At 36.4% G+C, this 72089-nt stretch overlaps 4 protein-coding genes, 1 non-coding gene and 1 pseudogene across 7 annotated transcripts in view; 2 read left to right on the forward strand and 4 right to left on the reverse strand.

Moving 5' to 3' along the window:
• Nucleotides 1-10660: 10660 nt before the first annotated feature.
• On the reverse strand, nucleotides 10661-39381 carry LOC136846622 (ADAM 17-like protease). Its single transcript, XM_067117524.1, has 12 exons — nucleotides 39171-39381; nucleotides 37247-37400; nucleotides 36979-37079; nucleotides 35908-36029; nucleotides 35210-35357; nucleotides 32523-32761; nucleotides 31328-31522; nucleotides 23193-23331; nucleotides 21210-21445; nucleotides 19240-19681; nucleotides 18513-18628; nucleotides 10661-15664 (listed from the first exon to the last, which is right to left on the reverse strand). Exons 1-12 carry the CDS (start codon nucleotides 39238-39240, stop codon nucleotides 15227-15229), a joined length of 2400 nt encoding a protein of 799 aa, XP_066973625.1. The 5' UTR covers nucleotides 39241-39381; the 3' UTR covers nucleotides 10661-15226.
• LOC136846860 (5S ribosomal RNA) lies at nucleotides 27321-27437 on the reverse strand (annotated as a pseudogene).
• LOC136846865 (U6 spliceosomal RNA) lies at nucleotides 28895-29000 on the reverse strand. Its single transcript, XR_010855557.1, has one exon. It is a non-coding gene; the product is annotated as a U6 spliceosomal RNA (small nuclear RNA).
• Nucleotides 39382-42899: 3518 nt separating the features above from the next.
• PIG-U (phosphatidylinositol glycan anchor biosynthesis class U) lies at nucleotides 42900-55714 on the forward strand. The gene is made up of 9 exons (XM_067117525.1): nucleotides 42900-43020; nucleotides 45011-45174; nucleotides 45384-45486; nucleotides 46064-46160; nucleotides 46363-46567; nucleotides 47839-48064; nucleotides 48392-48660; nucleotides 49811-49953; nucleotides 51431-55714. Exons 2-9 carry the CDS (start codon nucleotides 45039-45041, stop codon nucleotides 51539-51541), a joined length of 1290 nt encoding a protein of 429 aa, XP_066973626.1. The 5' UTR covers nucleotides 42900-43020; nucleotides 45011-45038; the 3' UTR covers nucleotides 51542-55714.
• Nucleotides 55715-58654: 2940 nt separating this feature from the next.
• On the forward strand, nucleotides 58655-66861 carry LOC136846627 (COX assembly mitochondrial protein homolog). 3 transcript variants are annotated; one of them, XM_067117535.1, is made up of 5 exons: nucleotides 58655-58759; nucleotides 61417-61575; nucleotides 62140-62244; nucleotides 63222-63334; nucleotides 66709-66861. In XM_067117535.1, exons 2-5 carry the CDS (start codon nucleotides 61497-61499, stop codon nucleotides 66805-66807), a joined length of 396 nt encoding a protein of 131 aa, XP_066973636.1. In that variant the 5' UTR covers nucleotides 58655-58759; nucleotides 61417-61496; the 3' UTR covers nucleotides 66808-66861. The 3 variants fall into 3 exon arrangements, with proteins under 3 accessions (XP_066973636.1, XP_066973637.1, XP_066973638.1); XM_067117536.1 differs by having other exon boundaries at nucleotides 58713-59258; XM_067117537.1 differs by having other exon boundaries at nucleotides 58723-58741.
• A 188-nt stretch (nucleotides 66862-67049) lies between these two features.
• bdg (bedraggled) overlaps nucleotides 67050-72089 on the reverse strand; it is a 165417-nt gene continuing 160377 nt past the window's right edge. The window contains exons 16-18 of the mRNA XM_067117526.1: nucleotides 70469-70618; nucleotides 70132-70334; nucleotides 67050-67987 (exon numbers count right to left, since the gene is read on the reverse strand). Coding sequence (XP_066973627.1) covers nucleotides 67375-67987; nucleotides 70132-70334; nucleotides 70469-70618 — 966 coding nt within the window. The 3' untranslated portion in view covers nucleotides 67050-67374. The remainder of the gene's footprint in view (nucleotides 67988-70131; nucleotides 70335-70468; nucleotides 70619-72089) is intronic.

A 72089-nucleotide genomic window follows, 5' to 3' on the forward strand; every position in this document is an offset into this window, starting at 1 on the left:
TTTTCATGAAGGACATTGCTAAGGGAGGTAATCTCCAAAGCCGATGAGTCCCTTAGTTGTGCCGAGGACCCTCCGGTCCATCCATTAAATCTTAATATTAGGGTCGATGGGCCCTTTCTTGCCTTGTGGAAGAACTTCATGGTCCAACAGGTAATGAGGGGGGCATCAGACTCCCTTCACCTCATTTTGCTTGAGGGATGTTGCCCATAAGTCCCTCAACACTTTTCCCTGGGGTCTTATGGGATGCCCATTCTCACCCACCCAATGTTATCAATTGTTCTTTTGGCTTGTATGCAAAATGAAAAACTGAAGGCAAATATCAAAGCAGGGTTTGTATGCCTAAAAAAATACAAATTACTTTAAAAATTTGGCATTGGTTTCTATTGGGATACAAACTCTATGCCTTTTAATATATGGAGACTGTCTTTCCCATGACCCATACTTGTGAACATTCATGCCAGAGTACAAACTGGACCCAAATGAGTAAAGGTAAATGGCACTAGAAGCCCCCGTTCTACTAATCTAGAATGCGAACCTTGGTCTCTCCTTCAATGATAAGGAAGGGGATAAGACAAAATAAAGCCTTTATATCCATAACAAAGGCTGCTGACCAATTGTTCCCACTTCTGCAGAGGGGGACGAATTCTTTGGGTTTAGTCCGATGTGATTATAATCCATAACATGCAAAGTAGTGATAGAGGAAGCACCACTCTATACTCTGGGTCAATGCCAGTGCTTTTTTTCTGCATGATGACACTGCCCTGCCTGGGAAGTTGCTCAGCTCTACCTCCCTCCTTATATAGACAGTCTCCATATATGAAAGGCTTTGAGTTTGTATCCCCATAGGAACCAATGCCAGATTTTTCAAGTAATTTGTATTTTTTATAGGCATACAAACCATGGCCTTTCATATTGGAGGCACAGTAATCCACCTCATCCACCCTGCTTTGATATTTGCCTTCAGTTTTTCATTCTGCATACAAGCCAAAAGAATAGTAGATAACATTGGTTGGGTGAGAATGGGCATCCCATCTCCACCAGGGTACCACTTGTCTAGTCAGTACATGGCCAGTCCAGTGCACATGCAGACTGCAACTTGGAAGGCTAAGGTTTTTATACCTAGGAACATTTTCTTGTGCATTAAAAGCTCATAAACTTTACTAAAACCTTTCCTTAAAAACAGTATCCAGTTGCATTTCAGGAATACTTCATTAACCTTTTGAGATTCCAGTGACATCAGGCAAATGTCATCTCTTTTAGTTTCCACAGGCTAAGTTTGGACTCCTAAAACATCTGAAAGGTTAATGTATTTAATTCAGGACACTAGACACCCATCTGCACTATGCAACAAGAAGGTATTCATAATATTAGTCAGAACTGCACTGCTTTGTTTTATTGTAAATAAAATTAAACCTGTGATAAAGGTCAGTTTATATACTTATATGGAATTTGTGTGTTGCAGTGCCTCCTCTGATAACAATGGTGTCTAATCTCTCCAAATAACAATTAGTATAAAATGAGGAGTATGGTAGTGAAAATACTGAATGATAGTTGTTACTGAACTTTGTACTTGATATAACATCAGATCGTTGTTACTGAACTTTGTACTTGATATAACATCAGATCATTCCTTACCTAGTCATTGTGTTTGTGTAATTACAATATTATTACAATATAATTGTAACTATTCAAAAGTTGAAATTAAAACTGATTAAAGTATTTAGTAGTCTTGTTACCCTCATAGCCTTCTGAATACTATATATTCTTTTGAATTTATTAGAAACCCCAGCTAGTAAATATTTACGAAGTATTTAAATTCTTAAGCATATCTTGGAGGCACAGAATTATCTGGTGGACATTTGAAAAACCTGAGTTCACTGGTGATTTACATTGCTAATCTGCCACAATGTGGTGGGTATTACAAATTGTCATAATGGGTTCATTCAACACAGGCATTATTCTGGAACAATTATTTAAAAACAATTCATAGTATACAAACATCATTATTGGCATGGCAAATTCCAAAACTGAACTACTCCGCAGCAACAATAAATTCTCAACCAATACCTACATGGAGAAGAAATCATGCACAGAGCTGTCTCTTAAGCAGGCAGTTCACCTACAGGTTTGCTGATTTGTGAGGGAGGAAAATCAATGCCTTCCCTCCCAACACCAACAGCCTTCTCCAATGCAGGCACAACTGTAAAGGAGAAACCTGCAAGTGTCCCTGACTTCTGATACAAGAAAGGAAAATGAAATCCCATCTGTCCAAAGGAAGGCTGTTTGTCAACCTGGAGACTGGCAAGTATCTATCAGAGTGGTTTCACAGTCCTCTGGTGAGTGGAACCTCTGTTGCTGTACCAGAGTAGGGGGTAGTCACTCAATCAAGTGGAGACCAAATGATGATCTTGCTTCAGGAGTACACCCAAGATACAATTAATGAGACGATTTGCTCTTAAGGAGCAGCTATAGAGGCTTCCCAAAAATCACTGCACTCATGAATGAGACCAATGATTTCGCCAACTTGGCTTAAGCGGGCTCTAAAGGCATAGGACCTGCTGGTCATACTGGGACCCTGGGTAGGCTGAGAGGGGCCCCATAAAAAAAAAAAGAGGGCAGATATGCATCAACTTGTCCATGGTAATTTGGTAATGAATGCCTAGAACCAACAGAACCCGGTACCAAACTGAGATTGACAGGTGCAGACCAAGCACAATTTACACTAAAACCTAACACCAGACCATAAAATAATAATGTAGGTACAGAATAAGGTTGATCAGCACCCTCATTAACCATCCTACAAATGGTAGCAGAACCAGAGTAGGCATAGGGAAGACGCCACATACACTGTGTACGAGACACATATACGAGGTGAACTTTGGTGTACATGCCTATGAACCTCGCAAACAAATTCAAAAGAACACAATGAGCAGGAGCCACAGGGGGGCATCAACCCTTCTCTATGCCTCAAGTAGGAATGGGAAGCATGAGAAGAGTCTGGTATAGTCTTCCTCCTTTGAGTAATCTCAAATACACAAAGGGGCATGATTAGGCTTGTGGACAGCCTCATCCACCTCTCCCATGGAGTCCTTTTTAATCCTTTGTGGAAAGGTTAGAATTGATGGAAGGCCTACAGGACTACAAACGAAATATGTAAGAAGGACTTCTTGGCCTTATTCTTCTGCTTCTGCTTGTCCAGATATGGAGAAAGCAAAGAAGAGGAGGAGGAAGAGAAGAGCAAGGAAGTTGAGCATTTAAACTTCTTCCCCTTGGCCTTGCTCTGATTTTTTTGTTACTCCTAATCCACTAATCACAAGATAACATGTGTTAATCACAAGATGACATGTGTACATGGCAACCCTAGGATCCAGTGAAAATGTCACTCATTGCAACAATAAAAGTGATTGCAACAATAAAAGAGAGGGATCTCTTAGAGACTCCCAAAGAAGGAACAGCAACCTTCCAGATCTAGAACCTGCTCTGAGAAGGCTGCAAAAGATAACTTCCCAAGCAAGCCGAGAGAAAGCCACACCTTTGAAATCCCCAATAACTGCAATGGGAAACCTAGAGTAGTCAGTGATACAAGAGCAGAAGTGGAAAGAACAGGTGTGTAACCACTGTTGCATTGGGCACAGACACTGACTAGTCACCTGTGTCACTACAAACAGCAGGAACAGGTCTTGTCTCCTTTGACCGAAGCTTTCCCCCACTATTAACTGGGAAGCCTGGGGAAGAATTAGCAGGAATGGACCCAGCAGACAAGAGACGGATGCTGGAAAGAGTACAAAAGAGACACCACAGTCAAGGACAGTGTGCTGCAGAGTGTTATTTGACATAGTCACCTGAAACTGCTTTTTGGGCTTCTTTTGGTTCCACACTTTCCCAGTTGAGACCAAGACCAACCAGAATATTCTTGCTCTCCACAAGTCAAGTCAGAAGTGCAACTCTGGCTCCTGCAAATTAAGCAAAAAGAATGAAGATTTGCAGTAATGGACAGCATAAAACTTCCACACACATGCTCCCTTTTCCCATGATATCTACACTGTTCACAAACACTTCTCAGACCAATATTCCATAATTCTCTCAAAAGATTAGTCCAAACGTCCAAAAATATTCAAGCCACCATCAATCCAAAGTTCATCCAAGTTACAGGTACACTTTCACTACTGTATAGAATAGGGACCTACAGCAATGGAGAAGTTTGTTTTCCATGGCAGCCAAAAGGAAAGTGAGTTAGACTGTTGGTAAGTAATGGGTAAACCCACCTTAATCCACCTGCTTCTTAATCAACCTACCTTGTTAACTATTCCTTAAAATAACCACAGCACTCTTTTCAATCTTGGAAGAATATTAGCATCAAAAACTTCTAGAGACTGTAAAGCACTTCTAGAATCACAATTAAAAATGCTATACTTTCAGTAGAGAAGTTTGATGATATACAGTACTAGTAAAATTTTGGTATTACAACAAAATACCACAGATCATCTGTCACAATTATGGATTATGAACCTAAAGCATAATTTCCCAGCTGGGTATTTTATCTGGACAAAACTGCATTCAAACCCCAATGGTCACTCACACAGCCATATAGAGGGCACTTTCATATAATTCTATCTAATAAAAAAATGGTGGCTACTGAATAACTACCGGGGTATGTATAAAACTTTTCTACATGACCGAAACGTACTTTAATCAGCCTTCATATAAGTTTCCTTTATCAAATTCTCGTTCTTGGCAAAGAATGAAGAGAATGACCCTCATATATATAAAGTATATTTTACTGTATTAAGACAAAATAATACAATCAAATTCACACATTCATGGACACATATTAATCAACATCAAAAAGACAAGCCAAGTACAAATATAATGCAAAATGCTTAAAAATCTTGTCATTGATGATAAATACATCACAAAGAGTACATATCAGTGTCCTGATTTATGATATACAGTACATACTAAGTGTTCCACTACTAATGCTTATTAGGCCACAAATTTCATGTAAGGAAATTTCTGCACACGTGTTCATGAGCAAGTTTCTGTGTGCGTGCGCATATAGGCTTTTCCCAAATAAAATTAAGTCATTATAAAAAGTGTCTGGTAATTCAGCCATTTAACAGCTGATAACCTAATTATAATGCACATTTTCAGTTTAAGTTGTTATCTTAACAAACTAGCACCTGACACCCAAGTACTCTACCGAAGACACTGTGCTCCTAATCTAATACATAAGCATTACTGAAACTTAATAATTAAGAGAACACCACACTCTCTTTCTATATTAGAACTGCTATCTTTAATCTTTCAAACAATCTCATAAACATTCTCTATAGCTGCTTGCCACATTAGCTTTCTATAAAAAATTTTTTCCGGAAATCTGTAGAGCCGTTCCAAGATGCACTTACAAACACCTGCAAAAAGGGTACTACATATATGCTGTGGTGAGTTCAAGTTATATTTCTTGTATTTTGTTCTTTATAAATTTAAAAAATGGAGCGACCCTTGTTAGGCTCACTACAAAGGGGTTCTACTAATATCTGTCAGTTACGTCAACGTGACGACCCTCTCTTATTAAATACTACTACTCAATTCCATTTAGACTCCAATCCAAACACTTGGAAATAATCCTTGAAAATAATTTGAAACTTAATTTAATCAGGAAAGGTTTTGCTAGTAGAAGTGAGTGTGATGTTCTGATGCAAGTTTACCACTTACTGCTATGTACTAAAGTATTTCCATCTATGAACTTCCTACAATTCCTGCAAACAATCTTATTATATAAAACATATCCAGCATCCTAATGGTACAGCACAAATTTCTCTAGGTACAGTATGGTATATGTATTCTTGGGCTCAGAATCAAGTACATTCAACCAATGCTTTCTGATGTTGTGTGGTTCCACATATTTGCACATCCTTGTTTAAAACTGGCCCAATGAGACAATGTTAATATAGCCACTCCTATGAGAACTGGGAATTTTAGTTCAGGCCAGATTAAAATATCTTATAATTATGAACATCACAAAAGATTATGTTTAATGATAATGACTTACCCTAAGTACCAACTGTTCTGCCACCAGAGAATAAACCTACATTCATTCAATGGTGCAAACCTGGCAAACAAAAGACCCATTACTCAGAGGAAAAACCAAAACCAATCACCTATGCAATTTTTGGCTCAGTCTGGGAGCTTGGCTGAAAGCTATTTTCCCACATATTACTCTATGATGTGATTTTGTAACTTTATACAGGTAACTTTGATATGGGTAACTGAGTACATATACATTCAAAAACAACTGTTCCATAAGTAAAACATTTGATTTTCATGATACATTACGTCATGTTGCACAACCGTTAGCTGTGAGATCGACTTTTTCTCGAAAGAAGTGTCATGTGTTCCCAAAGTTGAGACTCTGCTGCTAGGGTACTTCCCAATATCTTATATCAACAAATGTTATTGCTAAACCATGGCAAATGAAGTTGCAAAATAACTTTCAATGGCATGATAGGAAGTGGACCCTCCTGGAAATAACTTTTGTGCATGTATAAAACATAAAAAATTTTTTAATTTTTCAAGTTAATACCTATGTAAACTTTTATTTAACTTAAAGTTGATATCTAGGGGGCCAGGTTTCCAACAGTTTGTTAGAACTCTGTTCATTTAAAAATAAGCAAAAGTTAAAGGCAGGAACCAAAACCTTTCTTTATAGACCTATGGTCTGGGTGCCTAAATATTCTTATCCCAGATAATAAAACATTTGTCACACTTCCGAGACTTGTGGAGCTACTCTAAATTGCCACCATGAACAAGATAAAAAAAAGTTATTGAGAACATTAGGTGTTGATGAAACTGGCTAATCATATGCTAACTGGCATCTACTGGTTCTGTTGAAAATGTATCCAAAAAACAATTAAGTGATGTTTCCATGGTGAATTAAAGTAAAAGATGATTTATACCTCCAAAATTTGGTTTTAACAACTTGAATATGACAAAAAAATTTTAAATGATGAGGATAAAGACATTACATCATATACACTGACCTTAAATGAAAACTCTTGATCTGATTCAGATTCGTCCGTTCTAAAAACCACCTCTCGGACAAAAAATATTGTGCTCTTGACAAAAATTTTATGCGGAATATTGGTAGATGTAAAAATTCTAATTCAGATATCACTTAAGGGCTCTGCTGAAGAAGGTAACCTACTAGTGATCTTGTGCATGCTCACTGGCCCACAAAGCTGGGATAGCATCTTGCTGCTGGTCATTCCCTAGGAGGAGCCAATTCAGCCAAAAGTCGAGTTGCTTGAAGGCTAATATAAGGGCTGATGCAGTTCCTTCTACATCTACTGAACACAGAAGTAAGGTCACACCTTGGTAGTTAAACAAATAGCTTAAGGACCTACTTCTCAAATTCACAAGTATTCCATATCTTTGAAAAGTTTAATAATGCCACACTCTTCATCATCACCACTCTCAGTAGTGCTGATCTGTTAAAAACTGTAGAATGATTCCTTTTCTTCCTCAGGAAACACAAAGCATTACAGGAGTACAGACAAAGAAAGAAAAAAGGTACCAAGTAAAGGTTCACTACAAAATATGTGGTCTAGCAAGCCATCAAGTCATATTCTAAGAAAATCCACTCTGCCTGCTGGATTGCTGGATAATCCCAAGGCATGAATGTCTTCTCAAAGTCTGCTACACAGTCCAGTGTCCCACAATGTGGCAGATATCCTCCAGGCCTTCAAAGAATGAGAATGGTCCTTCTACAACAACATGGTAGTCAAGCTCCCTCTCCTTCACTGTTGCTCTTACAAATTTTGGGCATTAACCATCTCTTATCCGCACATCCTTCCAATCCTTAGCCTTTCTTGTGACACCATCTGTCACATTCAACAATGTACACAGTACTGAGTTCAATGCACAGCATCCTTATGACCACTTTAATAACCATTCCTTTTCCCTTGGTTCCTTTTCAGTCACCAGGAGATTTGTTTCACTTACAATAACTTTCCATCTTCCCTGTCTTCCAGCTTCTTGAAAATTTCTAAATCTTATTCTGATTCTGCTGGTAACATTCTGCCAACTACACATAACACCTCCCATGATTGGGACTCCTTTTGTGCACCCCTTCATAACATCCTCCATTACAATGATAACAGAAAAGGGTTCACACTCTCGAGATCCTAAAAAATAGACTAATCAATGAATGATGCAAGGCTGGTAAATCCCATTTTTGGGCTAACAAAAACCCTGAATCAACTTTCTTTTCTCGCCTCGCCTTGCTTTAACTGGAGTCTTCCTTATGGCTAACATGCAGAGTACATTCTGCATATTAGTCTTAAGTATAAGCATTTATGGTATGTCCTCTTGTAATACAGCACAGTACTGTACAAATAATATGAACTACTTATACCTGACAAATTAAGAAAACAGACAGTAGCTTGGAACATATTAAGCTCTCTAAAAAGTGGCAATTTCATTCAACAACCAATTCAATAAAAACATGGGCAATTCCCAAACTGTAAAAAAAAAATGAGACTACTTGAGGTAATTTTCAGAAATGCTAGTCGTTGGCCCAAAAGAATCATTACTAATAGTAGTGTGTCTTCCCATCTATTGTAATAGAGATCATTGCATATCAGGGCGAACATGTTCACTGTTCAGTCATCTCATTAACAATGTTTTACTTATGACTATTGGCTACATATTGTGCCTGAATTCGACAGAACCAGTTCTAACCTACTCAATGTAGTTTGTTGTACTTGAGTTCTATTACTTTAGAACCAAAGGTTCTCAGTATGTCTCAATTCATTACTTAATTTTGTCTTGGAATACAGAGCACTCAAAATAACGCCCACCCTTCAGCCACTGATTGATCCCATAACAAGATTATTTAAGTATCTCAGTGTATTGTGAAATCTAGTTGTACTAGAGAAAACAGGAATGCAATGCATCACAACCAATCACAGACTAAACCAAGAAATAACAGTATTCTGTCTCCACTGATGCCAACATGTTCACACTCATATACTCAAATATAACAATTTAAAAAAAAAAAATCCAACATTTCCAAAATTACATATTTTCTTTGAGAGCAAAAGAGTTATTGTTTCCTATGTTTTGATGACTCAGCCAACACTGTATTATCAGCCACCTCCAATTAGGATTTACTGGGCTACTTGAAAGAGTTGTTGCTATTAAAAGTTAGCTACATGACAATGTTACCAAAGCTAGTATATTGAAGAGTCCCAAAACAGGCTCAATGACACAACATTGGACTAGAAAATTGTGCTGGAACTCATAATAATGAGAATAATAATTAAAATCTAATCAAAAAGCATACTTCAGTGAATTTAGTAAATAGCAAAATTAATCATAATGAATTTTCTCAAAAAAGATTAATTGATAATACCATATACAGCTTCCAAGGTTGGAGGTGCCAAGTTAACTTCTTGTATTAGTATTACATGGACTATATCCAATGTCTATAGTTGAATCTGGACATATTTATTAAATCTGGGCACTGAAATATGAAAAATAAACTGTTTTGGGTACTACAAAAATATATATACAGTATTTGTATATGCAATATACATATACTGTAGTACATATATGGTCTTGTCTGTAATATATATTAATCTCTGAAGCACTGAAATGAAAGTACTCAGGTGGTATATACTTCTTATTTGGCAATACTCTAAAACACACTCACATAACTTTAAAATGTTTACTTAATATATTCCAGTACACATTTAATAGTCCCACCTAACTACAGTAATCTCAGTTATAAATAAAACTATTAAATGTATATTGGAATATACAAAAACATACAAAATACAATGTTAACCTAAGGCTAACTGTGAATAATTTATATCATCTATTTCGATATGGTGATGTTAATGGCTCCAATGTTTCCTTCTTGCTGCAGTTTTCCATTCAACCAATTCCTATGAGTGCAATCAAGAATAGCTTTGAAATGACAAATTTATTCAATTAATTTAGCTGAAAATATGCAAACTCTAATAAACTTTTGAAAAATCCAAAATACAACACTCAACCATTAAATTCAGGTTAACACAGTTCAATCTCACAATATATGCCAACTATAAATAACCTCTAGACATAATTTAGCTACCAATCAATTCTTTCTAAACTCAAAACTGGATGAGAAATAACTTCAGAAGTCCTTTTACTATATGGATGACAACTTGCCTCTAGTATGAGCTAATAACAGTATGCCTTGCAGTAATCTGACAAGGTTAAAATGGATATGGTAACTACATATGAATATGACAAAAAGGATTTATAGGCAGCTCTGACAATACAATGCATGTATATTAGCCTTCACTTCTTTCAAATAATTCTTTTCCTTCACTGGAGGAATAGCTGGTATTAAAAAAGTATCGAATAAAGTACTACCCAAATCTCTTTTGCTATCAAGATCAAAAAAAGTATTATGGTTATTACCTTTCATCTTTCATAATGAGTAAATGTGTGATTCATATTTACTATTTACTTTCATATTTAAAAGAAACCAAATTATCAATTTCTTGCTGGTTGCTCATAATTTAAAACTTATTAATATATGCCACTACAGCTGAATCCTTGATTTCCCGCTCTCTGCAATCATATGACAAATGATCATTCCATATTGCAAAACTTTTGCTTAAGCAAACAACCATTCAACAATCACAACACTAGCACAACCAATATCATTTTTGAACTTGGAATCTAAGTCAAATGCTAAAGTAAGTGCTCAGTTTGTTACGTAAGTTTCACAAATGGTACAAGATGTGTCTGTCCTTCTGAAGTTAAGGACTGGAGTTAAATGCAAAATTAAGGTGCATCAGTAGTACAATATTTTGAGATTGTAACACAATTCAGCATCTGCAAAGAAAACTATTGTACTCATATATTGCAAAATATGAGACAGCTTAGTTGTATGGTTTCAATAAAGCTATAAAAGTTGAGTGTAAGTACAACCTATTGTGTACCATCTCATTTACAAGTATACTGTAAATCTTACCTTAATGTGAGGAAGATATTTCCAGTGCAAAATCCTGACAATGTTATATCACAATATTCAGTTACCTTAAAATCATAAAACAACCATTCCTCTGCTTGCATCAAACAAAGATAGGAATTCTTGTTACTGGATTACTAACATTGTCAATATTCAATTTTCCTTTATGTACTGATGGTGATTTATCAAGCCAACCAAAACAATATAAATAATAATGTTTCGAAACAACTATTGCAATAAAAGTAGGGCAACAGCTGAGAAAGAGCACCAATTAGTAAACATCATGGAAATAATGCTCATTACTTGAAATACCTGATTTCACAAAAAAACTTTTCCTCAACTTCACAAAGAAAAACCCTTACTCCCTCTTTTCACTGGTACATATCTAGTAAAAGCTGGTGGGAAACTGAAAATACAGTAGACACACAGCTTTGGCAAACTTTTTTTACCCTTTCTTTATTTAAGTTGGCAGTGATGCGCAAACTTTGCATGCAGTTTTTTGCCATGTTTGGCACCAGTATCAGGCAGTACCTGGAAATGTAAGCACACTAAGAAGTTGCTTCTTGTTTTGTGGCATGAACACAGGGACTTATAAGTCCCATATTTATTGAACACAGGGACTTATAAGTCCCATATTTATTAATTCTTCCTTTCACCTGACACTTCAACTTCTTTCATACTGCAGGTAGAATTTTTTGCTATTAACAAAGATCTAATATAGGACATAAAATAGAGAGCTATATTCACTTATATTTCACTGTTAAAAGAGCACTTTTTTATAGCCTCTATATCACCCTTGCATAAGCTGTGAGTCTACTGTAATGTATTAGAAAAGAAGAGAAATAGTATATAAATTTCAAATGAATTTTCTTGACAAAAACTGAATATGTTAAAGATAATGTGTGATCAAAATGATCTGACAACAAAAGAAAAAGTTTTATACTTACAAAAGCCTTTAATTTGCTTTAAATGGTATCTTCAAGTCTAGCTGAATATAAAATTCACCATCTGAAGATCAGCAACACAAATTTCCATCTGAGGTATTAAATTATTGACCTGGTCCTACCAGCTAATATTCAAAATCCATGAGAGTAACGTAAATATATACTACTGACCATTATCACCTGAAAAATACAAATATTTGCACTGAAAATTATAAAAGGAAACCTACATGCATCTACGGGTTGAATATACAAAAAGCCTGACTTCTGTACAATTTCCACTTAACTATTTATGTGAAAGGAAAACACATTCAGGTTTCAGAGTAAAGTATTTCTCTAAATGGCCATCTTATTCAACAAATAAAATAACTGAACATTTCAAAACTCCTTAAATGTAAGCACTTCATTCATAACCCCATTACATTCCCTATGGATTGAACATCCTCTAATATAATAGTTTTTACTTAATTCAAGCTGTAAAAGCTACTGAGATTACTAGTAATTCTCATTACCAATGTTGGCTTAATACTGTACTGAGACCACACATATGAAAGTTGAGAATTCTAACATCCTTATCAAATTTAAACACTGCTGAGTTATTGCTCAGCATGAACAATTATTTAAGCCATAAAAACAATTCCTCTCCCTCTAAAAACCAATATCCATGTAACTATGAATCTAATTTAAGGTCATCAGTCCTAAAAAGTGTTGGTAAATGGAAAATATTTGAAACTGTATACTGTAGTAGTATTTTTGGAGAAGCAAAAAATAAAAAGTGAATCTGTGATATGAATATTTGCAAATATAAAATGTATTGGTAAATGCTAGATATTAATTAAAGAAATTCAACACAAAAGTAAAAGGAAAATGACTGAAATTACAGATGGCTAGAAAAAAGTTATGATAAACATGAACAAAATTTGATATTCTATGTATGATCACCAAAGGTCAACACATTTACAATACCTATTATCTTCAATACACTTTAATTTCACTCTGTTTAATTTTCTAGGCCTTAAAAATAAAAATCCTAATTAAGAGACTTGAGGCTTTCACTTACAACCACATATATACCAATGGCTATACTAAAGAAAGAAATCTCTAACACTCCACTCTTTGTCTCAAGCACAATCTTCATCAACTTCAAAATTAATATGCAGATTCCACAGAAGGAAAAGTAGCTGTAAATGTATAAATTATTCTTACTGAAGGAATATTTAGCTTAATAAGAACATTATTGGATTCCTTGTGAAAACTTCCTTTCAGGTCAGAAATGAAATGGTTTTCCAGTATACAGTACAGTACTTGTAGCAGCCAAGTATTCAAGGCCCTGAGCTACGGAGATGTACTGAATAGAAATGGTATACTGTATCTAACAATGCATATGTGTAAATAATACAGTATACAGTTAATTCAGGCCTATCAAATAAGAACACATGATGAGGTGAAATTATTTTCTATCAACATTTCTCACCCTAATCATTTTTAAAATCGATGAAAACCAACAAATTTTTCAGGCTGGCTCCCAAAGAAGATGTCCAAATTGTATTTAGCCATCTCTACAAAAGAATGCAGTGTCTATCACAGTTCTCAGAAATGGTTTGAAAAACCACAAGGAAAAACAGATGCAAAACCTAAATAAAACTTGTGAGGGCACCAAGAGAATGGATGAAAATTAAAGAAAAAAAACAAAGCAGCTAGGAGCCATAGGGACACTACAGAGAACTTTTAGTATATCCTACATTGTACTCTGTCTGTTAACCCTACTAAAGCTTGAAGTAGTAGTAGTAGTAGTAGTAGTAGTAGTAGTAGTAGTAGTAGTAGTAGTAGTAGTAGTAGTAGTAGTAGTAGTAGTAGTAATATATTTTTACTTTTAAATTAACAACCATTTCTCATCTGAGGTCATAGTCCTATTGAGAAAGAGCTTTCCAATTATGTGCACTGCATTTAGAAGACATGATTAATGTTAATATAGCTGTTCAATCAGACCACTAGTTCACATTTTGAAGATGTACGACTGCCTTATCACCTCTCGTCACTTCAATGTAACTCCTGCGCATAATAGCAGGTTTTACTCAAGACTATGGAAGACAAATAATTAAATTCAGTTCACCAAACATGGCACTAAACACCTAGCCCTGGAATGACGACTCATTAACTCACATATAACCGACGACTCATTAACTCACAGATATAACCAACAACGACAAATATCCTTGATTAATACAGCTAAATATTTGTCCAAAGGGACTTCAATTATATCAGGATAGAGATAAAACTATATTATAGTGAAAAAACAAGACTTCTGCATATAAAAAATAGTATAAAATGACTAAATCTACCAATTCGACTCTGTAAACTGACAACTAAGATATAAAATCTACTGTGAATTCAGAAAACAAATTTAACGTCAGTACTGCTTCACCTAGCATCTCCAAAAACTTATAGTCACAACATGAACATGTGAGTCAATGTAACCATATGGTTTGTCTCAACAAACATGACACTGCCTCACATAAAAAATCATGGAATGTATGAACTATGGAAATCAAGTGCATAAATAAAAAAAAATCATTTTCTATATAAATAATTGCTATTAGAGAATGTTCAAGCCTTGAATGAGTGCAGATGGCTAATCACTTTACCATACCATGGCTCTAAAACATAACACCCAAGTCCTCAGACTTACAAGATACAGTAGTGCAAACTTCACTGTGCAACCTGAATGACACTTTACAGTATCCATATAAAAATTCTTTGATGTTCCCTTTTAGGTAATTCAGCATTCAAGAACTACTGTCTTTGTAAGAGGCACAACAACATTATCACTATTCATGAATTTGCACCATTCCACATGATGAAGAATATGAAAATACAAGTTATGACTTTTTTTTGACAATAGCTTTGCTCCTGACTACATACTTTCCATCATTAGGCACCCTTGTGTCTCTATCTAAGGTACCTTAGCAAGGTAATGGTATATATTTATGATTTACAACAGGGTAACACTATGCACCAAATTACTTGGTTTTTATTAAATAGCTTGTGATGCTATTTACCCATTAATATAAAATACAAACAACTTGTAATTACCTTTTTCCCTATGGTCATCAGTTTCCCATTTCCATAGAAAAATCTGCTGCTGTTAACAGAGTCATTCACTGCTACAGCAATCTTACAAACTATTACAAAATATTACTAATCTTGGTGGTAAAAAAGTTAGCAATGCGTTATCAAGAGAATATCAATGAATTACTGTATTTCACATGGCACTTCCATACTGTTGAGACACAGGAGGAGACTGTGGGGTGTTCAAAGTTTGCCTACTCTCTGCACCCTCTGGAGGCTCTCGAGTGGCAAGGACCCTTGGCCCAACATTATGAGTGCGACTGGCAACTTCTTGAGCGCGATTGGGTTCATGGACTCTAGTTCGTTTGCTATCTATGATGCGAACACTGTCAGTAGGATGAACCAACTCATTACTGTAATACCAGCGAACATATTTGTGATATTCATCTTGGCGTCGGCGATCCACATAGCTAAATATGCATGAAGCTGGTACCCAGATGATGACAGAAATAATAATAACAGTACCCACAATGTTGTCACGAAGAAACATCAGCACAGTATTGATATTGATGTCCTCAATAATGTCCCAGAAACGTTCAACAACATCTTGGACTGTCTTTTCACATTTACCCTAGAAAAAAAAATATGTATAACACTTGAACTAAATACAATATACATATTTAAATATACCTGCAACAAAAGCAATGTTTCTCCTTGTCAATAAAAGTTCCTTCACAAGTGAGACAAACCAGAAACATCTTGACATCTATGAGGATAACTTAACGAGATTATTTCTATACATTCTGATTTACTGACAATCCATTTGACAAAAGCTGTACAATACCAATAAAAGATGGCTAAATAATATTTTTACTCATCACATATTAAGCTCTCCAATTTAACATCAGTAAGGTATATTATGAAAGTTTTTTTTTAATGGCAAATTCTTAATTAAAAGTAATTTGTATTTCTATTTATAGAAACCAAAGCCTTTTATGTATGAGTATCCTTTATTGTGAGCTTGAATCTGTTGTTGAATCTTGGTAACAAGGAAGTTAATTGGTGGTAAGAGAGTGAGTGGGAGAGGCCCCCCCTTACCTGCAATCACTGGACATTTTTTCCTTCAGCATCAGGAACGAAGCAGGTCAGTTTAGGTGGGATTATGATAAAAGGCTTTGATTCGCATACCTAGGAAAAATAATCAACTGACTGGCAACTTGAAACATCCTCATTCTCGTACTCACATCTTACAAGCCAAAGCTCTCGGACTACGTAGCTTCTTGAGTAGCCTGCTTGCATATGTGCCCAAACTGGCATCTACTTGGCCAAGCTGCTGCCTCAAAGGGACTTGTGAATGTCATTCCTTAGGTAGAATGAAGCAAATGTGGTCTGAAGCTTCCATACACATGCTCTCATTATCTCTGCTACATAAAAGTTGTTTTAAAATGCAAATGATGTTTACATGCTCCTGACTTTGTGACCTCTCACTCAATCTACATAACTATCTACTTTACCTGAGGAGTTGTAAAGCACAAAGCATGAAAGAAAAGGAGTTTCTGGTCTAAGAGGTTGGGTACTTCTTAGGTGTCACCTGACAGCTCACACTGGGCAAAAAAGCATTTCAACTAGGTCACACCAACAAATTCCTGGAGAGAGGGAAATGAAAAGCTCTTAAATCTTTCTTCAGGAACTGATGGGTTTTGACTTTTTGCTACAGACTCAGGAATAAATGAGAACACGAGAGATTCCCAACCTTCCAAGTACACAAAGAGATATGAAAAGCCAAGTGACTCGCCAATACGCTTTGCTAAGGCTAAGGCTAGCAGGAAGACAGTCTTGAGTGTGAGATCTCAGTCCAAGGCCTCCCCCAAGGGACAGTACAGCACCTGAGTTAGACCATGGAGAACAAGAGCCACATCCCACTCCACATGCCACACCTCCTAAGGATGACAAGATGGCCTGAACCTCCTCCATGAGCATGGATACCTCCACCAAAGCGAAAAAACCCTTGCCCTTCAATAAGAAGGCCTGGCTTAAGGCGGATAATGGATCACTTTCCCTGGTTAACACTAGGTGAAAATCTTTGGAGGTATCCTAACATCTTCTACACAGTCTTGAGAGAAAAGCCTCTCTCTCTCACAGGATCTGCTGAATGACCTCCAAGTAAGTACTGTAGGTGCAGGGTTCGTACCTCCTGAAGATACCTCAGCACAAGTGGCTAATGAAGAGTAGGCCACTGAACAATCTTTCTTGGCACCTTGACTGCGAGAGCCAGCAGATTGGGAAACCACTCAGCATGGTGTCAACTAGGTCCTATCATGGTCATCCTAAGCCCCACTGTGATCAACACTTTGTTGATTACTCATTCAGACTGAATGGCATAAACATCCAGCTTGTCCCAAGGATGTTGAAAGCATCTTCCAGAGCCACCCAACTGGCTGAAAGCAGAAGGTTCCACCCCTACATAGAGAAAAGTATCAGTGGGGATCTATGGACACAGAGGACAAAAAGTACCTGCACATTCATTCAAATCCTTCACACCTACCCTGTTCACACTTCTTAGGCACATCCACCTCCATGGAATATTCATCAAACATCCAAAAGAAAGGAAAAAACTTTCAACATTGTAATCAGCAGCAGTGCAGCAAGACTCCCCTGATGCCAAAGGAAAAGTACTTGGTGAAAGCATTGAGTGGGGGTTTCCCCCAACTCATCCTCCAACCACTAGTTACCCAACTCCAACAACCAATCCCAGCTTGTGCTGAAGAATATTCCTACACAAAAGACCATAGTTTGCATTCCTGTAGAAACAACTAGATTTTTCATAAAATTTGTGATCCATAAGGCTTAGGAAAATTAAGAAACCAAATTTAGTATACACAAAAAATGATACACAAAATATTTGAATGACTTCAACAGTTTTTAATCTCAAGGTTTCAGTCAAAGTAAGCTGACCATATCTCAAAGTAAGCTAACCATATCAGAAAGGTTTCAAGTTGAGACACCAGACAGATTTGTGTAGCAAGAAAAAATGGTTGTGTATCAAATTCTATTAATAATGGATAGAGATTAAAAAAATTATTAGTTTAAGATTTTATCTAGCATGGATATTTGGAACCACTAAACTGCATTTAAAAATATTATTTTCTATTGAAAAAAGTCTATCTTATCCTACATGAATACATAAAACAAAACTGTATCACATTCTTCTTGGTTCTCCAAAGGAGTACAGAATTACAATGAAAACTGATTAATCTTTAACATTTATTCATCTTCACATAATCTTTATGCATTTTTCTTTTATATATTTTTTATATATCTACATCATATTTTTTTAAACATTTTGACCAAAGTACAGCTTAACATAAGTCGTGCAGATTTCATGCTGGGAAATGGCAATAAAAGTAACTAACTTTTCTCAAATAAAGTGAGAACTGAAGAGTATGACAGCATATCTAACAAAGAGAAAAATACTTTACCTTGTTGCAAAACCCATGAATACAAGGTGTACCATCTGGGAGAATGTCCACAGGCGTTACAGGGAAACAAGTATCATTGAGGTTTTTGCGGCAACATCTCTTGCAAGCATCATCAACTGGAATGAAGATGATCATTCACGTAACAAGGAAAAATCTTTCGAAATACCTACTACCACTGTTCTCATACGCAAGCAAAATGACAAAAGTAATATCCACTTTTTGCAAGGTTTAGTAAATCAAATCTGGCACATAATGACTATGATAATACAAATAATTTCAATCCTTAATTTAATAGGATGGGATCCTGACTGGCTTGCACTTGTCCCCTATTGAACTTTATGAAAAGTGAAAGTTCTACATGTGACCAATTATTCCCCAAACTGCAGAGGAATGCCCTGCCAAAGCAAGTGATCAGCTTATGCTATGGGGTGGACTGTATACTAATCCCTGTACTAACCATTTATGCTCAATAACTATGACCCCACTGCAGGGACTGAAGTACACACAAACATAGCCTAAGAATCACATTGTTTATATCCAGGAAGTTTCAACCCTTCATTCCTATCCTGAAATTGGCTTCTTTGCAATCTTTTCCTAATTATAAAAGATTATTTCCATCCCAACACATGTAAATAGAACAAATATTCTAGAAAAAATAAGGGGATAAGACCAATCCTTGACTATATTAAAAAAAAAAAAGAGAATTGTACATTTTAAATTTTCTTACTTGTGTCACACATGCAGCTCTGCATATCTTGGGTTTCACAGTAGGGTTGACAAACCCCACCAAGGCATTTTCCTTTTTCAATACAAGGCGTCCCATCCTCCATGGGTTTAGCTTTAGGGCATTCAGCCTTGTTGCCCTCACATCTTGCCTCATTCTCACATGTTGCTGGCTGTTTTTCTCGACATTTGAACCCTCTGCTCATAAACTGGCAACCCAAACAGCAAGGAGAATTGCGATCACTACATTTAGCTTCAGCCCTCAATTTACAGTGCTTGTCGCAGCACATATCAATGTCATCCTGTCCTACAAGACCAGCATCACAGTCTTCTTGCCCTTCAACTCGCTGATTTCCACAATAAGACTCCTCAGGCTCAGTGAAACAACGTGAAGATTTGGCCATTAACACACCACGGATTGCCTTGAGGCTGCATGGAGAGAACCTCTTTTGGAAGGAAAACACAATATTTAATAGAAGTGCAAATTTCAAAAGGGGAGTGATACTTCATATAATTTGTGTTGCATGCCTAGTAGGTGCTATTTCTTAGCTCAGTACCCATATTTACAACTAAATCTATTCCACATTTATATCACAAAGAAATGGAAGACAATAAAAATTAGAAAAGTACTGCTATACAATATATAAAACAAAATGAAGACTACTACTTTCAGGCCTATTTCACTGATTTGTTCAATTGTAAGTAGAAACTGAAGAGAAATCTATAATCTTTCAAATTACATTTCTATAGAAAATATAGAGCTCATTATAAATCAAATTCATTCACGATCTGACTTCATGTACCAGAAGCCAAAACCTGGCAACTCAATGACCTTCTATGCCTGGTCTGGTGAAAGTATGAAGAGTAAGGAGATGGAAAAATCAGAGGGGCTAAACTTGGATGAAATGAGAGACTGCCATTAAGAAGATGGAAGATTCACAGAAAAAAGGGGTCTTAATAGCCAGAGAAATGTGCAAGAGGAGTATCATGGCGCTGAATATCTACATTAAAATACTGACTGTAAAAAAAAGACATAGGAACACTGCATATAAAAAAAAAAAGGTGAAGGTGGGATGGGTTTATTGATCAGATAAAAAGCCCTTGCTTCAATCCCACTGAGAAGGTAGACAAAAGACTAAGTGTTTATGTGCCCCAAACATGAGAGTAATAATAAAAAATGGATGGATCAAATCAACATTAAACATTAAGCTTTAGTAACGAAATGAAGAAAAAAAATTAAAAAATTACAGTATTCCAAAATGTACACAGAACTATGAATGAACAGAGGAAGATGTAAACTCTCCCAGGTAGGTTCAAGTACTCATGATGGTTCCATAACCGGAAAAAAGAAGGGAGCTAAGTGTGAAGCCCATAACCTTGCCAGGATATAAAGCTGTAAAGGAATTGTCTAACAGAATGTAGGAATATGGGGTGATAAACAAATCTTCACTAGGTTAAAATTCAATAGCAGTAACATTCACAACTAAATGCCTGGCTGCAGCATGTTCTAGACCACTAGTCCCTAGATTACTAAGTCAAATCAGGAGAGAGATTAAGGAGGCTGTAAAGATCTAAAAAAAACTGGGCTCAGCCAAAAACAATAATCTTAAACAACACTTAGCATTTTATATATACTTTATATTTGTATGTAAAAATAGTTTTTGTGGATTAGAATTAACATATTTAAAACTTATTACATAAATTCAAATATCCATCTGTACTGATACATAATCACAGAATAAAATAAAGGAGATAATTCTTCATTTTAAATTAATTTCTGTTTACTGTATTAACAATTACATACAATAGCACTGTTTTTAAAATCAATACTAAAATATAGTGTATTGTATACTGGGAACTAAACATTACTGTGCCTAAATCTAGCAGCTTATCAAGCTCTTGATTAACAATAACCAACTTTATCAACTTTATCAATAATCTACAAAAAGCTAATTACTACAGTGCAGTACTTACTTTGTTATTGATGTCATATCCTGAAACTGAGTATGTGTACATAAGAAAAGAGCCTCCCTGGCTGGCACTTGGACTGCATTCTGGACGATCTGGGTCATGCTCTGATCCCCAGTTATGACCAAATTCATGAGCTGTCACAAGATCAGCTTCACGGGTGATGACTCTCTGCCCATAATGATTCCTTGATGAACTTAGGCCTGAATTAAGGTACAAAGTGTGCCCGTTTTTGAAGTATTCTGCAAACAAATAATTCCTGATAGGTCACTGAGGTGAGATTCTTAAAGTTATGAAACACATTTTTCTGTTTGTTATGAATACCATGCAGAAAATTAGGAACCATTAAGATTTTGTTATTCAATATAACATGTCTATATGATTTAACTAATCATACCTTACAGAATGTGCACTGCATGAAATATATTCCCCGATAACACTTCAAAAGTTCATTCATGCTAATAAGAATGCAGTCAAGGTCAGCAATACATCTATAAACAAAACACAATGATGTACAGTATATGGCATTTACAAAATTAACAATGAGGACTGACTTGCCATCTTAAACAAAAGTAACTGCACGCAAAAGAGGTACTACAACATGCTTTACATACATAAATGGGAGTTCCTCTTATAAACACTCTGTATCATTATTAGTTATTAATGTTTCAAAGTTTGCACCACAGTGAATGGATAATATTTGACTTTTGCAACAAAAGTAGAAGGGTCTGGGAGGGGGAGAGGGATTATGGAAAACTACTATGGATATCATGAACACCTTGACTGCTTATGCCTATGGGGAGAGAGGGGGCAGTAAAAAACTTCCGTACTTTTCTCTGATTATCATTTGCTTCCTTCTAAATTCACTGTTAGTACAGATATACGTAAAGTTAAAACATCACTATTATGGGTACTGCCACAGAAAACAAGTTGCTTAACAAGTGTAAAGAACCTCACCTTGGCTAAGTTCTGTGTGCCAGCTGCATAATTTAGTTGAATATTTAAGGGAATGAAAACTTGTAAGTGTACAAAAAACAAAATTTACCAAAGCTATAAAAAATCATGTTGCATAAAATAAGTGGATATGAAACACCATCTTCAATTGGTGATTTATAAGGTAATCATTACTAGAATAGGGTCTGATGGGTGTCCAAGTCCACTGGCTGAAGCCGTTTGTGGATCCTACCATCTTGAGGATGTTGGTCTGTCACCTAATTGGATCAACAGTCCACTATAGGTACAATTGGTATATAACTACTGGAGATACCATATATAAATTGTGAACATGTACATATTTCTTCCAGCTATGGTTAAAAGCACAAAGCTTGTATGAAATAGTACCTGCAAAGTAACAACAGAAAAAATATGAAAGGAAAAATCATGCATAAAATACTGTGAAATACAAAATTGGGTCTAGTAAAAACAAACATAATTATGAACTCTTACCAAAAACACAGTAAGCAATAAGCAGTTACAGTAATCATGACAGTTCGAATAATCAAACACAGTTACACAAAAAATAAGAAATAAACATTGGAATGCATATTAACATAGTTAGTTGCAAATAAAGAAGAGTCCCTCACTAACCATGCAAAAAAAGGTGATACAATAAAGTCCAAGGATCTTGTCTATTGAAATAAGTAAACTTAGCATTTAACTGTGCTTCAATTCTACAGCAGCAAACTTCTATAAACATAAAAAGAGATCTAACTTCAGCATACCACATATAATGAAACACAAACATAATGCCACAAAGAAACTTTAAAAAATATATCTAAACTGTGAAAATCTGCCTGGATTCTGTAAAGGAATATACGGGTATGAGCTACAAAACTTGGCTACTGACAGAACCATTAACATCACTTGTTAATTTTACTTTAAACACTTTGTGATTCCTTCCAAGAAACCAGGACTGGAAACTTAAAAATAAAATTGACGATTTTCATGTGAATTAAAGGGAGCTTTATCATACTTCCCACAGAAACCCACCTGGAGTACAAATACCACCAACAGAATTCCTGCGAGGGGACCCTACATAAGCAAGGCCAAGAATTCCCCCTTCAAATTTTATGTCCGTGAAGAGATGAGCCAAGCAATAATCTTTATGAGAGTATTCTCGGCTAAAGACCTTTAGAAGAAAGGAGACAGCAGAAACACATTTGAGCTAGAGACAAGCATCATACCAGTTACACTGGGTTACCCTTTGCAAAAAAGTACATACTGGATTTCTGTCAAAACCTTTTTGTCAACAGAGAAAATATAATCGAGTCCAAAAGTCATTTCTGCTTCTTAAACTAGTTCACACCTTCTATTACCCCTCACAGAGAACTTTATCAAGATTGCATAGTTAATAACATAATAGTATATTTCTCTCTATTGCTTACATGAATTCGTTCTACGAAAGATTAAAGCAAGCCACTTGAAAGGTGAAACTGCTGATTCCATGGCTTTAATTATCTGCTGCCACGGTGTGATACACTCTGAAGAACACTCAGTATGCCCCTGTTCACTAATCTCATTTACAAATATACATTAATCAAAATTTATTTGCACTTTCTCAAATAGCATCTCATGAAAATTTAAGAATGTAGTACTCCAAATCACACCACCATCATATTAACTGCCTGCCACATGGAAACTAGTAATTAAACAACAAAATCAGCAATGTCACTTGTGCTTAAATGGCCAGCTCAATCTTTCAGTCACAATTTAAGCCACATTTAACCGGGGGCTTATATTTCAGTAAACCTAAATTATTTTCTGTTTAAATCACAAAATTATTAAAACTAACAGAAAATACAGGGCAAGAAGGCAAGACTTTTACTAAACCAAACTTCATACTGTAGAATGTTCTTTGACAGAAATCCAATTTTAACATTTTAGTAATGCAGTATACAGTATAGTAAATAGGCTACTTAAACCCTCACACCTCTCTAAGAATCCATGCTATCATATTTCCCCCATACAAGCAGGCACCTTGTTAGTCAGCAAGAAAAGCCTTTTCAACATTACACACACACAATTAGTAACCCCGGTATTTCAATATAAAGAAGAATGTGTTAGTAATAAAGCTCTGTAAACCAAAGCAAATTATTCTAGAAAATGATATTTTAATGATAAAATAAAGTTTGTTCATACTTACCTGGCAGATATATATATAGCTGTATTCTCCGAAAGGTCCGACAAATTTCAAATTTCGGGCACACGAGTGGCCGGTCAGGTGGTTAGTACCCATTCCCCGCGCTGGGAGGCGGTATCAGAACCATTCCCATTTTCTATTCAGATTTTCTAACGCCACTGTCTCCTGAGGGGAGGAGGGAGGGCAATATGAATATATATATCTGCCAGGTAAGTATGAACAAACTTTATTTTATCATTAAAATATCATTTTGTTCATGAGACTTACCTGCCAGATATATATAGCTGAATACCACCTTTGGAGGGGGGTAGAGACAGCCAAGAATTAGGAAAAACCAAGTATTGGTAAAATTATTTTGGTTCCTTATCTGATAGCGTAGCTGACTGATTGGTTACTGCCACTCTAGTCTGCTTCTGCTTTACTAGAGACCCCAGCGAGGTAGTGACATATAGCTGGCGACTTCTAGATGATCTGTCAACGGGGCGTGACCACAATGTGACTAGATCATAGACCATACAAAGAGGACAAAAGAGCATTACTAACCACCTAACCAACACCTAAAGCGTTAGTTTGCAAAGGATTGGGAAGACTGCCTCCAGTAGTCGACCCAACAACCACAAAAACACAATTAAAAAGGGGATAGGATCAGAGTTATTCCCTGTCCCCAAGGTTGCTGAAGCAGCAATGTATGGTCCCAGCGAAAAGCAATTTTCGTATGCTACCTAAACATCTTGCCAAGAGTGTGAGGCAAACACCGAATTGACTTCGCCAAAATGTGGCACTAAAAATGTCACTGAGTACTCATATTTTTCTTGAACGCCATGGAGGTAGCAAGTGCCCTCACCTCGTGAGCGTTAACTCAACAACTTGAAGTTGAGTCGTCACAACTAGAGTGTGCGCCCTTGATAGCGTCCCCTAATGAAGAATGCCAGTGCATTCTTCGACATAGGTTTAACTGGTTGCCTCACAGAACACCATAAAACATCCAAGGGACCACGGAGTGTCCTGTGTTCTTTTAAGGTAGTACTTGAGAGCTCTAACTGGACATAGAACTCCCTCAGGTTCCTGTCCAATAAGGTCTGCTAAACCTTTAATTTCAAAGTGTCTAGGCCAAGGGTTAGAAGACCTATCATTCTTTAGCCAAGAACTTAGGGCTTAAAGAATAGACAGCATTGTGTTCCTTGAAGCCCACATGGCGGCCTCGAACTTCACTCACTCTCTTCGTGAGGAATGCGTTTTTGAGTAACATCCTTAAGAGATGCAGAGTGGAGAGGCTCAAAAGGACTAAACATCAAAACTTGAGCATTACGCCCAAGTTCCAAGCAGGGGAATTAGCTGAGGAACCTTGGATGTCTTGAAAGAGCCTCAAGATCGTGGAGGTCCTTATTGTCAGACAAAGCTAATCCTCTGTGTCTGAATACAATCGAAAGCATGCTCCGATAACACTTGATAGACGGAACTGCTATATCGAGTTTTTCTCTTAAGTAAAGGAGAAAATCCGCAACCTGGCTCACAGTGATAGAGGAAGAGGAAAAGCCCCTTCTTTCTACACCAACCTTTGAAGGTTGCTCACTGGGCTAGATATATCCTTTAGATGAAGAACTTCTGGCTCTAGCGATGGCCCGTGCCACCTGGCCAGAAAAACCCCTTCGCTCTGACCAAGTTTTCGATAGTCTGAAAGCAGTCAGGTTCAGAGCGGGGAGATTCAAAGATATCACGTGAAGTGGGTTTGTATGAGCAGGTCTGCTCTCATAGGAAGGGTCCTCGGAACGCTCTACCAACCAGAAGAGAAACTCCGAGAACCAGTGGTTCGAAGGCCAAAACGGGGATGAGAGTCATCCTCGTCCCTTGTGAGGCCGAACTTGCGTTATGACTTCTCCCAGAATTTAGAACGGGAAAAGGCGTAAACATCTATTCCCGTCCAATCCCAGGGAAGAGCAACTTATCGCAACTGCCCCAGGGTCGAGTACAGATGAGCTTTATAGAGGAGCCTCGCTGTTCTTGAGGTCGTGAAAATATCCACAAGATGGCGACCCCAAAATTTCCAAACATCTTGGCAAACCTCCTGATGAAGGGTCCATTCCTTCGCAGGAGTTGATGGCGCCAACAGAGCAGGTCTGCTCGAACATTTTCGACCCCTGCAACAAAACTTGTGAGAATCGAAATGTTGCGAGCATAGGCTCAAAGAATAATCTCTCTTGCAAGGCTGAACAGGGAACAAGTAGTATTGTCCGAGTTTGCTAGAACTACACGATTGCAAACTTGAACCTCGAAGAATTGGCGAGCTAAAAGATAGCCGCCAAATCTTTTGAAGTCGATGTGCCAGGACACCCTGTTCTCTCTCCGGGTTCCTAACACTTCTCTCTCCTCTAGTGTTGCCCCCCAACCTGTTGACGACCATCCGGAAAAACAACACTAGGTTGGGGTTCAGAAGCTTGAGGAGATCCCTTCTGCAATTTCGTTGGATCGAGTCACCACCCCAGATCCTCTTTATATAAGGAAGAATTCTCAATTCCTCTTCCAAGTCTTCCTTGCTTTGCCAGTTCTCCAACAAAAGAACTGAAGAGGCCTGAGATGCAGACTCCCCAGAAAACAAACTTCTCCAGCGAGGAAAATGGTCCCCAGCAGACTCATTCCTTCCTTCACCTAGCATGTTTCTTTTCCAAGAAGGCCGAGACTTTTCCGTGACATAGAAGTTGCCGTTCTTGCAGACGGAGACGCTATAAAAGCCGCTGAATAGATCTGAATTCCCAGACACAATGGACAGTGAGGGGATCAGCTGCGACTTCTCCACAGACCAGAAGTCCCAGGGACTTCCACGAGTTGCAGAGTCAACTGAAGGTCCTCCAGATACCTTCGCTTCGACGACGCTCGAATCAACCAGTCGTCAAAGTAGAGTGAGATCCTGACGTGCGACAGATGCAACTGCATCGCAACGTTTTTCATGAGGCGATGTAAACACCTCGAGCAAAATGTAGCGCCAACAGCATCTGGTGTTCCCAGGCGGTCAACCATCCAAGGACTGACCAGACCCAACGTTGCTTAACCCGCTGATCGGACGAGAGCGGTGTTTTCAACGTGGTATGGCCGTTGTGCAGAGTCCAAAGCAGAGAGCCCTGAACTGGTACGTCTAGTCCCCCAAGACAACCTGAGATACTTCACCGAACGTGGATGAATTGGGGCGTGAAGATAAGTATCTTGAGATCCAAAGATACCATCCAATCCCGGGATGAAGGGCTCCTAGTATTGACTGCGAGGTCTCCATCTTGAACTTTTCCTTCGGACCAAATTGTTCGACCTGTTGACGTCCAAGACGGTCTCAGCCTACTGAAAGTTTTGGGACTAGAAACAATCTGTAGAAAATCCCGGGAACACGAGTCCAAGACCTGTTCCACTGCTCTCCGCTCGAACATCTGTTCGAGCAGGTCACACAATTTTCTGTTTGACAGGAAGGCAGTTGGGAAACAAAAAAACAAAAGAGGAGACAGGAAGGGAATCAAGTAACCTCTCTCTAACAGTAGGAGGGACCAAACGTCTGCCCTCACTCTTTCCAGGCTTGTGCAAAATGAAGCCTGGTTGCAAAGGGAGTCTGAGATGAAAGGAGTCACTTGCTACCTCTCTTGAAGTGACATTCCTTCGGGAAAAAACTCTCTCGTGGTGCGGGTCTCTGTTGCTTCCCATGGAAGCCCCTTTGTTAGGCAAACATTTAGCTTTACGTTTACTTTTTGTATCATTGAGATCGGTGCAAAGCGTTATGAAGGAGATGCAGTTTGAATGTCGATAACTTTAGTTTTGAGAAAAACGATATTTTTGCTTCTCTGTGTATTATTTGCTTGCCGTTACACAGTTTGATGTTTTATGACATAATGAAAAGCCAAAAAATAGACCTGCAAAGTAATATAACTTCGCTAAATGAAGCCAAATGAAGCGAGTGTCAAACACGGCTGAGGTTGGCCAGCGCGACGTCATACTTAGTCAAGCTCTGAGCTGTTACTGACTGACTGCCACTGACTGCCCCGCGGCATTCCTGTCTTCGCTGATGCGTACTATGTCCACAGGGTTGCCATAGATCGCATTAGATATTATTCCATAGCTAAAAGGAAATTACCACCGATATACTGAAATATCATTACATTATATGAAAAATGTAATTTGACTATGATAGGTTACTGTTTTGTTTATAACTCTAACTGTGGCGAACTTTTAAATAAAACTTTCTGAGAAGATAGTCAGGATATGTATGATGCCAAAAAAATATCCCAGAAAATTTGATTTCCGATTTCGTCAAACGCTCCTTAAGACAAAGACAACTGCGAAGGTGGAGAGAGAGGAGCGAAGGTTGAAAAGTCTCAGAAACAGATCCTTAAGAAAAAGCCAGAGTCTGATAATCAGAGGAAGAAGAAGACGAAGAAGTTTCTCTTCATACAAAGGCTGTGACGAAAGAGGATGTTCTTCCGCAGCTGGCGGGTCTTGAGTGAGTGGTGAAAGTAGTTCCGATTCGCCGATACGTGGCGGGAACTCCCTTGAACGAAGAAGTCGTTTAGTAAACATAAAAAATGTGGAACGCCTCACGATTAGCGTGTCATCCTTGGCGCAAGAGCCATGCTAATCTTCTCTGTATCGTTCCAATTTAGTATATGTACTGCCCAAGCAAGTACTGGCTAAATTAAGAAGGACATCAGATGTTGAAGCGGGTAGTTGTGCGACATGATAAACAACTGGAGCGGTGTCAACACAAGACTTGAAGCTATACGGCGCGAGCGCGGAGCGTCATGGCGTGACGCCAGAGAGGCTCCGTGGCAAGTACTAGAAGAGAGTCACAGCGTATGCGCTGAAGCGGCGTCATGGATAAGCGCCGCGCGAGGCGTCCAAGGTGCCGCGTGGAAGCGTGAGAAGCGCACGAAAGCAGCAAGACGCGCTCCTGGCGCAAGACAAGAGAAAGGCCAACACCTCAACTCGGGAAGACGAATAGGAAGCCACTAAACACTCTCTCTAGACGACAGACGCTCTGTATCGTTCCCGGCGGAGACGAAGGTGAAAGTCTGTACCTCTTAACAGGCAGATTCGAATCTTGAAAGGTTCATGAGAGCATCCAGCTGTTGTTGCAAAACCCAACAAAATCTTACGCGTTGGAGAAGCCACTCTCTCGGGAGAAGGGCTGAACCTGAGAGAAGGAAAGGGGATGAGAGACGTATGCTTCCTTCCACAGGGAAGAAGCTCTAGCCTTGCCTTAGCGACGAGGGGTCGAGTAGCGTGATCATTCGAAAAACACTTTATTCTCTTCTGCAGAGGAATATCCACGCAACTTTCGGGAAGAGTACAAACGTCTAGAGGAAGAGGACGTGGAAGCCTCTCCTCTAAGCTTCTCTTAAGAGGGCGAGAGTCCAACCGAGCTCCAACCCGAGGCGGAGGACGTGTCGGAGGACGAGAAGCAATCCTTCAGGATGCGTGCCTGAGCACGATCCCTGGCAGCCTGGGTAGCGCCATCAGGACCTGCCGAAGGGACGCCAGATCGGTGGGAAGCCCCGTAACCTCATGCGGCTTTCGACATGCCCCTCCCTGGTCCTGGGAGTTCGACAGAGGTCCAGGCCTAGAGGCATTATAGGGCGATCTGACGCCCCTCCACAACACTAGGGGCACTAGCACTAACACTATGCGTTTGAATTGCATTCACTTTAGTTTCAAGAGCTAACGCATTGACTCACACCAGAGCCAGGAATTACCTTCTGCAGCAACAAACTACAGGGTTAGTACTAAAATTTACTACAGGGTTACTAGTAGGAGAAAACCTGACTGTCCATCTAAGGATGCACTCTAGGAGGAAGATTCCTCAGCCTATCACGCTCCAATTTAAGCATATGAAACTATATTTCTTCCACTCACCCTCAGACAATCCCACACATTCATTACCGATTATATAGAGTATTGAACACCCTTACATATCATACATAAAGAGTGAGGAACTATCAAAGTCTTCGATAGCCCTCACCTTACATTCACCCAAGCTACAGACTCTGATAGCTAGAGGTAAGACATCTTAATTATAAGAAAGTCAAAAAGCAAAATCAAAAACGGTCCACAAAGAGCGTGATGCCAAGTCACAGATCCAGTCGAATACCAAAAAAACAACCAAAATACTTAAGTGACAACAAATTTCGAAATCCAAATGGCGGAGGAACTGACAACAGGTGTTGACAGTCCGCGACAGAGAGAAAATCTGAATAGAAAATGGGAATGGTTCCTGATACCCGCCTCCCAGCGGCGGAATGGTACTAACCACCTGACCGGCACGCGTGTAGCCGCGAAATTTGAAATTCTGTCGGACCTTCGGAGAATACAGCTATATATATATATCTGGCAGGTAAGTCTCATGAACAAAATTCCAAATACTCAAATATACTTTACCTTAAGTTATAGCTATCATGCTTTCAATATAATTCCCAAATCATCTGGTAATTCAAAAATATGAAGGGAAAAGAACCACACCTGAGTCAAACAAGCAGCAACAATCTCCAATTCCAACTTAATCATTATATAAGAAGGGCTGACTATAATCAAAACTTCATATATAATATGTCAAACAATCATGTGTGAGATGCATAACATTCCCCCACCTCTTTAACATGTACAGCATACTTATCTCCACCTTTTAATCAATGTCATTTCCCATAAAAGAATTAATGATGTAACTTAGCAAAATCCCATAAAAGAATTAATGATGTAACTTAGCAAAACATTTGGCCTGTAAAAGTGTAAATATACTTAGGAAGAAAGAGACCAAAGGGAACAGATGAAAAGTAAAGAGAAAGCGATGATAAAATATGCTAATTACACTATAGATGTGGGTGAAACCCTCATAAGAGACTGACAGTTTAATACTTCCTAGCTATTTCACACTGTGTTGATTAATGTGTAATGATGAAAAAATCTGTACATGTCAGACAAACATCAGAACAAAATGTGCAAGGCCACAATGACATCTTACCTCTAGAAGGTTACGAACATCCCAAGATGCTTTCTCCATATTGTAGTGCACATGGTTTGTATTCACCTGATTCCATTCCTGATGAACTAAAATCTTCTTGATCACAAAACCCATGCCAGAAAATCCACTGTTATCTGATGTGTCTTTCCATACTGTATTTTCATAGATCTTATCCACACGATCAATCAAGCTAATCTGTAAATCATTAAAATTACATCTTATACTATTTTGTATTATGTAGTTCACTGCAAATGTGTAAAGCACGAAAAAAATCATGCTCTCACTATTCATTAAATGTGTAATATTATTATTCATAGGATTATTTTATAAGCATTATCTTAAGCAAGTCTATTATAATAATGAAGAGCCTAAAGAGGAAAAGCAAATGTGAAATGTGTACTAACGGTAGTACCAGTGAACAGTAAACATCATTATTAATGCTCTTTTTAAAATGAACTGTGAAGCAATGCCCTATCTGCAAGGTGCACCAAAATTATCAGTTTGATGAGAATTTGATGAGTTTCTGTATCACTTCATCCACAGGGCAATCAAAATTAAAAGTAACTTACAAAGACTTAGCATTTAGAAAAACAATGCATTATATTCTCTTTTTACCCTTTCATTCTTGCAGGACGTTTCCCTATTCATAAAATTTCAACAATACTCTAAAATGGATTGAAAATAAGGATAATGCAGCATAAAGATAAGTTTACATAAGTGGTACAAATACGACAAAAATATTATAAACCAGACACTTGAGAAAATTAGGAGTGAATGGTTCACTGACAGGGATGAGAGAAAAGTTTCACATAATAAATGGAAACCACAAAGGATATCACTTCAAGGGGATGATATGGAATGGGGATACTGCGGTGGTTATAACAGACTAGTAAAAGCTGGACGGCACATTTTAGAAACCTATTATACTGACTAGTGCCACAAAGACACTTAGCTTCATCAATGGATCTGAATCACAGAGATATACATTAAAATATGAAAAATTATTGTAAAATAATAGACATATAGCGGAAGAAAGCTGTCACATCTTTACAGATTTTAAGCAAACTCATAATGTCAACCACTGAGGATCACTGTATCATATGCAATGTTTTCAAAATCCATAAAAATCTCTTAGGCTAATACAAACATGCTACAGAAATATGAGAGTCAAGCTGTAAGCAAAGAGTATACTTACAAGATAGTTAACAGTAGTTTTGTAGTTTGAACCACCCATTTCACGAAAAAAACGATAATCAGCAACCAAAAGCAATGGACAGCGTGTCTTTTCCACATTAAAATTGTATGTGTCTGGTTGCTGACGCTTAACTCGCCTTCTAGGGCCACCACCAGGTATATCCCCAGAAACAGCTTCAAAAACCACACCATCTGATGCTTCATATCCTTCTAGCCAATCTTCATCATCATCATCACGCTCTGCAAATTTATTGTAAATTGAATACATGAATGTTTACATAAACTATTGTAAATTGAATACATGAATGTTTACATAAACTAAAGAAGCCAAGCTCCAGAAACTACAGCATATCAAGAACAAAATGCACAATAAGGGATTAAAATACTGTACCTTAAATGCACATTACACATTTGAAAATGTGTTATTTACCTTTTTAGAAAAAGACAAGTAAGCATGAAGTGGCATTTGTTATGTTAACAATGCAGTTGATCTACAATTATTTTCCAGACAACATCAACTAACTAAAAAGAATATTAATGTAAAGATGTTTTTCCAACAATAGCAATTAAAATTATTATGACTAGCCAAACTGCAACCATAGTTGGGAAAACAGAATGCTACATGACAAAGGGCCCCAATAAGGAATGCAGCCCAACAGGGAAAACTCAGCTTTGAAGTAAAGAAAAAGCTATAGTAAGAATGAATACCAAAGTAAAATAAATCAGATAAACTATGAAGAAAAACTTATGTCAGACTACTCAAGGAGACAGCATTTGGACCAGTCTGAACTTCTGACATTCCAGTGATTCATCTACACTATTAAACAATGATCATTCTACAGTTTGACCACAGCAGGAATAGAACTTTGCATAAGAATATGCAAGACCTAGAATTAACTGCAATCCTGTACTACATGGTGGATATTAGTCTAGAAAAGACCTGAATGCAGATGATGATCTCAATTAGAACATGCACACTGATAGTTCACTGAAAGACAGCACCAGAAATTAATTAATACCAAGATCAAGGATAAAAAATATAACTCAAAAGTTTTTGTCCAGCAACTTAAGTTTCAGGTCAACTGCTCAAAAAAAAAACTGGGGAACAATACTCAACACCATAGAAAAAAATAGTGAAAACATTTTCTCTAGATAGACAAGTCTCTAAAACAGATTTTCTCAGTACAGTATATACTAAATTTTTGTGCAACTGAAGAAGACAGACTATCGTAGATATATTTCTCAAAAGTTAATTTGCAACCATTGATGATAAAGTGAGATGCATTTAGTTGGAGAAACTATCAATAAAATCTGGATGGGGGATCAAATGTCCTAAACACATTACCAATCATAACTTTAAATTCTGGTTAAATTGAATTTCACCTCCTCTAATTTTCAGATCTATACTCTGGATATGGGATCAAAGCAAAGAAAGTATTATCATCAACATAAGTAGCAAGATTGTTTTCAAGGACAAACCACATTTAGTTAATACCAGTATATAAAAGGTACAGGGCCAAGAAGACTACCCAGTAGACTACATGAGATTAAATTCCTATACGGTAGTCATCTTTTACAATAAACCAAAACCTTAAAATGATAACTGTTGTTCTGTATTCTGGGAATGCATAAAAAAAGCAGCAGCAGTTCAAAAATGGCGAAAAATTTATTCAACGTGACATTCTTTTCGGAACAAAAAGACCAGAATCCAACAGTCAGTTTAATCTGTACTTATATGTTATACTCAAATTCATTATTCCAAAGAACTTGATATATTAAAAATAATGGGTTTTAGAGATAATAAATTATGAACAGGACTAGATACTATTTCATCTGGTTACAATGCTTGCAGCTTTATCCAGTTACTGGCATATCAGTTCATACATGAACAAAGATGAAACCAATTTCAACATTTATGAAACTCATAATTTTTGCAATGAAATATCTGTTGGAAAAAAGAACTTTAGGACAATAATTCTGGAGGGCCTCTACTCTGCTCCTCCAGTGATTAAAAATTAGAAGTGTGTTGATTTTTCCCATAATCTAAACTGCTGACCACATTTCAGAAAATACTACTGTGAAAACAAAAGCATACTGGGTAATTCTGACAAGATACACTCGCATAATTTGAAAATATACATAACAGGATTAATTACACAACCCAGTAGCAAATCCTGCACCAGATGGAGACTTGGATCCATCTGTATAAATTATGCAGTTTGGTTCTTATATGTTGTGCATGTCCTAATTAGGATGTTATGATGTTACATGGTTTAAGCATAATTTTTGGGGAGACTAGAGCTTTATATTCTGTGAAGGACTATTTCCTTAAATTTTTCTTGTAAATGTAATCTACATCATTGCAATTCTTTTGTCTAAGAAGAAATATCTGTCAAGGGATAGGGTCAATCAGTTGCATATGCATAAGATGCCTGTCCAGGAAATGGTTTTTCAGATGATTTCAACCAGAAGTACTATGATAATAAGTTAAACACAGCTAGGCCCACAAACAAAACTCTTTAGCTTTCCCTATTAAACATTGCAGTATTTGCAATAAAATAAGTGCCAAACTACTCATCATAATATTGTTCAATGTACACAAAATCACTATAAGAATATACTATTCTTTAATAACAAATGCTATCACAGGAGCAACACATTATGTATCTTAAAATACTCTCCTCTTACCTGTTGTTTCATTTCCTTCTTTAACGTAATCGCACATTTTTCGACCTTTAAGAGTTGGATGCTGATCTTCCCAGCTATATTTCATGTCTGAGCCCCGGTATACTATCATTGATTCAGCAGTCGTATCAGGTATGTGTCTCCAAGATGGCTGTAATATAGAGAGATGAATAACAGCCCAAACTCAAATAAAAGACCAAGTGAAATTACTGAACACCTTGTACGGTCAAGTTTTACTTTAAAACTTACACAGTAGCTGGATGCACATTGGTTAATATGCCATAATCACTTTTCAACAAAGTAAAACTAGATGAAAACAATCAGTTTAGCGTGAAACATTTGGCATATTTAAACCTATGGGAAATTACATTTTTTAATGCATGTACTTTAAGAAAAGTCATGATAGCATATTAAGCAAATTATACAGTAACAATGATTAAAAAATAGAACTGATGAAAAAAAGATGTCTGAGCTTGTGTAACAAATGATAAGAACAAATATGAAACATGATCAAAAGCAGAAAAAGATTTCTGGCAGATTACCAATTTCAAACAAACAAGGGCTCACTTTATTTGAAACCTTAACAGATACATGTTTACGCTGATACAATATTACACTGCTATTCTTACTTCCAATATAGAAGTCTCAGCAATTAAGATTTTCTTATCTATAAAACAAATGATACACAAATGAATTCTAACCTCTATGTGATAAGTGTCATCTATTGTGTGTATAGTTGCCGTCATGACACCATCCTCCAAGTGGGCAGAGACTTCTGACAATTTTTCACCAAAAACTCTGCCTTCATAGAAATTTTCGTGGTCTGCAAAGAATTCAAATACATGTAATAAGGCTAATTTTCTTAATAATTATCTCTTAGGAAGACCTACTACGGGTAGAAATCAAAATAAATACATTATAAATAAAAAATTTATACCCTGCAATACCCATTAAAACTTAGCAAAAAATTAAGAGCAAGCTCAAAGGAAAATATACGGATAGGCTTTTTGTTTTAACATCAATAAAAATCTAATTGCATACAACTGTTACAACAACTATGTGCAAGTTGATGCAAAGAATGTCTTGAAACATTCTATACCTGTTAATACAAACTTCTTATTTCAACCTGTTCAGTCACTGCTTTTTTAATACAAACTTATTGTATACAGCGCTACTGTATATTATTTATTTCTTTGAAACCTAAACTTTTAAGTTAGTATATGTTTGCATAGGCTAGCCAGGGTTAGGCTAGGAGTTTGGGATAGCCTAGACTGGGCTAGGTTATTCACTACAGCATTCCTACAACAGCATTTTGGACATAACCATAACACCCTTGGACCTATTAGTGCAATTAAACAAGGGGGTCACTTTGTACTGATATGGCATAGCTGTGTCTACTTCAGTCACTGAAGCTGGGCATGGATAGCATAACTAACAATCATCCTCACTTTTCATCAAAAGGCACTTCACTCCCTTTTTAACTTCAAAGTGTTGAGGAATCTATAACATGAATAAAAACAAAGAAGATTTCTGATATGGGCCAAACATGCAGATTTCAAAATTTCCATTTGATAAACAGTAGCTTAAAATACTTTCAACTTTCTACTATCGTCTTTTGTTTTTGCCCTCATCCACTGCCACCTTTCTATGGATTAGTGGAGAATTACTTTTGTATCAAGTGGATTGTGATGTTTTAGTGAAACAGAAGCAATCATTCATGAAGAAATGAACATGCATAATTAAGCAGTTGTTCAAACCATAAGTGAACTTACCAACATGTATTACTTTCTCATTACCAGCACCATCAATAGCATAAGCTTTAAACAGTGGATGTAGTAGTCCTTTACGTGGGTTCAAAATCAACCGGAAATCCCTATAAAATATAGAAATAATAACTGATGAATAAAAAAATTCAGAGCATATATTACAGTGAAATTACTGTAAAACCTTAAAAGATATCACACGCTACAAGGTCACTACACGATTGAATGAATCATACAGAATAATTAACGAAGTAATATTTTTGATGAGCAAACTTACCGACCAAGAGCACTAAATTGCACTTCCTTTATCTTATTAAATCGGTGATTGCTCTCACTAGTGCCTCGTTTAACTATGTGATGCTTAAATGCAGAGGAGTCTATAATTTCATAATATCGTAAATTTGGATGATGTGGACGCGATCCAAAAAGACCTGAAATTATGAGGTAAAATTAATACACAAATACAGCCATCAATTCCATCTTTCCAATTCTTATATCTAGATGAGTAAATTTGCAATGAATAGTGCAACAGCATACAGAAAGACTAGTAATCGTTTTGTACCCATCTCTCGCTTCACTACTAAATCAAGACGCTCTTACAGCTAAATTGGATGGATGGCAGAGCTTAACTCCAATGGTGGATTTATCATCCTTCAAGGAGTGGTACTGTTATTTTCTTCCTAACAATATGCTGGAATCAGTTTACTTTCTGGTGCAAGCTTCCAGTAAACAACTCCAAAAGAATTATTCACCAACTCCCTTAAACAAGCACATGATCCTTTTCTTTCATTAGCTCTGTTACAAATGACAACTAAATTTATGAAACCGAAATGAAGAGAGTTTTATAAATGGTAATTTGATCCCATCTAAAATCTAAAAACACCATTTTGACCATTAAAATTTACATGTCTTCCAAATGTTTAAAAAAATCTTACAGTTACTCTAAGAAGTATGTACTAGTTACTGGGGATGGGCACCAAGATGAAAGAAAAGAAATGGGAATAAAGGAAGGGTAAAACTCTAAAATGAGGGTGCACCTAGAACCCAGAGATGCTGCAAAACATCCTCTAATAATGCTTACAATGCACCATGTTAGATGCACTGACGGAACTAGCCCTAAAGGGGGAAAGCTAGGTTTGGGTGGGTCACAGAAGATTAACTTGGCGCGTATCCCTGACATTACTATTGCACTGGCATGGTTTTGACTAGGTTCAAAGGGGTCCATATCCAGTCCAATAAGATACTGAGCCCTAGGGTAAGTTAGAATATGCTAGGGCAGGTTACATTAGGATGTATCTCTGTAATTCCCAAAGATCTCAGCCCTGTTGCCCAAAAGCAAGCTGTGGGTAAATAGTAAACTGCTATGATAAGCATCAGTTATTGTAGCAGTATTATTAACAGCAGATACAGATCTACTGCCCAACTACCTATATCAACCTATGTATTATTATCAACACTTTAGGATTCAACCTTTTTGTAGCTCAGCAAGATGGGAAACTATAAATTCTCATTTCGAATCATCTTTGATTACTGTTCATCACTGATAATTAATAACAATGAATTATTCATTTTGTGTTATTTAAATTATTACTATCTGTAATTAGTTTATTCTCAAAGTACAGTTCAGCTATTAAGATATATGTACATTGTAACACCCACAAGCAGCTTATGGGGCACAGCCTACGTATACCACAAAACCAATATCAACACATTCTTCTCCTTGTGGGTACGCTACTAGACCTTTGCCATCCTACTGGTATTGGCCTATTGTTATGTAAAGTTAAAGGAGACCCAGGTCAAGAAAGATGTCGCACCCTCGGTTTAGAGAAAGATAAGTTGGGTTATATCTCAATGGCCTAGTGACCTTTGCCAAACTTTTCCAGTGCTATATATATATTTTTATAGCCTCCACAGTACACACACGAAAAATAAAACTTATAACTATTTACAAACCCTATCTTTTCACTATGGGTAGCCTAGGGTCCTCTTTAGCCCAATTACTGGATGCTGTAAGCTATAGACTATCATGGGGTAGAGAAACACACACGACTGATTGCTATAGCAAAAAAATGCTACAAACACACGACATTCAGTTGTTCAAATATTAGGTTAATTTAACATAACGTGACCAGGCGTTTACTTACACCTCAAGTAAGTCAACGTTTCTGGCTACCTACGCTACCTACAAAACCACTCCTTACCTCCTGTCAAATCCAGCGTTAGGACAACGGTTGGTACCAACGAAAATAACACAGCAGGTAAACCCATCATTATTTCAGGAGCAAGGTTTCTTGTTTGTCTTGATGGGTTTGCGATTAATTATCCAATTTCTCGACAAGTGACAGAAGCGATCGCAAAGGCAAGAAGACAGGTTTCGGAAGTGGCAATGTCGTCGTCCGCTTTGTTTACATTGATCAACTTTAGCTGCCTGAGTTACGACAAGTTACAATGGGTACGCACAACCAACGATTATTAAAAATCCAATATTACTGTGCAAATCTATCACAAACACCAGTTGAAAAGTGAAAATATAAAATTATATTTAGCGACTAGTGTTTCCATCTCCAACTTTCCTTAATTAAACAAAAGATGTACTCAGCTTTTATTACTCACTGCGTGCTTGCTGGCTTTTAGGACAATCAAAACTAGATTAATTTGTACAAGTAATCTTTAGCTGAATAAAACACTTATGCGTGGAAAAAAAAGAAAGAACATAATAGAGAGAAAGGACTAAAAGTTATATATATCCATCTTTCTGCATATCCGTGTTTAATACTGATGGGCATTCTATCAGCCCTCAGTTATTGTTCATATTTTTGAAAAACAATTGCTTTCAGTTTCATCGCCTGTTGGTAATAACTAGGTTTCTTCTGGGCGTGTCTCACTTTTCACTTCTTAGTCTTATTTCATTTTACATTTAATAATTCAGATTGAGGTGTTCAAATTGTATACCCCACGTATATTATTATTATTGTCTTAGCTATTTTCTATTGTTTTTTTATTTATTTTCGTTGATTTGATACCAAGCTTTTCAAAGTAGCTTTCTGACCCTATCAATATTCATCCTATTTTTCCCTCATTTAGTTTCAGTTTTCATTGCGGTTTGTTTCGCCAACATACCTTCATCACTCTATATCTGAGGAAAAATGAGCTTCGCTCGCAAAGAAATTATATTTTAGAGTTTTATAATCCACGATGTTTCTACAGAGTATATACTAAAATCTGTAAAGTTTTCAGTGAAGGTTCTCAATTTATCCTTTTTGTTCTGAAGTTCAGCCGGAAGTATTTTCTTAACCATTTCGAATCTTGTTTCACAAGTACATTATTCCTATGTGCCAAAACGCTGTACTGCTACCCAATATACCAATATTCCATTTTTACTGCTATCACTAAACTCCGGGAAAAAATATATCTCTCTCCAACTTTTGCTTCTAAAGGCCCTTCTCTCGTTTTGACTACATCTTTTGGCGTTGCAACAACTATGGCCGTCGGCGAAGGACGCTCCTCTTTTCTTCCAGATATTTACAACTTGCCGGTTCAGGCGCCAACGTCTATTTAGCTGTAAGTGGGTACCAGCCGCAGAAAGGTGAGAGAGAGAGAGAGAGAGAGAGAGAGAGAGAGAGAGAGAGAGAGAGAGAGAGAGAGAGAGAGAGAGAGAAACAGCTGTATATTTTAAAAGGAGATTATATTAATCTAGCCGCCTTGGTTTACTTAGTGTATTAAGGCTTTTGAGTAGACTCATGGCTTTTTGTGTTGATGAGTTGTAATACCTATAAAATACAATAAAAGGGAAAACGTTTTATCATTTGTTTACTAAACGTTACAGTTACCGTCATTCTGAACTGTATATTTTACTTTATTCGTATTAAGGTTATAAAGAGCTTTTGATAGACTTAAAAATTACAGTATCAGTCATTATACAGCGTGTGAGAAAGGAAGGGATATCCCATACGACTGCCCTGGTTCAAGTACCTTCTGACACGCATTACAGTTTATTTACCATGCAAAATAATACCAAAATTACTGTAAGACATCTTTAAAATTACAGTATTTTTAATTACTCTACACACACACACACACACACACAGATTACTTGAAGCAATGTTCTGTATTGATGAGAAAAGGTAGTATGTAACGTCAATAGATAACTCCAAAATCAAAAGAAAATTGTAACCAGACACAAATCGAAACAAGGGTAGCAAAAATCGTCTTTATAATACTAAAACAGCATAGTAGTATATGGCAATTATTCATGAAGTGATGTTACTCCTTAATTATTATAAGCCACTTAGGATACCGATGCAACGGTAGAGTTAGATTTCGGAAAATGCTTCTACAATTATATTTTTCTGGGATTCTGCTTATCTTTTTATGGTATAACACAACACCTTACATACAGTGGGCTTCTTTTCCGGTCCCTCTCCATCGAAGGTGATCTGTTGGACTTGCAAATTTCCTTTCTCCACTGTGGAGAAACATTCAAAGAGACATATGGCAAATCCTATATAGATAGTCAATCCACATTGTTATTAGACTAAAATGGTACGAAACTGTTTAGTTTTTTTTTTTAACTTGCATTTTCATATCTCCTAATATGAAAATGCAATCTCTGTATATCTTGGTTCAGATAAAGTGAAACCATCTGTAGCGAGTCTTGTGCTGACTCCATTCATTGGCTATATTGTGCCTATTATGCACAGCAAAACATTCAGATATCTTAATATCCAGTCTTGATAGCTTGATGAGTCATAGAACATAAAAATAAATAGTAGCCAATGCATCTCAGTACAGAGGTAATCCTTCTCCGTGGTGACATACTCTATTAATCATGCGGCTCTATTTAGTTTATCTCGCAGCCCCATATTTTGGGGGAGGTTATGACAGGTGAAGTCACAGTATTCCAATCTATGATGATACATTTAATAAAATGTTTTTAATAGACAATAAATCATGAGGTTTTATTTAACATTTCGTAATGCTCATAAGATGAATACGAGTCTACATCCTGTACATAATACTCTCTGACATATAAAATATCAGGTGACTTAATATCTGCCATGGTAAACTTTCTCGAGGTAATTACTTTTACATGAAACTAAAGAAAAATGTATATACATTATCTTACACTGGTACAGTTTATAGGGAAATTTATTCTATTTGTAACATTACAGTAGCACGTCGTGTTTCGAATATTATGGCAATTGTTCACATAGTCTTCTGTGAATGTCCGCAGATCAAAATATCTTTTTCCTTGACCTTTTTCTGCTTGGTATATCGAAATTTTTTTTAATGGTGTTACAGATTTATTAATACAGAATGCAGTAATTTAATAGATTGTTACAAAATCGGGACTGAAGGTAGTGAAATGTTTTTCATCGTTGCCGGAATGAAAGTGATTGAAAATGTCTTGGTTGTCAACGGGCCCGTTGCTCCCCGAATCCATGAAAAAGAATGTTTATACTCTATTTCTGTTGAATAGAACACAGAATGTAAACAAACCGGTAAAGAATTATATTTTGGCTGTTCAACTGTATCAGGCGTTTACAACCGCTCTTATTAAAACTATATTAGAATGCAAGTGTTGTTTCGTAGGCTTGATCATATTCATTTCCCCATAAAGAAAATTAGGAGTAATGATGATTGGTAACAAAACTGTTTTGGGATTTTTATAAAATGAGCTAAAATGGAGAATTATCTTAATTTATTGTCTTTGGCTTACATAGCGGACTATACTTTGGAAGGAGAATATTCGTACTGTGGAAATTGTAAGCGCCTTATGCCTTTTTTTGCCATTATATTAATATTTTACGAGTATTATTGAATTCAGACACTCTTTATTATGAATTCGCATCCTACAAAGGCCTGGCAAGAGGATTTGTCAGTTTCTAGATGTGAACCACTACAAAATTACACACTTAGATGACAAAGCTGTCAAAAACAGGGTCTGAAAGTTTCCAACAACTGCAAGATAAGCTGCAGAGTGTAGATTAATGTCCGAGAACGCCTTACAAATATTGTATTTGTTTTCTTGTAATTTCATGAATGATCTAGGTAAGAGAGTGATGCAGTTCTCATTAATATGACAGAAGGTAAAGCTGCTAATAGATTTTAATTAAGATAGTGTGGCCAGTCGTATTCAGCAAGGTCGTATATTGTTTAACCTGGGCTCCCTTGACCGGTATAGGATAGTGCTGCCCATGGACTCCTTTATATTAGGTTACTAGGACCTACAAGTTCATGGATGAGCTTCAAATTAGAATTTGTAGTTTATCCTAGCGAATTATCATAAACTAGGATAGTTTATCCTGTGCTGGGCCAAAATGTGCTGTATAGGCTAGCCCAAACTAATTTAGTAGGTAAATCCATATCTAACGTATAATGTAAACAGCCAGCCATAGGAAAGAGTCGCCCTTTCTCATCAGCTTACAAGAATTATAAAGGTTAATTCTAAGCTCCGTGGTGAGCTAAACTATGGCAATTGACGTTTTCCTATGTTATTTTACTTGCTTTACAAGAATTTTGTCGGCTGGCTGTAACTAAACTGTAATTGACCTTTGAAGACTACACCACCGACGGGGTAGATCTAAGCTGGCATTCTGCGGTGAGCCCCCCCACCCCCCCTCCATAGCTGATATGGTAAAATTGTAGCGAGTAAACACCCCTACGGTATGTGAGGTTGGTATTTTTAGGGGTGTTTACTGGTTACAATTTTGCCGTATTAGCTATGGAGGGGGTTGGGGGGCTCGCCGTGGAATACCACCTTAGATCTACCCCGTCGGTGGTGTAGTCTTCAAAGGTCAATTACAGTTTAGTTACAGCCGGCTGACACATTACTTTAAATTCTTGTAAAGCAAGTAAAATAACATAGGAAAACATCAATTGCCATAGTCTAGCTCACTGCGGAACTACGGCTTAGAATTACCTTATAAAGTAACTATCTTTCATGTGTGCTTTTCAAATTAACAGCCTATAGGCTAATGGTAAATTAATTCCTTGCCAAAGACTTGGAATTCAGCCTAGTCTGGCCTACAACATGTCTTTGGTGCCATGTACTTTATTGTTACAGACTAGATTGGCTTTTGTGTTTCTCTGACATCTGTCCTATGTCTAACATTACTGTGGTGCTCTCTTAAAGTGGAAAGGGAAACCAGGGTTCTTGCAACTTAATGGATGGGGGAAGCCATAAACGAGTGAATTACCCAAGAGGAATGGTAAATAATGCAAAACCACAAGAGATATGTTAAATAGTAGGTGGATCATGTTGTAATCTGTAGTAATCATGCCTAAAATATGAAAACGTGGCAGTTGAAATTGCATTAATACTTCCTAATATAACCTTCCCTGATCTGACCTATTCTAGGATGCTTGGTCCTACTTGGACAAGGGATGGGGCAGCAGCATTAGCCCCCCTTCTCTGAACCCCTGCTTAACCAGACATACCTCCAGATAACCTACCTCCAGATAACCTAACCAAGGATGGTGGGTACAATGTTGAAGTAGGAGGCGTACTATCCTTCCAATAGGCCATTTTGTTATGGGAATAGTACTGTATAGCACCTTCACTTACTTTAATGCAGCAGTTCCTCTCTCTCGTTCCTGTGCCAAAAAGTCCCGTTGAATATGGTCATAGAACAACTATGCACAGTGTTCTTAGGAACTTTCACCAAATGATCGTAACCCCAAGGATTTACAGTAAGTTGAAAAACACAGCTTTATGCAGGTCAGGCATATTCCATTTGTTATCTGAACTGTCTTCACACAAGATAGCCATTTTGGAGCTGGAGATTGGTCGGTGATAACAGGGAGAGCTGTGAAAATACCTGGGAAAATTACCTCTTATTTTGTTGTCTTTATTCATTCTGTTATACCACATCGATGAGCTCGGTAATGTATGCTCATTATTGACTGCTGCTTGTTTTGTAAGAGGGAGATAAATTATTGATATTAGTTTTTCCATGATAGTTTTTAATTTCATATGTGCAAAGTAGTATTTTCTTTGCTTTGCAGTTATAAAAATAATCAAAAATTTTCTTTATTTCAGTGTGGGAAACCATCAAAGCCGTATTGACATGATGATATCTGGTCTTTGGATGATGTACCTTATTGGTGCAGGTATTCGTCTATGGTTAATGACCAATTCATATGGATCAGATTACACATCCAAGAGAGTTGAAGTTTCAACACCACTCAATGCTTGGAAGAGAGGTAAGAATTTCTTAATGAATAGTTATTGTACTAGATCTCTTTTTACATATATACACAGCATTATACAGTACTAGACCTTTTGTAAGTGTATGACATGGACTAATGGAAAGTACTTTAATCTGATTCTAAAGTTATGGTGTATTTTTCATAGATTTTTAATTTCAGTTTTTACTTTGTTTCATGTAATCTCAAAATACTTGGTTTTGCAGTTCAAGAAGGCGTGTTTCTTCATGAACATGGTGTACCTGTGTACAGTGGGGGTGTCTTTCATGAAACACCTTTATGCCTCTTCGTTGGTGGATTTCTAATCAGGTACCTGAATAATCTTACACCCTTTATACATTTTCAGCTCAAGCTCTTAGATCAGTCACCTAACAAGAGAGCAAAGTACTGTGTATGTTATTTAATGAAATGACTAATTATTATTACTGTACTATGAACTAGTTTAACCCAACAACTGAGCTAATTTACACAGTTATTTTAAGGGCTGGCCTTGTAATGCCAAAGAGATGATCTAAATTCCGGGAAAGGTACATTATAGGGCCAGTGTAGCTAATTGTATTCAGTAATGCATAGTGGTAAAGGTTATATGAAAAATTATCTGTGATGCAATTTTTATCTCATCTTATCAAAACTGTAGTAGCTCATTTGTTCATTATGTTCACTGATATGCAAAAGCTTTAACTACAATTTGGGCAGTTTAGAAACTTCATGGTACAGCAGTTACCTTTCAGAAATTATTCTTTCATGCCAGCATCATTCCTAACTGATATCAAGTTAAATGTTAAAAAATCATTGTGCATAGTGTTGTCAGTATTATAATTTCCTGGAACATAATGTGATTTAGTGTTAACTGCTGTATAATCATTATCTTTGTGAATTGTGACAGGTCATGGGAAGCATATTTGGCCTTCATTTTTGTGGCATGTGATCTTCTGACTGCTTATCTCTTGGCTTTAGTTGCCACAGCTTACAGTAGACAGTTAGTAAGTATATTTACTATTTTTTGGGCTAAATGTGAATTCATAATTGAAGTATGCAATAACATACTTAAAATAACAGGTTGTCGCCAGGTCATTCTGTAATTAGGGTTCTTAATCTCCTAAAGAAGGTGCATTTAGTGTGTAAAACAAACTGTTAACATTGTCATGACAAAGAAACTAAGTATTGTACTTCTTTTGTTCTCAGCTAGTACAGCAGAAGACACTTGTTAATGAATATGCTCTAGATGCTACTCATTTGCTGCTGAAGTCAAGATCATTGTGCTCTGGTGTTATTTACGTTGCTGCTGCATATTTATTCTGCCCTTATACAATAGCATCATGTGTAGCAAAAACAACAACAGTTTTTGGAAATTTGGTCCTTGCAGCAGCATTTGCTTGCATGGTAAAAGGTAAGTAATGATTTGTTGACTAATTGAATTTGTGATTGTATGTATTGTATTGTACAGTAAAACTGTTAATAGTTGTGAGAAAGTATTGGCCAACCCCATAGCAAACCTAGGTCCTCATTAGTTGAATTCATATGTGCAAGATGAAGATAAGCTTAAGAAAATTTCCTAGAGAGTAAGAGGCATTTCATGATGGCATTATTGAGTATTTCTTCCAGTGTTTGATGAATTAATTGTAAATAACAGGGCATGCTTTTTAAGAAAGTTTGGTGCTACAGAACATTTTCTCTGTGGAACGCATCTACCAATTATTTGCGGAAAATTTGCCCGTTCGTGGTATTTTTCACTGAGAAATGTTCACTAATTACTGTATTTTCATATCATTTTTATGACTAAATGCACTTTTTGTGATAAAACTATTAAAATACTCAGGTGTAAGCATCGTTAGTGGGTTTTTCTTATGTTTAAACTATCAAAATAGGCAGTTCTAAGTGTTTTTAGAGGGGTTTTAAGTATTTGCGGATTTTAGCTATTCGCGGCGGGTGTGGTACGCATCCCCCGCGAATATGGGGGCGTTTACTGTATTATGATTTGATGTCAGACTGGAATTTAGATAAGAACGACTGGAAAGGGAGCTTGAGCTATTCAACAGAAAGAACATCATTAAATAGTAGTCCAAAATCACATATAACACGCTGGAGTTGCATCATAGTGAGTCATTTATAAGAGAGCAAAGTCTTACTGTTTACTTGTATTTATATTTACCAAAAATTCAAAAGTGGTATATAGCCAGAGAAATGTTGATTACAGTTACCCTTAGGTGAAAGAGTTATATGCAGAAAGAAATTTGTGTTTTATAAGAACTTTTACTATTGTTCAAAATCAAAGTAAACCAGAAAAAATCATATGCAAGCACAGTACAGTATAGTATCTGTATCCTAGTCCTGCTGTTTCTGACAACTTAAGGATCAAATAGCATGAAAACAGACTCTGAAGGCTGTTTGGGATTTTGGATTACCCATGCACATGCAGTTCTGACTGCCATCTTCTTTTTATGTTTTAAGAATTGAAATATGCAGGACAATTTCATTGGGATTTTAAAACAATATCTTGTAGAATCTCTCATCTTTTGCTTCCTTCCATGCACAAACATCAGTTGTTCTTTTATTTTAATTATTTATACTTCCAAGTAGTGAGGTAACATTTCTTCATACCACAGGTCCATACCTTACTTTTACTTTTTGTTTGATAGATGACCACCCTTTTTGTTTCAGATCATGCCGTGTTGTTTGGTGGCTTAATTGCTCTGTCCACATACCAGTCATTTTATCCTATTTGCCTTATGGTTCCTGGTGTTTTGCATTTCACCCAAGTTCAGCAGTCAAAATCAGCTTTAGTTAAACCTTTACTGTCCTTCTTTTGTACTCTGGGAGTACTGATGGTGTTGTCAGCAGAAATAGCAGGTGGTTGGGAGTTTCTGGAAGCGACCTATGGTTTCATGTAAGTACATGTTTTGTTTATAATCAGAGGCATTGTTAAAAGACCTGTTTCCTTTTTATGTCTTGCATTACTTTGAATACATGAGACAAACAAGCTTCACTGAAATGTTAAGAACCATTGTAATCAATGATGATACTGTACCACGGTCCATAAATTAATGATGGCAGTCTCCATATTTAGAATGATTGATTACATAGTTAAAAGTAGAAACAGCCCTTTCTGTTTTTGAAATATATATATTGATGTCATTGAGAAAAAAGCTTCTCAAAAATAATGTATTTACAGTACAGTATATACTAATGGCATTTCTTAAACACTCCCTTTCAGTTTAGCAGCTCCAGATCTGACACCAAACATTGGCCTCTTCTGGTACTTTTTCACGGAGATGTTTGAGCACTTCCGTTTGTTTTTCCTGGCAACATTCCAGATCAATGCATTTGTTTATGTTTTACCACTTGCGATTCGATTAAGGCGAGATCCAGTGTTATTGGCCACTGCGTTGCTAGCATTTACAGCAGTCTTTAGAAGTTATCCTTCTCTAGGAGATGTTGGACTATACCTAGCCCTCCTGCCCATGTGGAAACACTTACATCCATGTAAGTAAATGGGGTACTATATTTTTGGGTTCCAGTAAGGTCCTTAGAAATTAATTATAAGTGGAAAGTACAATTATTTTCATCAGTTCAGTATATCTATACAATTTGCATGATGTGAATCAGAGTGAAAAAGACCACAGTCTTGACTCACAGAAAGGAAGAACTTTGTAGTCTGTTGATGTTTAGTTATCGTCATGATTTTGCATATTGGATTGTGTATTAATGCATGAGTAATTTTTAAAAGGGCTTAAACCACAACCTGGCCCTAAGTCCAAGTGCGCATCATAGCATCTTTCTCATTTCAACCCCTTTCTAACTTGTTATTATAGACCCTGCACTCTCTCCATATCTTTTTGTTCTCAGTGTATTTTTTAATTTTTTTTTATAGCGTGAGTCGCTGTCTTGTCCTCAAAGGAGTTACCTTCCATGGTCTACCTGGTCACCATGGAGCTCTGGTAGACCATGGAAGGTAACTCCTTTGAGGACTCAACAGCGACTACCAAAAATAGGTTTTTCCTACGTCAAAACCTGTAATTGCTCTTTGTCTTGTGTCCTTGAAAATTATGTTAGAATTTGGTTTTGCATTCCTTTGCCTGATTCCACTTTATTTATGTAATGTAGTTATATACAGTATTTTTCATGGTATTTATGATATTTATTTCTTATTTATACTATTTAATTTAATTTAGAGTTGTTTAACATGACCCCATTTCCATCTTTCTCTTTTACTCCACTTGATTTCATGGTTTCAGCTCAACATAGTTAGCTATTGATGTTTTCTTTGATGTATATGTTCAAATATAGACACAAATCTAAATATATAACGTCTGTTGATAGTAAAAGAAACATGCCATCAAGAGTAACCATTTTTAATTTTAATGCTCATCCTCTTTGTTTCATTTAACAGAAAATGGGAGTAACCATTATTAATTTTAAATAAATAAATTTAAATGTCATTCTTTCTCGTGATTTTCATGTTAGTAAGAGTGAAAATTCTTTTGAATTGTAGATTTTCATAACAAATTCTATTCTGAAATGAGATTGAAACTAATTTTGGGTACTTTAAGGACATGATCACTTTCTTTATTTGAAATTTTTCCATGGTGAAGTTGCATCTCTGATGTTTCTAACCTTTTCTCTTCTTTTCCAGTTATGCGACAAACATTCATTGTAGGATGTATGTTTGTTGCTACTTCAGTCCTGGGACCAATTATGTATAATCTTTGGATCTTCAATGGTTCAGCAAATGCAAACTTCTACTTTGCAGTTACATTGGCTTTTAATACTGCTCAGGTAAAATAATAATTAATTTTACATTATTGATGATGATGATTATTACTATTATTATTATTGTTTATTATTTATTTTCTTTTTCTTTTGGTCTATCACAGTCATCCTATTTGACTGGGTGGTTTTTATAGTGTGGGGTTCCAGGTTGCATCCTGCCTCCTTAGGAGTCCATCACCTTTCTCACTATGTGCGCTGTTTCTAGTAGCACACTCTTATGCATGAGTCCTGGAGCTGCTTCGACATCTAGTTTTTCCAGATTCCTTTTCAGGGATCTTGGGATTGTGCATAGTGTTCCTATGATTATGGGTACAATTTCCACAGGCATATCCCATATCCTCCTTATTTCTATTTTCAGGTCTTGATACTTAACAATTTTTTATCTTTCTTTCTCATCTACTCTGGTGTCCTGTGGTATTGGGACATCAGTGAGCGATACTTTCTTCTTGATTTGGTCAATCAGTGTCATGTCTGGTCTATCGGCACGGATCACCCTGTCTGTTCTGATACCATAGTCCCAGAGGATCTTTGCCTGATCATTTTCTATCACTCCCTCAGGTTGGTGTTCATACCATTTATTACTGCAAGCTAGCTGGTGTTTCTTGCGCAGGCTCCAGTAGAGGGCTTTTGTTACTGAATCATGCCTCTTTTTGTACTCGTTCTGTGCAAGCGCCAGACATATGCTTGCTATGTGGTTTATTTATTTATTATTATTATTATTATTATTATTATTATTAAGTAATTTCTCCAGATTAGTGACATAGGAATGTCTAATAAGGAATCACAATTGTTATTTTTTATAATTTTGCAAAGAAAGAAATTTAAAGGGAGGTGAGAAAAAATACTTCAGATTTGCATACAAGTATTAACCTGATGGAAATTGGAAGTATTTACAGCATACATGTTTTAAGTTCATAGACTGCATCAAGATTATTTACTTGACTGCGTTAAGATTATTTACTTTTGGCATCATTAAAGACCTAAAACAGCACTGCAAAACACAAGTCTCCCATTTCAGTGTAAGTTAAAGATTAACTTTTTATGTGCCCCAAGTGAACTTCAGACCCACCTGACATTCTTTAACCTGCCCATTGCTCCTAAGATAGAAAGTTCATACATTAAAAATAGTTTTAAAATGAACAAACTTATGAAGGCTCTTAAATCCCTGGAAAATAAGGTACATGGGCCACTTATGCAGTGCTGCTAGCCAGCCAGCAGAAAGTCTCATATTCTTTTAAATTTTGAATGAAGTGTGTGACTCATGGATACCACATATTTTTCACAATGCTGGTTTTTTGTGAAACATTAATATTACCAAGTTTAAAGGCTGTGCTTATTTCCATTCTTGCACATTTGCTTAATTCTGCACTGTTATGAAATATATTTTTAGGTAGTTTTCCTAAAATTAGTTTTTGTCAACATGATGTTTTATGATTACAATATTGTATTTGTAATTTAATTTATTCCAAATTATCAATTCCAGATTTTCCTGGTGACTGATTTGTTATTTGCCCATGTAAAGCGAGAGTATCATCTGTTTAATGGGTCCAAAATGGAAGTAGAGGGAGTTCCAGCTCGGCTTACTCTTCAGTAATGAAAGCCCTGTTAGTGAAGTTGGTAGCAGAAGCAGTACAAAGTTTTACATTTAAAGAGCCAGGTTGTTGTTCTGGTGTGGATGGCACAGTATTTTTATTGTGAGTAATGTAGATTTCATTTTTGAGAATTAGAGAATAACTGCTTATTAAAATCCTTATGTAAGTGGTGTTACTGTGTGAAGGACGAGTTATCCGTTTCCAGCTCACCGCTGTTGAAACTTTTTGTGAGTTTTGCCACTGGGTTCTTTGAGTGGTATGCAGAGATGTAGCAGATGTCAGTTTAAGTGTCTTAGGAGCACATAGCACTCTACTATAAAATTATTATATCTGATTAATGAAAGAACATTGTTGATTGAAGACTGCTGCAAGGAAGGACTGCATCAGGCATGTGAAAAAACTGGTACAGTATTTGGCTTGTAATATATGCAGTTCCTCACAAAGAAAAGAATTACTGAGGAGCTAGTACACAATGACTAAGTGATTTATAACATAGTCTCAAGTAAGAATTAATCCTCAGCTTTCTTATCTATTTGTAGTTGCTGTCTATTGTTGCCTACCCAAGGTTCCTGCCATTACTCTGTGTCTTGTATACTGCACTAAATCAAAAATTTATGGTTTTGAGTTTTTATGATATCCAGTGGGATACTTTTTCTTAGTAAGAAACAGACTCATAGGTTGTGGGAAGTTATATTTTAGATTTTTTCACAGCCCAGGTGTAAATTTGGATACCTGTTTCAGTACTTTAAGTGACACAAAAATTACTGCTATTAGTTTTTAGGAGACAGCAGTAATGGTTAATACTGCTAACCTCATCTCAGATCATTTATTTCACCAGGCAAGTGATTATGCGGCGTTTATTTTTCTATGATGAAGTAAGAGTAAACAGCATAGGAATCATTAAATTATATACATTTTTTAAATAGTAAACTGCATTCCTATTTATAGCCCCCTGGGACTAAATTTAGTTACTAGCACCTCATGCTCTGCAGTAGTAGTCAATGGTAAAAGAAAAAATATAAAGCAAAATGTTTGTCATTAGTTACTAAAATGTTTTCTTTTCATTTTAAAAAATATGGTAAGTGAACAAACTCAGTGAAAAAAATGTAAAAAAAAGTGCAGCAATATGCACTAGCATTCCACAACAAAAATGGCTCCTATTACTTTTGAACATAGTTGCAACTCCAAAAACAGTCAGAGAGCATTTTTGTACATATAGTATTACTTTATATAGCAGCAGGTCAAGCCTTGACAGTTAGCCAGGCCCTGTTCAAAAAGCAAGACTGCTGATGCATATTAATATACAGTGTATATAATATTGTGGCCTAAAAATGTTGCTATAAAGCATGAGAGCTTTATACATTGATAAAAATTCTGTATATAGCTTGAAAATTGCTAAAAATGGGAAACTGGCAGTGTTGCAAAGATGATGGTACTTGGTTATTGCTGTCAGTTAGTAAAATCGATACTGTCTGATTTAAGAAATTGTAATTCATGGTTTTCTGAAAATGATAAAGTATCACAAGTAATTTAACCAAACCACTGAGTTGACATTTGTAACTCGTATGGCTTTTTGTTCTGTATGACTATATTAGATGTTGTTTAACAGTTTGCTGCTTCCTAGAAATTGTATGATTTGATCAATTGAAAGTATTAAATATTCTGATAGGATTTCTTCCAAGGACTTGTTTCCGATAGATATATATTTTTGGTTTAGAGAGGGGCAGTCATTAATCATATGGCTGATTGTCAGTGTTATTATGAATTCTCTGCATTCAAATAACTATAGGTCAGACAAGTGTGAAAACAAGTATACTCATGGTGATTTCTTAAGTGTTTAATCATTCGATGCTTTCAAATCTCATGTCTTAGACATTTTTTTTAGGGAAAATTATGCAGTATGGTTTTTTAAAACTACTAAAACCAGTAGGCAGCCAAGGAAGCAAGGTGTAAGGCACTGAATAAATGACAAGAGTATTAACTTTCATATATAAGTTTTTTATTGAATATACTGCATTTACTGTTTCATTTGAAGTTATTACTTAGCTGGTTGTTCAAGAGTTATGCAGAATTGCAGCTTCCCTTCAGACTGTCAAGTTGGACCACTGCTGATACAGTTTTTTTTAGCAAAAATTCATTTTCTTCAGCTTCAAAAGGTAAAAGGAAGCAGTAATTACAACACTCATCCTCTTACAGTGAATCTTGGAGGAAACAAACATACAGAAGAACAATTCCGTGGTCTAATGATATTAATAGCACAGCACAGGTAGCAGTATATGTAATATTCAAGTGGTAGTACATTGTGTACTGTAATATCAGTACCTGTAGTAGTTATTTAATTACACTTTTGAGGGGACATTGTCTAAGAGAACTTGTTCGTAGTGTTGAAACTGCATTGGTGATGAATACATTTAGCAACATGTTTGTATCTTTTTTATATGCCAGTGGGCTGAAACAGGCACAGCTGTCCAAATCAAGATTGTCCACTGTGAAAAAAATGGAAATGAGAACTAGAAAGGTTTAAGTAGACTTTTCTTTTACTGTTGGATTCTCACAAACAGTCTGTACAGTTCAAGTTTTGGTATAATACAGTGCTGAAAATTGTAGTGTACCAAGTGGGGATGGGATGTTAAGGAAATATCCTATTTTACTGATTTCTTTTGATTTTATTGATATAGTGACAGTGTTCAGAGGAAGAAACACTTGCTTGTGTCATATTTGTATATACTGTGTTAGATTCTGAATTGTAAATACAATTTTTTGCTTTAAAATAGGGATGTGAGACTTGGAACATTTAGAAACATCCTCCATTTTTTGTCACAAGCTCATTAACAGCTGTAGTCAAACCACAACTGAAAGACAGTGACCAGTTTTTAGAATTGGTAATATTCTTTTACCAGTGGTTCTTGCTGATGACTCTTTAAGCTTTCATGGAATAAGATGTATTCTTTTTGCACTTTGAATCTTTAATACAGGAAAAACATAGCAAAGTATGAAGCAGCATAAAAAATTAGTTATACCAAGAATCTGCAGACAAAAATAATGTACATATTAATGAAAATACTGTAGTCAAGTGAATTGATGTTTGTGACAAAAATTTATCGAGGCTCTATGCATCCCTTGGGTTGTCTTCTGAATTAATAGATTGATTTACAATACTTTTGTAAACATTAGAAAAATCAGTACTGTACCTTTTATGTACATTAACACAGTCTAGACATACTTTTACAACACAGATACAGTATTTTGTCTGTAGGGGTACTCTGCCATTCAGTTTTGGTTTGACTGTGGTATTTTGTGTAACTGTATACAAGCCATCCAAGTTAGTAGGTACTACAGTAAATGCAACAGAATTGTAGAGAAGCAATATGATGATATGTTGTCAGCATCCAAAATAAATCCACTGTTCTCTACCCCCTTACTGACTTTTTGTAAATGTTTGTGATAGAATTTTTTATTGTATATATATTTTTGCATTACTAGTGTGAGGATGCTACTAGTATGTCGGATGTAAGTGTAACGTATAATTCATATTAAGTTCCAATTTCATTACTTTCAGAATAGTGATCTCTCGATAATTTCTTAAATGTGATGTAGTGGTTACTGTGTTAGTATTGAAGCTCAAGTTTTTCATTAGGGAGGAGAATGATTTTCCAGCCTTTATTCATTTTTTATTTAAGTTATTGCATAGTACATAATAAGAGCTCCAGTAAATACTAACAATTTAGTCTGTGTTAGAGATTTTCTCTATATTTGTAAGGTTAAATTCCATTGTGGATGATTCATGATTTTGTGATTTGTGAATATTTCTAAATGTGCTGTAAAATGTGTAGTTTAGGTTTGTAATGTAATCATCTCTTTATACTCATTTTATTGCACAAACATTTCAGGATTCAAGCACCATAGCTGTCCAAGTAGCTTTTAGTGGGAGTATAAATAGTTTTTCTTTGTAAAGATGTACAATATAACTGATTTGACCCAGTGATAAAGTAATTTGCTTATTATTGTGGGAGACATAACTGAAAAATTTTGTATAAATTTTAGGGTATCATTCTAGATATAATTTTTTGGTATACTTTTGAAGTAAAATGCTTGTATTGGGTTAGGGCATTAGCTTTGTGAGTTTTCAAATAATTTCATTGACTTACAATTTAGAATCCCCATTTCAAAAGATTTGGTTAGAGGAACTGAAAATATATAACCTCAATTAAAAAATTGTTTACATTTCCTATGAACATCATGTTGCAGTACAGTACCCTATATTATTACAAAAGTTTTTATATTTGAACGTTTACAGTACTTGTAGACTTCAGTCACATGGGTACTGCCATTGGTTTGACTTGAATGGATGACTGTAGACAGAACAAACAATTCTTTGTAGCATCTCTTTTGATTCCTAATCGTATTTCCTTCTGTCTTTTACTTTGCATTTACTTCCTTTGGTCTGTCTCCGCATAACTCCCTTATTCCAATTTGTGCCTTTCACTTCAAATCTTTTATATGTAGTCGATAGGTAGAAATGGAAAACTCCATGCTTGCCATCATCTTAGGAGAAATAGCACATTAAAGAAGATGAGCGTCTAGAAATGTACTTGCTGATCTCCTGAAATTACCTTGTGATACTAATATTTGTTGATTTTAGTTATTTGACTTTAGTCTGTAGAAAGTTTTAGACGGCAAAGTGGAGTAGTTATAAGAAGGTTACAACAGTATGACTTTGCATGCAAAACTTATCACTAGCTGGGATTAACAGTTTTAATAGGTAAGGGTTTTGAGAGCTCAAGGATGAAGGAATGTATATATTTTCAAAAGTATGGTTCTGCTTAGCTATTGTGTTATTAAATTTGCAGCAGCAGCAGTGGGATATGATAAATTGGGATTTCCTGGTAGTTACAAATAATAAACAGGAATCAGCTGATATTTTTTCCATTCCGTATATTTGAATGTAATCCACGAGGCAAGTTAATTTCAGAGATGAGTGTGCTAGTAATAGGTTATCATATATGCTAGTAGGGTGTGCGATTGATAGTACAACTTTCTTGAAAAGATAATTCAGGTTATTTATTTATTACTATTCTGCTCATTTATATGCAATGAGGATTTGGCTGTATTCTTTTATATGAATAGTTGGAGATCTGCTGCATTAAAGTTTTAATTTGAAAATCATTACAGGAAAGATGCTTTTAGGGAGACTAATAAAAATTAACTGGCTTCACTCCCATTTGCCAAGGTAGAGGAAAGGGTTCTGCAACGTTGTCATCTCACTAATTCAACATGCTATTGTCAAGAAAATTTAACTTCAAACTCCCTGTTACAAACCAAGAGGTCACTGACGTACTTTATGCCAGGAAAATGCATTTTATACAAGAGTAATCAGGAGGCGCCAATTATGAAAATAATAAAGCAGAGCAGCATGAATAAAAAACTGCAGTTGATTTCCGTCCTGTATGAAGCTGTTTCCCAACAAAAACAAGAACTGTGTAAGTACAGTATTACTGAAGAAGACGAGGAAGACATGGAATTACACGCCAAGAAATATGAAAAATCAAATAACTGGCCCTAAAATTTAATCTTTTTCAATACGAGGTATATTAGTGATAATAAGACAGATATTTGTGACCTGTAATGTCTGTGTATTGTTACTGGAACCGCAGGAGTTATTAGTTGTAAATGCAACTCAGAAACTAAAGATTACATCAAATAGATAAAATTTTCTAATTTTTTCTTTTTTTTACATTTTTAACATGTCTTACAAAACAATTCGTCATATATATTCATTGCTGGAGGGTAAAAACTTTCATGACTGGAGATTCGCATTATATTTCTCTCTCACCACCCTTATCTACCCCACCTGCTGATTTTGTAATGCATTATTTTGTTGTCTTTCCCATACAATGTAGTGCTGTTTTCTTTTGTTAGAAATTTTCCTCACTGAAAAGTAACCTGCTGCCACTTCCTGTAAGTTTTCTTCATATAGCTGCTAGAGCTCAAGATTTATTACCGGTCCATCCATTTTTTTAATATTCAGTTGCAATGTATTGGTTCAGCCTTGGTAGGAAGATGTAGACTAATAGTTGTTGTCATATGTCGCTTCTTTCATGTCTTCTTCCCATTTTCTTGTATGAAGGCAAAATCTTCCATTTCGCTTTCATCTCATAACATTATAGTATAGTTTTATCTTCAGTTTTCCCGCATAAATCCTGCCAAACTTTCATTATTTTCATTATTGTTTATTAAATGATTTCGATGTCATCCTTTATTAGCATCATGAAGAAAATTTTTTTAAGATACATTAGTTAAAGCTATTGGCCTTAGATGGGTTTTGCTTTTCATTTTTATTTACGTACATCTCAGGATGAAGTGAATACATATAGCATTCGATTTTTAACACTCGTTTCCCATATGCTGTTTCATTGACTTTATTTAGCTCTTCATTACAAATGGTTAGATCATAATGTTCCCTCAGTATCTCAGTCATTGTAAAATCAACTCCCTTATATTGTAATGCGTTAATGCTTCTTTCCTCGTTCTTGCTATATACTTCTCTCATTCCAAATATGTGGTCTCTATGATGTTTGCTATTACCATATATTGTATCAACCTTATTACCTTGTGGGTCACAAATGAATAGATTTTTTGCATCAGTTTCTACTTTAAAACATTAATTAACATGCCTCACCAAATTTTACTTCGTCTCTTTGTGTTGCTTGCACACTTTTCATAAATTGTAATTATTTTCCTTATTTTTCACAATTTTTTTCCAAAATATCTCTTTACCGTTTGTTCTTTTCATTAGATTTATTTAGATTCTATTCTCTTCTTTCATCTTTTACCAATGGTTGTTTTATAACTCAGTTACGGCCTTTTTACATCACTTGGGTGCGTTTTAGATCATAATTGAGTGGCGGAAAACATCATGGAAAGTAAGTTGATGGTAAGGTATGTTCGGTAATGAAAGAATGACTAGACATCACCAACTACATTAGTTGATTAAAGATGCATTATCCAGAGAGGTGGTAAATTTCTAGTTAAGTAAATAATACTGTTTGTTATATATATTTTTTAGCATGAATTAAGAATTTTTTAAAATAAAAAAATATAAGCTTATGAGAGAAGTCGACGTGTAGACATATCCTTCGAACGGATGTTTACTCTCGGTTGCTTCACCGGTCTGGATTTCGCACTCAACGACCCTTATTGTAGTATCTTGTGTAATATTTGTAAGTAATTCGTCTCTCGGTAAATAATTCTGTCATTTTACGAAGTCGAATTAACTCTGTCAACTTGATTTAGAGGATTTATCAGGACATCTTCTAGCCTAGTCCTAGGCTTCAAAGTTCAGAAGTTGTTAGGGGACCTTAGGCCTAGTTCTAGTCAAGATAGGCCTATGGTCATGACTTGTCGTGGGAGAGGTCCCATTGGGCGAGTCCCCCGGCCGGGTTAGGGCATGGCGTCTGAGTGGTAGTATGCAGAATAGGGAGATGGGGCTGTTCAGTGTTACTGGAGATGGGGGGGGGGTGGCAGCTGAAAAGCAAAGTCCCCTATCCAGGTCAGAGCACAACAGCCTAAGTTAGGTTAGGAAGGTTAGGTCAGGACACGGCATTCTCCCTACTCTGCATCTGCTGCCGTCCGAGGTTATGTGAGGTCAAGATAAGGGTAGAACTAAGTATTACCTCGACGTCGGGTATTAGCCTACCTTGGAAATTGACTTTTTCTATGGTATGTTGGTTGCTTATCAAGAATTTATGGATGATGTTCATTTCCGGTCTGAACATCCCTCCTTGATATTTTATTATATATTTTGAATCTTAGTAAAAAAACTAAAAAAAAATATTCTTCATACATAATTCTCACAAACTAATATTGATCACAATAGAAAATGAAATACATGTAAATGATTGGGTATTTTTTCTAAGTTTCAATTTTACAAAAAGCACGTAGGGACATTTGATCCCCACAGGCTGGTACTAAACATGGTGAAATACATCTGACACCCCAGGGCTAGTACTAAACATGGTGAAACAGTGTAGATGAATCACTGCTTAGTACTACCCCTCATGTGGAATTGGAGTTCAGACCAGAAACGAACTTTACCAAATTTACTGTTATTTTTTGACGACCAACTGTAATTAACCCATAATTAATCTCAGAACTAATTTACTTTTGCTGTTATGCATGCACAGTGTTATAGGGGAACTTTAGGTTAAATGTGGAGTTTCCTTCACCAGGGCTCCGCTCCCCGACTAAGTAACCCGCCCCACTAGGTTAGGCTAGGTAGTGTACACAGAGCTAATACTTAGAAATACCAAGATAAATCTGGTTAGGTCATATTCCCTCTGAAATGCTTACTAGGCCTACAGTAGTCTTGACCCCTCACTCCGTGCTCACTCTACTGTCTGTGCATGTGACTAGGCTAAATGTTTCCTTGTCCAGTTCTTTGTAAAGGCTAATGTTAAGCCTCTCTAGTAAACAGTGAAATGCAAAGTGAAGGCCCATGACTGACTTGGGTGGGGTCACAGCCTTGGTGTCAAGAGGTTAGATTAGATAAGGGTAAGTCTGGTAAGATCATATTCTCTCTGAAATGCCCTGCTACAGTAGCCTTGATCCCTCACTTTGCATTTACTCCATTGTTTTGGCAAACCAGTGTTTATTGAGGACATATCTGCTCTTTAATAATCCTGTATTGTATATACATACAACAATAGGCTAATTAACTGGTCACTAGAGTAGGATAGACTGTCACAGGTTAAAAACTACTTTGAAGCAGGGATACATCAAAACCTGACTTAGGCTAACATAAATCAGTATGAAGTAGGTTCATCCTGAACTAACCTCCCCCAAGTTTCTCAATGTAGGGCCCTAGGCCCTACCTGATTAGGGGACTTTCAGTTAAACATCATATAAGCTGACACAGGGCTTTATAAATCAGAGTGAAGTATAGTCTGCATCTTTACCTGATCTAAAGTATGGAGCTCTTCCTTCCTGGTTGTACACTGGGTGAACCACCTCCCCCTTTACCTATGTATGATTGTAACTTGTGCAGTTACATATTTTGATTGTTGAACACTGTAAAGCTAAAAACTTGGGCCTTGCTGCATAACCTAAAAGATTTTTTGGCATTGTCCAAGGAGAGGAACTTTACCCTCGACCGCCTTTCACAAATTTGTAACTTCCAGTCGTTCAGAGACCTACACTCAGATTCCTCCCACCAAATCATGAGTACCCATATAAGTAAAGAACCAAGGGTTTGTATTTGTGTAGGAACAAATTCCATTTTTTAAAAGTAAAATGCATTTTTCCTAACATACAAACGCGAGGTCCTTTACTCAGGTTACCCACCTCAGCCTCCCCACAATCTGCCCTAGGCCAGAAAGCAAAGTGAATGCGTGACACCGGGTGGGGGGTAGCGTGGGTCCCCCACTGCAACCACCCAACTACCCGGCCGGTAGTTATACTACCGCACCGCCTTGTTAAGTCTTTAGCGGTCAGTTCAGCTTTCGCTGAAAGTAATCCCATATAGGTAAAGGACCTCAGGTTTGTATGTTAGGAAAATTGCATTTTACTGTTAAAAAATGCAATTTTAACTGTATTACTGGGATGGTGCTGTACAATATATTATTTTGCTCTAATTTGTAAGATCTGCTTCTATCAGAGAGTTATCCATATATGTACCTTCCACCAAAAGTCCCAATTTCATTGATTGATTGAGGAAGTGGCTACTCTGAAACATTTGATACTTAATGAGAAAGGACATCTAGACTGCAATAAAACTCAAAAATTTCAATTTTGAGAAATATAATTTTGTACTGAATTGGTTGTGGGTTTCATATGACTTCATTAGCTGTTGATAATTTCAAGTACACATGTTTAATTTCAGATTTAACTTCAATTTATTCCAATACGTTTGGAAGTTAGACTACAGAAAAATATTGCACCTGGAGTTTGTACATAGTTCTCATGGCTGCATTTGCTGAAAGTGATTCCAGTTTACCTCCAGATCGCAAATTTAGGAACACAGGAGGACCCCATGGGTTAGGTAAGTTGCTCTTACTGATTCTTCACTGTAGTTTAAGTAACTTGATTTTCTATTTTTACAGTGCAATGTAGAATTTTCTTTTGTCTCTGTGGCCATCCTTTTTTCGAGCAAGTGATTTGTGGTCTTTATTGAAATTTTTAGAATACTGTATGTGTATTTCTATTGTGTCATCGTGCCTGTATAGACAACTGTGTTGTAAAGTTGTCTCTTTTCTCCCTAAATTTACTTAAGTGTATTGCACTTTAAAATGTATTTATTTGTTTAATAGGCACTATCAGTGATTGTGACTAGTGCAACTGGTAGTTAAGTAGTAGTTTGAATACTAAATTTTAGTTATCTTCTGGCAAATTCTCTGGTAAATAAACATTATAGATTTCAGTCATTCTTGGAGTAGCATGATATGGAATTCAGTAGCTTGTATTTTTAATGCAGGGTACAATTCCTATGAAGATGCATTTTTGTATGCTTTAAGTCTTACATGTGGAGCAAGGTCTTTTTCAGGTTATTTTAGTCTTTTGAATCATTCAAAAGTATGAATATTGGCAGATTTTCTTATATTTTTAGGTGATCCAGATGACAGATCCTTACGGAAGGTGGAGCTTGAAGTCATGATACCAAAAAAGATGCGAGATATTGCCCGTGCAGAAAAATGCAGTAAGGAAGTTGAAGGTAATTTTAAAGTGTAGATTATTTTTCAATATTTCCTCTGCCTTCTGAATGATAGCTCTTAAATACTGTACATGCATTTTGCCTTTGTTAATGAATCACATTTATGTTGACATGTATGAATTAGACCTAAATTAAAAGCTGATATGGAATTTTGATATTTTGAACCTGGACAAACACACTGAGGTTGTAATGCCCAAATTCCATCCTAATTATGTACTTTATAATTGGAATAGATTTTACGGATGGTATATAGTTATCTCTGATAAAACAGTATGAAAGTGTCCAGGTTATTAATGCCTTTCAGCGGTCTTTATGCTTAGTTTATTTTCACCACCACTTTTTTTGTGAAGATAAATATGGAAGTAGCCAGTTTTATTTACTGCTTCGTATGAGTGCCAAAGAAAAGCCTGAATTGCTTTGAATTTGGATTTTGATGCTTTATATTTTACAGTACATGTATTGGAAACAAGTCAAAGAACATGTACCGTTATTAGTTTTACTGTTCATTGAAGTTTGAAAATTACCCATTAAATGTATCAGGTATTTCACTCTTGTGTTTAGCTTTTGTAACAGAACCCTGCTATGGGTCTGTTTTGCAGGAAAGGTGTCTTTTATACAGTAGTTCTCAGTTTGGTATAAAGTATAGAACTTTTTATAACAAAATTTATTTTATTCTTTCATTTGTTTTTTCTTGTAATCAACAACAATCATTTAAATGAGAAGGGAATGTGGTGGATTATTCATGCTTGGTAAGGAACCATTTTGTAGCAGATGAAAGTTTATAGAATGAAAATATTTTTTTTAATTGCATTTAGAGCATTTTATTTGCTCATATCCGCTGACATTAGTTCTATAGTAGTACATGTAGTATGCAGCCTTCATATCTAAGGAAGTATCTGTCTTTCTGTTATTAAGAGGCTGTTTGACATTTTGGATCTTGTTATTTTCATTAATAGATATATAATTTCATTTTACAGAATTTACCCACTGTTGTAAAGATTCAAAATTAGGAATGTTTTATACATGTCGGAAAGAGAACACTGCTCTATGGGGCTGTCTAGAAAAATGGTACAAAGATGAGGAATTTAAGGTAAGACTACTATAGTTTATTCATGTTTACTTTTATTATGCATTTTGCAATATGAACTGTTCATTTAATATAGCCTTTTAGATTAGACACCATTGAATTAATATTTTCATTATAACATCCATTAGACAGTGACTGTATGTGTGGGAGTGTATTTAGTGCATGAACAGACCAGCACAAAGGAGGGTTTGAAGAATTTTTTTTGTAATTAGTGGAAGATTCATCAGATACTGTATTGGTATTTACTAAATCAGAGGGCTGCAAAAGAGAAACAGTATCAATAGAAGGAAGGACAGTAAGGTTACCTTTCAATAACTGTCAAGAAAATTACCTTAGTGATGCTTTGATGATAATGACTGTCAGCATACAGCTGAGTGTGTGCCTTAAATGAGACCCAACCATGGATGTGATGTATGAGCATTTCCAAGATGTTTCAGGACTTTGATTTTATTTTGGGTGCATTATTTGCACAGAACAATATGTAATCTTGGAGGTGGTGAAGTTGAATGTTTCAGAGTATCATAATCCATAGTGAAGGGAATAGAATAGAATATAGAATTTAGGCCAAAGGCCAGGCACTGGGGCCTATGAGGTTATTCAGCACTAAAAAGGAAATTGGCAGTACAGGCGGTCCCCGGTTTACGACGGGGTTCCGTTCTTGTGCCGAGTCGTAACCCGAAAATCGTCGTAAGCCCGAAAATCGTCAAAAATCATAAGAAAACCTTACTTTTAATGCTCTGGGTGCATTGAAAACAATGTAAACTGCATTATTATTGAGTTTTACATCAAATAAACCTTCAAATTATGATTATTCTGCCGTTTTGGGGGCCATATTTCTTCCGTCGGATCGGCGTACGATGCGTCGTAACCCCGGAACATGCATCGTAAGCCGGGAAATAATTTCTGATGAATATATTTGAAAAGCGTCGTAACCTCGGAACGTCGTAAGCCGGAACCGTCGTAAACTGGGGACTGCCTGTATAAGGTTTGAAAAGTGTAACAGGAGGAAAACCTCATAGTTGCACTATGAATCGGTTGTTAGGAGAGGTTGGGATGTGAGATGGAAGAAAGAGAATATGAACAGAGGTACAGTAAAAGTAATGAAAAGTTGGGGCTGACAAACCTGCTAGTCAGGTTGACTACCTTATTGAGAATGACGTCATGGTAAGTGGTGCAGCCTCCATCTTCTCCTGGAGTCTATAAGGATCAGGGTTCTGATTTGCTCTATATGCTGGCAGAGGGGACTTGAGTTTTTTGCCTCATTGTTTTGGGATCTCGCTACTTGAAACTGACCCCTCTACAGGTGACCAAGCTCTCTTTTTTTTTGGGACAGTCCCTATCCTTTGACATGTGCAACCTGGTTAGAAATTCTGAGAGCTCCTTCGTTTGATTTGTTGCTGCATTATTGATGAACTTCCTCCATGTATCCATGCAGTCTTGTGTGTGGCCTCAGTGGCACGACCAGTGGATATCACACTGAATTCAGACTTGACCCAGCGAATACACCTACACTACTAGCATTCAGTATGTTGAGGTGATCACCGGTGAGTTTTTGGGTCTTGTCAAATGTATGATTGTCCCATGCTTTCTAGGCACAGAAAGAGTACTGTAATTCCTGGGCCTTACAGGACTTGTTATGGATATTAGGATTCTTAAGGTTAAGGATTTATCCTGCAGATGTCTTTTTTCATACGTTTCATTCTAACGCCAAGTCACTGCCTCCTCACGTGTGAGGTCATCTAGCTTAGCTTTAGTGAGTGAAGTATTTTGGGTATTGTTGGAATTGCTTCACCACGGCCTGCAACACTTTTGCCACAGCTCTTTAATGATGACTGGAGAGGATTTGTGGCTCTGAACAACAGTGGGGTTCTCATCCCTTCATCCACTAACTAATCTGTGAAAGCCTTCTTCAAGTTAAGGTTTGCTACGCACTCTTTCAGTTGGGAAGATTCTCATGCTACCTGTCTTCTGTCCTTTCTATAGCTTGGCCTCATGTTGGTGAAAATTAAGTACCTTTCTGATATTTTTACATCAGTAATCTATTCTTAGCATTTCAGTGTATCTCCAAGTCAGGGCTTGACCTTTGTTCTGCACGACCTCACTCGTTGACCTTATGAGTGTCAGTTGGGTGTATCACTTTCCTTGGAAGATTTGGGCCACGTTTTGGATCACTTCAAGCTGCTCTAATTGTGGCCTCTATGCCTTTCATGAGGTTTCAGATTTGTCAGTGGTCCTTGTTTGGCTTCCTGTTGCTTCTGGGTTGGTAGCCTGACACACTTTTGACATATGGAATAGTTCTCCTTTTTGCTGTTAAAGTATAACCTATAGGTTGGGAGTTTCATCCCTTGTAATGTGTTATCTGACACTGTATTCTGAAGGATAGCATCCTTCTATCTCTCAGCTGTTCGAGCATGAGTTGTCAAGGTTAGACATTGATGGAGAATGTTTTGTCTTGGCTGGAGCTTCTATCTTGTAGTTGTTCTTGTGTCCTTCAAGGACCTACCCTCACTTGGGGCTAAGGCTCTTGAGTAATAGCCTCTTTTGGCTCTTGCCATGTCCAGGGTGGGCATCAGGCATTGCTAAACTCTATGCTAGGGGTTTTTGGTAATGCTGTCGCTCTCAACATAAGGATTTGCCTTCCTTGTGACCCATCATCATGGCTATCATATCCTCACTTTGAATATGGGATTTTATGCCCCTTGTTCCAGTGAGCATCCATTGTTAAGTTGTCTTCCACCAGACCCATAGATTTTCAGTGCCTGAAGTCTGGAGAGCCTTCCATTGCAAATCTCTATGCACCAAAGCACCCCATACGGACCTTTACCAGCTTCCTGTTTTCATTCCTTTTGATGGACGTAAATCAAGTCAGGTTATATGATGAAATGGTTTGTGATAGAAAGTAAGTTTTTATAACAGGAGTTTACAAACCAGTTTATCATAAACTCTAGTGCCACCCTCCCTTACTTGCTTTCTCAGGAGATTGGCACAGCAGAATGAGGAGCATTGATAAGTACCTCAAGGAATACCATTCTTTTTGGGAATTGTTGCTTCATGTACCTGGGTGCTCCCTGCACAGTTCACTAGTTTGTATAAAAACTTGTTTTATTGTGAAAACATAGTGCTTTGGTAGAATTGCAGAATTTAAATAATTTAAAAGATGTTTAGTACTATGTGGCATTCTTACTGTGAGTTGCATAGAAAAATACACCTTTTGTATTCATAGCACCTTAGCATATTTATTGTACTGTCTGTGTTGTGTATAATTGCTTCATGGGCAAGTGTCAACACAGGAAAATGTTACTGAAATGTAATGTCCAACTAGACAATTTCCAGTTTGTAATTTTTATTTTTCCGTTTACACTATGTTTGTCTCACAGGAACAATGTAAAAATGAGTATCTTGAAGAGAGGAGTGAGTACCGAAGAACTGGAATAACAAAAAAGGAAAGGCAAAGGCTTCAGACTTCAGGATTTTAAGTTGGATGTGTTGTATATAGTTTTTCATTAATTATACTTTTACTGTTAATGTTACTTACTATAATTTTATTTATCCTCACTGTAAATTATTTAAATGTTTTGTAGTATACATGAAAAAATAATCCATTCTTTTTTGTGTCTTGCACACATAATTTGTCTTGCTCTTGTCCCATTTTCTTGTCTTAGGAGTTTTAGGAGTAAGTGTTAGATGGTGTGTAGTAAAGCATATCCACAGAGAGGTATTTTTATCTACAAGTTTTATTAAAAAGCACAACAATTTTTCAACAACTTTCATAGAATTATTTTATGTTTGAATATATACCGTACTGCATTACAAAGTAATAAGTATTATGACATCTACATGGTAAACATTAGATATCAAAAGAACATTAAATTTTTCTCCAAGTCCAAATATATTGTAATATATAATACACAACATTTATCCAGATGGTGTAATAGAATATTTTAAAGTCAATATAAAAAGTGTAGAAAACAAAATACTGTCATATAAATTTTCATTTTTATAAATAATAATGCCTATTTCAATTCACATTTGTTACGCATGACTTAAGCTTCTGACTGTGAAACCATTTCAAAGTTAGTGTAAGCATGTGGATGCAACTCTTCACCATCCCTTGAAGACTGTGTATCTTGACTTATGGGTTCTTCACTGGTAACAAGAGTGGAGTCGTCGTCCCCATTACCAACACCAAGGGTTGCTGCTAAGCGGCGGGCACTTCGTCTTACCCCAGAGGCTATACTTCTCCGTAAACCAGACTCCCTTCTGCTGTTACTTCTTTGAAGGGATGGTGTTGTTGGGTGTGCAGTTTCTGCAACCACATCTGATTTTACATTAAAAGTAGAAGTTGTAGCATTAGCCAGAGCTGCTAAAGCACGCTGCCGTCGTAAAGGATCTAGAGTGGAGTATAAGGGTGGTGGGTCAGTGTTACCAGAGGGAGAACTTCCCATCTGTGTACCACATTCACCTACTATAGTGACATAATCAGGAGGGGGAATGTATGGAGTATTTCTGCTTGTAGATTCCTCTACCCTAGTGCAACTGTTGGTTTGTGCAGCACTTTCATTGTCTCCATTTTGATTTGCTTCTGTGCTACTTCTTATCGTATTACGCAAGCGTCTCATGCTTTGCCGAAGACTTTGATTTAGCAGCTTTGCAAACCTGTGAGAAAGAAATCTATATTAGTCACATCACTATTCATATTTTTATATTTATCATTCCAATATGAAACAAACCCCTTATTTTACTTATGTATATTGCTCTCAGTGCAACATACTGTGTAACTATCCCACTGGAATGGAGGAAGGCCCCTACATGCTACGTCAACAAGTATCATTCTGAAGCTTGGCAAGTACTAATTGATTGTACCTATTTTGCATTTGCAGTTTTTCATCAGTGATCTTCATTCTTAGCCATAATGATTGTACCCTGTTCCACTCTTTTTCTTCATCTTGCATCAAAGTAATTTATTCTGGACAGCACCAGGTGAGGAAGGGCTAATAGTTTTTGGAACTATCAAAGCTTAGGTAGGAGCTGAACAGCAGTTGTAGTACACTGCAGTTATTGTTTACTGCCTTCTAAGGAGGTGCTGTTTTTATGCATTTTTGAAAACACTGTCCTGTCTGCTGAACTGAATTGAATATAGAATTCAGGCCGAGAGCCAAGCACTGGGACCTATGAGGTCATTCAGGGCTGAAATGGAAATTGACAGTAGAAGGTTTGAAAGGTGTAACAGGAGGAAAACCTCGCAGCTGCACTATGAATCAATTGTTAGGAGAGGGTGGAAATTAAGATGGAAGAAAGAACATGTACAGTAAAAGGAACAAAAGGGGTTGCAGCTAGGGGCCAAAGGCATGCTGCAAAGAACCTTGAGTAACACCCAACTGAAGGGGGCTTTGTAGAGGAAGAGGGGTATAAACTGCAGATTTTTGTGTTTCAAGTGACAGCTCTTTAACAGTAACTTGGATGATAATGCAGACGTATTGCAAGACTTCTGACTGCCAGGGGTGATTGTTTGGGCATAATTCCCTTATTAAAGTTGGCATACATGCAGTAAGGATTCTTTTTTTTTTTTTTTTTTTTTTTTTTTTTTGTTACAAACCTACTATTAAAGCTATTATGGAAGTTGTTTTGGATAAGAAAAAATGAAGTTCCACTTGTCTTACAGTCCTTCCACAATTTTGGCTTTTTTTACCTACAGGTAGCACACAGTTATCTGATATTCATAGCAAGCACTTGGAAATTATCCCTTAATCTCCCAAATACATCTATGTTTTACACCAGGATCTCCTTAGATCACATAGCATACCATGACCTTAAAAATGAGAATTTTGGGCTCTAGACCCTAAGGCTGGATATCATTTTACTAGAATATTTTCCAAACCCCATTAATTACAGCCATTTCTTAGCTTTACCTCAGCATGGCTTAGGAAAGTATAAGAATGTAATGGGAATCTGAACATCCGTACTCTTGCCTCACTGAATAATTTCCAATAATTGATTGCTTGTACCTGTGCTTAATTCTGGCACTGACCTGATCAGTACAAGGAATTTTAGAAACTGTAAATCACCATCAACTCGCTTCCAATATTAACAGTGAACCAAGTGCAACCAAAAATTAAAGGTATAAACCATAGCAGAGGCTTGGATCAGGCTCTAATATCTATAACAGGTATAAAGGATATAATTAAAGTGCCTACTACTCTTGTAACTGCCCAACATAAAGAAAAGAATATGGCAAGAGGCTCTGGTACAGAACCTCAAACAAATACAAAGAATTCTTAGTAAAAATTATTGGTTTGCAAAACATAAATTGTTTATTTTTTCAGTCAAATTGGTGTAGGCCTATTAATGTGAAATTTTAATTAAACAGTTGATACCTTAATCCAGGTGTAGCAGTTTTAAGTTATATTAATCATGGTTTAAAATGTGAGCTTCTGGCTGACAGCCCCCATAATGTTTCTAACCTGTAGTGTGGATTAATTCACAATAATTGAAGAAATATACGAGGGAAATTATTCACCATATTACATGTACAGCTTGAGTCTTTGTTTATAAATATATTACATGTACAGCTTGAGTCTTTATTTATAAATAAAGGGAGTGTAGAAATCATTAAGAAAAAATTGCTCCAAAAGACTTGTGTATAAGTTTAAAGTAAAAATCCTTTGCTTCTGATTCTTAGTCAGCAGTGTGCCAATTAGTTTTAACTTCTAAGTCATGTTTTCACTTATAACTAGTCCTTGATCCCATTTTCTTTTTTACTTACTTTTAATCATGGCACTGACATAAGTGAATGTTCTTACCTGACTCCTGTGGCAGTTGAATAGGACGGAGGTGGCGTGTATTTTGGTGGAGGATCACTATATGGTCTAGGAGTCAGTGCTTCATCTTCCTGACCTTCCTGTGGGCCTGCCCCTTCTAAATCTGAGTCTTCGGTATTGTTATTGAGACTATTGCTTCCTGATACACGTTGTCTTAATGATGGTCTATACAGCAGTTGAATTTTCTGGAATGATTAGGATTTTCAATACAATGTGGCAAAAAGTAACCTTTGATTATAATGAATATAAATTTTCATTGAGTGACAAGTTTCAGCAGTCATTAAGCTTTGAAAATATACATCAATTGCATAATACACACCTCAAATAAGTCATCGTCTGTAGCTGTGAGATACCGGCAGGTTTGGATAAGACCAACTAATGGCACAAGAAGAATTGGGAAAAGTTGGAGTGCAGAAGCCAGCTGCCGTGCCCAGACAGGCCAGTAACTCTTATCACCCCAAGCAAAAACCTGAAAACATTTGCCAAATTTCAACATGGTATAACACAACAGAAATATGCTTAATCTTTTAAGTTTGTATTTCTACCTCTTAAGGCTGCAAACCAGAAAGATAGTACTGTAGTACTTTAAAATCATTAATTTGAATGAAACCACAAATTCCAGCAATAAAAACGGGACCATGTGATTTGAGAGCAAATCACAAATTACAGCAATGAAAATAGACCCAATGATATCACTTCATAGTACAGTACTAGAATCACGTACATCAACTTTTTGTCCCTACATTTATTGTTTACATGCTACAATATGGTGTTTTTATTCCACAGTAATGCTTATTTAGAAAACATAATTGAGTTCAGTCACCTTCAAGTACCTAAGACTTAAACTGCCAAGAGAGAAAATACTCATTTATTTCTTAAGAAGGCTAATGTCCAACTGTAAGGGCAATTAAGTAAAAATTTACCTTATACAAGTAAATTAACAAATAAATTCCTTGAGAATAAAGTTGGCTCAAGATTACAAAATGCATTGACAAGTAGTTTAAGTAGGCCACTGAGCTGCATTGCTGGTCTCACAGAGCTTTCCAAAAGATTTATTTTTAAACTCTATAGTGAGATGCAAACATATATTACTGTAGTTTATTTCTTCATTTTTAACCACAAATATTTTAAGATTCATCACATGCATCTTACAGTTGTCTCATTCATCACATCCATTATGTACAGTTACATCTCGTTTATCTGATTTTCCACTACTGTATTTGAAAGTCTCAAACAACCATCCCTATGGAAGGAAAAATTAAATTAAGTATTTTGTAAGATTATCAAAGGGTTTAACTTGGCACAAAACCCTCTACTTCCGATTCTGATCACCACATCTGCCACCTGCCTACCTCCTCCTGGGTGCTCAGGAGAATGTTGCCATATTGATAGCAACCAGTGAGTGCCCGTTAATTTAATGTGCAATTTCTCAATTGGCAGACCAAGCTATTGCAAAATTTTAAGACTTGTATTTGAAACTGAATCTTATACTTAGATATCAAGTTTTCTGAATTCAAGTTTGTCACTTAATAACATACTAATGACATGTAGCTTAAGAACAACAGAACAAAAGGTGATGCAATCATCACCACCTAGCAGTGAATTGAGGTTCTCACTGACATACTGTCTTGATGACCAGAAACTAATTTGATATAGACATCAATAACCAACAAATTTGTCTCAACTGATCACAGAAATGGGTTTGCAATTTCATTCATAGTTTGCTGTAGTTTCTTAACAAATTTTGCACAAAAATTTTGCACAACCACAAAATTCACAATTCCAATAAAACCACAAAACCAACTCACCATCACAATGGCATGATTCCAATATTTCTTTAATTGGGTGTACAGTACTAACAGTACTGTAATGCCTGAATTATGATGCAATTATGCATTTCTTGATTTGTTTCGTTATACATGATCTGATAAATGTTTGTG

Source organism: Macrobrachium rosenbergii, chromosome 15, assembly GCF_040412425.1.
Source record: "Macrobrachium rosenbergii isolate ZJJX-2024 chromosome 15, ASM4041242v1, whole genome shotgun sequence".
Lineage (NCBI taxonomy): Eukaryota > Metazoa > Arthropoda > Malacostraca > Decapoda > Palaemonidae > Macrobrachium > Macrobrachium rosenbergii.

Bases quoted from the DNA above. Each gene is read 5' to 3' on its own strand.
- LOC136846627 (XM_067117535.1), top strand. From the start codon at position 61,497: ATGGCTGCATTTGCTGAAAGTGATTCCAGTTTACCTCCAGATCGCAAA. The intron at 61,576-62,139 runs GTAAGTTGCTCT...TTATATTTTTAG, and splicing joins AGGAGGACCCCATGGGTTAG to GTGATCCAGATGACAGATCC. The intron at 62,245-63,221 runs GTAATTTTAAAG...TTCATTTTACAG, and splicing joins ATGCAGTAAGGAAGTTGAAG to AATTTACCCACTGTTGTAAA.
- PIG-U (XM_067117525.1), top strand. From the start codon at position 45,039: ATGATGATATCTGGTCTTTGGATGATGTACCTTATTGGTGCAGGTATT. The intron at 46,161-46,362 runs GTAAGTATATTT...TTTTGTTCTCAG, and splicing joins CAGCTTACAGTAGACAGTTA to CTAGTACAGCAGAAGACACT. The intron at 46,568-47,838 runs GTAAGTAATGAT...TTTTTGTTTCAG, and splicing joins ATTTGCTTGCATGGTAAAAG to ATCATGCCGTGTTGTTTGGT.
- LOC136846622 (XM_067117524.1), bottom strand. From the start codon at position 39,240: ATGATGGGTTTACCTGCTGTGTTATTTTCGTTGGTACCAACCGTTGTC. The intron at 21,446-23,192 runs GTGGGTTTCTGT...ATTTGTTTGCAG, and splicing joins TGGTGGTATTTGTACTCCAG to AATACTTCAAAAACGGGCAC. The intron at 19,682-21,209 runs GTAAGTACTGCA...TCCTTCCAAAAG, and splicing joins GATATGACATCAATAACAAA to AGGTTCTCTCCATGCAGCCT.